Consider the following 72,089-nt stretch of genomic DNA (forward strand, 5'->3'; position numbering starts at 1 on the left):
AAGAACTTTTTATGACCAAATTAATGCGACCATTTGGTTCTTACACCTTTTTTCAGCCATGTTTTAAAGAGATATTTTCCATGGGGGTGCAGTAATGGCTGGATGGTGAAGGAGAGCCCTGACTGCTGATAGGCAGGGACATATTTTGCCTTACATTAAATAAAACACAGAAAAAGAAAGACTTAGTAATGTAAATTTCTGGTCCCACTTAATCACCTACATACCTAAGCCACTCCTTAGTTACAGAAAATAATAAGGGAAAGGAACTGAAGGAAAGCTGAGCTATACAATACCTGGGAAGTAGAGACCACATATACACATATCAGCCAAACAGACCCGTGTGCCAGGTTATTTAAACATCATTAATGAAACGAAGGCAAAAACACTAGGTTTCTAAATATTAAAAAAAGTTGCGGTGGGGGCTTAAGAAAAGAAAGTAACTGAGCAATGCATTTAGAAGTGTGATATAGGGGCGCCTGAGTGGCTCAGTCAGTTAAGCGTCCACCTTCAGCTCAGGTCATGATCTCACGGTTCTTGAGTTCAAGCCCCACATCAGGCTCTGTGCTGACAGCTCAGACTTGGAGGCTGCTTTGGATTCTGTGTCTTCCTCTCTCTCTCTGCCCCTCCCCAACTCGCTCTCTCTCTCTCTCTCTCTGTCTCAAAAATAAATAAACATTGAAAAAAAAGAAGCGTGGTATAAATATTAAAGACTATTTACTTCCTCACAGAGTATTAGAAAAGAGATGGTTATAAATAATTTACTTGGAGATAAAAAGAAGCAATTATTCTGTAATTAAAGATAAATTCACAATCTTTATATAAAAAAGATAGTTTCAAATGTGGTACTTTCCTAAAAAATATCATTTAATCTATTTTATATTGTCTCCTTTGAGATGAAAGACAGAAAAGCTTATCTTTCCATTTCTCGTGAATTATCTTTTCAAAATCATATTTAATTAACACATCCTTAAACTGACAGCTCACATAAAGTATCTCATTTAATTTTCTCAACAGCCCATCAGGGTAGAAATTATTGGCCTCCATTTTACTGATGATAAACCAAGGTTCAGATTAGCTAAGAAACTTGCCTAGACATAGCCTGCCACAACATTCAGAGTAGGGATTTGGATTCCCATTTGTTCACTCCATATTCAGCACTTGGTTTTTTTTTTTTTGGCACATCACATTTGCTTTAAAATCCTTATATCAAAATGCCATAAGAAAGGACGTGAATACTTTGCATTTATAGTGTTAGCTTTTACTGATCAACAGAATCATTCTCATTAGATATTTTAAGGTAGTATTTATATACTGGGAATTATATTAACATATAATAACTACTGTTTAATAAACCTATTTGTATAAAGTTATCAGATATATCACATTCTTCCCATGTGATAAGAAGGATAAGGAGGCTCTGAAATGAGTTCCTTATTGCTGTGTTTTTCCTATGGCTGGGTTTCTCTGCTTAAAGAGAAATTCTCTGTAATTAAATAGCAATCAGGCACTTAAAAGACAAGCTGATCTTAGTACTGTATTTACATAAAGCAGACAAAGATTACATTTTCCATTTTGTGGTCTGGACACCTCGTGCACGCTAGAGTAAGAGGGTCAGCGTAATTGAAACCATCCTTCCTGTGCCTGTCTTGTTTAGACTTCGAGTTTGGAAAATTCTGTATAACAAAAAGATTTTTTTTTTTTCACATTACTATTATGAGTGCCAATGCTTCTGTCCTTTGGTGAATTGTTCTTGTGGTCATTTCCATAACTTTTTAAACATTATTTTTCACTCAATAAAAGTACTTTGCTTTAGCAAGACCTAATTATGTTATGCAAAAGCCACAGGGATAATTATAGTTCATCCAGACATTCTTAATCTGTATTAGTGGAAACATGTTACAGGCCTGATGAGAAGCTCACCTATCATTATCCAATCTCAACAGCTGCTTAGCTCAATCTTGCTATAATCAAATCTAAGTCATCATCCCATCATTTCTAACCTGCCATGTTATTCCGCATTTCTACTGATTTAAAGATATATTTTAAGTCACCAGATCTATTTAAGGCTTTGCACAATGACTAAATGTGTTTCACTAAACCAAACATGCCTTTTTTTTTTAAATTTTTAAAATGTTTATTTATTTTTGAGAGAAAGAGAGAGAGAAAGGAAGGTGGGGGGGGGGGGGTGAGGAGTAGGGACAGAGAGAGGAAGACACCAAATCCAAAATGGGCTCCAGGCTCTGAGATGTCAGCACTGAACTCGACGTGGGGCTCGAACCCACAAACTGCGAGATCATGACCTAAGCCGAAGTCAGATGCTTAACTAACTGAGTCACCCAGGCACGTCAAACATGTCATTTTCTTAACATAATTTAAGATTGCCCTGTATACATATTTACAATTCTATTGCACTAACACGTGTTTGCTGAAGACCCACTGTATCATCAGTATTAACAGAACTAGGTAGCATATGGATGTTATGGAACCTGCTATATATTCAAAAGCAACCAAATTCCTCCAGTAAGAAAATAATTAATTTACTGTATATGTCTGATTCCCATACCTCTTGATTTGCCGAACTTAGTTAAAAGTGGCAATAAAATGTTCAAGTTTCTGCTCATTAAGTAATTATAAGTGATATGGGAAGCATTCCATTTTACAGCAATATTAAATCCTCACCAAATGCAATTTAGCACTTTGTCCAGCTGGATTTCACTTATCCAAAGTGCCTGTTATTTCCACCATTTCCGCTGGAACTTTCCTTCATAACTGAACAAATTTCACTGCTAGATTGTATTTCCTGCCATTCACTTCATCTTCTTCCTGATACTTATTAAGCTGGATGCAGTTACCTCAGATCTGTAGGACCAAAAATTAATTTGCTTTGTTTTAACAATCTAAGAGCGTCAATAGTCATGTGTAACTTTCCTGTGAATAATAAGCTGTTCTTATCTGTGAGGTGGCCACATAATTGTAGCCATTTTGGAGTAATAGTAATAATATTGCTTTGTCAAGCAAGAGAAAATTATAAACCAGTAGCTAAAATATTTAATCTTTTTCATATGCTTCAGGAAACTTCAGGTTTGCCTCTTTAGGAGAAAAGAAAATGCAGGTAAATGAAAATCCTACTCTTGTTAAAGAACCAAAAGATATATCCTGCCACTTAAAGGAGTTGTAAAAGACAGGAAAACAAACCATACACGTACTCATTCATCCTAATTAATATTTTGACTGATAACCCACCAAGTCCTTCAGGGTTTTCAAGACACCTAGCAAATGTTTATTTTTCTTGCTTTAATGTATACCTATAATTCCTAACTGGGAAATGTTTTCCATCAGTCATGAATATTTTAGCCTATTCAAATCATGCCTATATGAAATTCACTCTATTTTACATATAAAATTCCTGTACTACCCAATGTATTCACCAAAAGATTTTCCCAGTTATTATACACACACTTAGGTTCAAAAGCTGTTGTTATTCCTCCTTTTCTACTGTTTTTTTTTTCATTTTTTCTGTTTTGTTTAAATAAGTTGTGTATTCTAGATACTTAGTCCTTCCACAGTACAATCTTACAGAGTAGGAGGGAAGCAAAATAATAACAATAATAAACACACAAAACTCCCCAATGCATACTATTTAAAAGTCAGTGGGAGTTAATCTTTATAAAAAAAATCAAAAGTATTCTTAGTTGCTGTTTTTCTTGAAGTCAGCAAATAAGCTTCAGGAACACCTGATTATTACACATTTTCAGCATAATCCACAAATCAGTTTCTAGTACACGAGCTACATTGGAAAAAATACCAAAATCAAACACCAAGAGATTTGAAAAATAGTAATAAATGTTTTCATGCAGAGCGGCATGATACAATAAGAACTGCAATGTGGGGAAAAAAATCCTGTGGTAGCAATCACTTATAGCATAAGATATCTTTCTTTCTCTTTTCATTGTTATCACTGTTTCAGTATTTTACTGAAGCGGTGAAACTGTATCGTTCTTTCATTGGTGAAAGCAGAGACCGGTAGGGTTGGTAGTCCTTTAAAGAGCTATGAATGATCAGAAAAACATAACATAGGTCGTAGGGATGAAGTAGGTAGAGTTAGGCCACTGTAGCATGAAAATAGTAGAAAGACCTCAGGAGTATTTATACTTCTGTCTCTGGATCTGAACCTTGTAGCAATGAGTCCTAAGGATAAGGATAAGTGGGTGGAGTGGATAGAATAAGGAAAGAGTGGATAGAGTGGTTATCATGGACAAAACCTGAGAACTCAGACAAGTTTTGGGGCCAAGAAGAGAATAATATTCTAAACCAAATCCATACCTTCTGATAACTAATCAGTGCTTTTTCTGCTTATTTTACCCAAACTCTGCCCACTCTCTGAACACCCTTAATGAACAGGAACTAACAGATGTAATCCCAGAGACTTTCAGGATGTCCTGTCCTTCTCTTTTTAATATTTGAAAATGTATCCATTACTAAAAGGAAAGCTACACCTTACATCAAAGCATTTCAAGAGGACATAAATACTACCCATTGTAACTAAAATCCATTTGAAAACCATATTGTTAGATGGGATTTCTATTATTATTAATGCAATTTCATTTCAATTCTGCCACTATACTATATTTCTAACTGGCAGTTTCATCTTAATTAAACATATCATACAGTATGCTAAATGGAAATAAGACGATTTCTCCAAAAGTTGGAATAATTTTAAGTAAGTGATCGATTCAAAAGTTCTGTAATTAGAACACCGTGGCTGTCATTTAAACTTTGCCACCTCCTGTCTGCAGGAATTGATGAGGATCTTTTGTTTTGACCTTGACAAGGGCTAGGCTTGAGGAACATTTTCAGTAGCTAATGGAAAAATATTCTTAGGGCAGAACACCTGGAAACCAGCCTTCAAATATTCTACATGAACACTATTGATGTTTTACATCTGGTAAATTGTTGCTAGCAGGTCTAATGGGAGTTCAAGAGGCTATTTTACTCCTTAAACATTTAAATATTTCCTCTGCACCATCAAAATGGGCAAAAGTGGCCCTCCAAACGCTCATTGCCAGAGAGCATTTTAAGTAATGAATATTCTTGAAATAGAGGAGACTTGCATGTGCCACTTGAGAAGCACTCCGGTATCACCCTTTCCTTCACTCAAGCCTCACAGTACTCAAAGGACTCATGAAGGCTTAAACTCTCCACAATTTATTTACCTTTCTGCATAATTTCAAAAATACCTATATCCTGACAGTAATTCTAGAAGAGCATGTCAAGTAAGGATTTTGGTCAAACAAAGGCACTTAAAGATAAAAGGAATATATTTGCCAAGTTAGAGCTTAAAGGAGCAGGCGGGGTGATCTGTCTTGCATAGTTTCTTATTCAGAAATGGTTTTTCAAAATGTGGTCATTTGGGGAGCCTGGGTGGCTCAGTCAGTTAGGCATCTGACTTTGGCTTAGGTCATGATCTTGTGGTTTGTGAGTTCGAGCCCTGCATTGGGCTCTGTGCTGACAGCTCGGAGCCTGGAGCCTGCTTTGGATTCTGTGTCTCCCTCTCTCTCTTTGCCCCTCCCCGACTCGTATCTGTCTCTCTCTGTCTCTCAAAAATAAATAAACATTAAGAAAAGTTTTAAAAACAAAATGTGGTAATTTGTGGCTACCATAGAGGATATCTCTGTTGCACTTCTCTCAAGTTCAAGACTTCCAGACACGTCATTGCTCAAACCCTGACAAAGTTCTTGCCTTGGCAGATTTTAAGTCCCTTAGCTAATGAGATCAACTGTAAGTGCTCTTTGGAAGTCATCAAAAAATTCCTGAGGATTAACAATTGACAATACTCTGTAAGTGAAATACAAAATCTCTTGATTACTCACTAACATAAATAATCTCAGTCTTTTCAAATCTATTTTGTAAAATGTTTTGCCTAACTGTTCTTTCATTTTTGTCTCACTGCCTTAGTTCAAGTAGCCCCCTGTTACTCCTGTCCTTAATTTCTTTCCATTCTAATGTGCTCTGAATACTGCCTTCTTTCTCAAGTCTATGCTGCAAGTCTATGCTGCAATTTTTAAAATGACTCCTAAACTATAAACAAGGTAGTTAGGGTCTGTCGTGTGGTGGTCCCCAAATACCTCTTAGACATCTTTATTTCAATACCTATTGCAGACTCTCGTCTCTTGCCACCGAAAGATACTTGTCATGTCATTCTCATGTAGTGCCCCCCCATCTCTACCCGGTGGTGAGCCCCTATCTATGCATCAAGCCCTGCTCAAATATTGCCTCTTCCAAGAAGTCCTTCCTTTGTAAGAGATCTTTTTTTTTCCCTCTGTGATAGAACCAAACACATTTAGTCTTGCATTAACACTTATGTATAGTGTTAGTTTAGTTGCCCTATTTTGAGGGCAGAAATTGCGTCTTGTTTATTATAGGCACCTTCCACAGCACGACTCAAGCTTTGTACGTAAAACAGGAGTGTGTTAACTAAGTATGTGGTCAATACTCCTCTTGGGGACACAGAGAGATGTCATTTTTCAGATTCACTTGAGCAAGGTATGGCAACAAGCAGAATGTGGGTGGAATTGATGTATGCCACTTCCAGGTCAGGACCATAAAGCCCTTCCATGTGTGAACTGATAATGTGAAGCTGTGAGCATTGATATTGGTAAAGTTGCAAGATGGGAAGCACCTGAGTCCTTGAATCAATGAGCAGAAAGCTGCCCAAGGCACACTGCCCTGGACAGTAAGTTCTCAACTTCCAAGATTCTGGGGTTTTATCTTTCACATCAGCAAATGTAAACCTACTAGCATAGGTCTGCTGACTGCTCAGTCAGTTATTACAACGGAGAATAACAAATAATGCCATAGTGTTCTTATTTTTGGATGGATTTGCTGAAATGACCCTACCTTGACTGGAATGGCCATCTCTTATTTTCTCTGGGGCTTAACCCATCCCCACGCTCCTGCTTGGATGTAACTAACAGTTTTTCCATTTGGACATTATTCGTCTCCAAGTATTTGCTACATCTGTATGGAATTGGCCTCTAGATGTTCTGACTAGCATTGAATCCATTTGGCTAGACTTTTAAATTTTTAACCGTATGCCCTAATCTTTCTCATCACTCGACGCCAAGAAGATGTTTTGTCTTACATACACTTCATGATCAATCCATTCAAAATGTTTTCACCCCACTTGTACTTCATTTGGTAAAACTTTATATTCTGAATGAGTCTTTATAATCTGCCTTTTCCTAAAAAGAGTTAAAGAAACTCTGTTAACTCTCTGTAATGCCACTCAGCTACTGGTGAGCAGAAATTATGACAGATATTTCTCTCATAGATCTCAAAGCACCGCCAGAGTGGCTGGAAAGAGATTAAGAATGTAAGGACTCGTCCTGGGTTGCTAATAGGCAACAGGTAGCATTTCTCTCCTACAAATTATAACAATTAGGCTCCTCCCAAGGAAGTTAATCTAGACTGTAGTCATTATTTGCAAAAAATTTAAAAGAAATGGGGTATAGTATGATTCTAAGCAACAGTCACAGTTTCTGCAAAATGAAATGTAATGTTCAAAGAGCTTGAGAGAGGCAACAGTGTCTTAGTGATCTTTGTAACTCTGTGTCCAGCAAGTGAGGGAAAGATTTAGATGCTCCAAATTCATAGTGAATGAAAATTTTCCCTATTTAAAAACTGAAGCCCTTGGCTTTAAAAGAATTAAAGAAAGTCAATCTCCCAAATTTTCCTCAAGATTAATATTATTTTGAAATTACATGATTCATTAATAGTCTTTAAAATAAAATTTTCAAGGAATACACTTCTGTTTCTTCCTTTTTATTGCTATGTCATGGGATTTTCAAACACAAAATTCATTTTGTCTTGATTTAATTCAAAGCATTTCAGGAAGCTATACAGATGAAACAAGAAATACAAAATTCCATAGTGTGTGTAAATATCTATATCTCTTATATCTATCAATCCATATGTGTGTATTTGTGCATCAAGCATCAATGTTGCTTTTCTAAATTTCTGTTTATAACTAGTCATTTCTAATCACCCAATGAATAATTAAATTGATTTGCTAAATGCATAACAGTGATTAAGGGGTTACTAACACTTAGTATTAATCATTTTTCTATTCACAGGAGAAAACAATTCTAAATGTTGATTAAAATGTTCTAAACCTAGGGGAGCCTGGGTGGCTCACTCGGTTAAGCGTACGACTTCGGCTCAGGTCATGATCTCACAGTCTGCAAGTTCGAGCCCCGCATTGGGTTCTGTGCTGACAGCTGGAGCCTGCTTCAGATTCTGTGTGTGTCTCTCTCTCTGACCCTCCCCCGTTCATGCTCTGTCTCTCTCTGTCTCAAAAATAAATAAACATTAAAAAAAATTTTTTAATGTTCTAAACCTAGATGATTTGAGCCCTATTCTCATGATATTCTCCCCTATGTAATTTCTAGCGCATAAATAGTACAAATGCATATTGACTGTAAAAAGTCTTGCTACATTGTGTTGTCTTGCCATCAGGAACATAAGAAATCTAATCTTATTAATTTACATCTGACATGAAAATATTGATTGAGAAGATGAGAACAACAAGAAAGCCAATTGTAAGTGAATATAAGATATCAAAATTTACCATAGAAGATGCTGATGTAAAAGAATACCATATTTAGTTTACAGATTTAAATGTTTACCTCTCCTTTATTGAGGGAGACATTTTACAGAAACTGGGATAAAATTTCATCTGAGGGGACCATGTCAGCAACTGGGTATAGTGTGGGAGAAACTTAAAGCAGCAAGAAATGGCAATACAAGTAGGGTGATGAAGGAAAGATTGTTACAGGGATCTGAAAACAAAACTGGAATTTTACTTTAGTAAACAAATTCTGAGATGGGAATACAGAAATTGGCTTTATCTTTCAGGAAGAAAGGTAAGAGAAGCCAGATAAAACAAGTTAATGCAACTTGGAGGCCAGAAGAAAACCTTAAAGACACTTTACTGCCTTTACAGGAAAGACAAGCTAATAAATAAAAATATTCTATAGAAAATAAACACTAGAAAGAATACACTTGCTTGGAAACAAACAAAGGACAGCAACAACACCCCAAAAGGTCTAAATTAGATATATCTTGGGAATAATCTGAGAACCATAAAATTAACAGAAACAATGAACAGTTTCATCAAAAGATAAAAACTAAAAGATCTGAAACAAGAGAAAATGTCACGATGTCAAGATATTATTTTCAAAAGGCAAAAACTAGGGATACCTCTGGCAACGGCTTCTCTATATCTCATGTCATTCCTGATAAAAGGTGGGAGTAAAGGTGGGAAAATGCAAATATCCATATATAAAGGACAAGAAATGGGGGAAAAAAAACCAGAATCGAGTTATCAAGACTTAAATGGTATGCCAAGAAAGGCTGAGTGCTCTATGAGGTTGCATCTATGGAAGAATGAAATATAAAAGATGATATATGTGATGCTAAGCATTTAGTAAATCAACCAATAAATAGCTTATAAACTATATGTTTTCCCCCCCAGAAGTTTCCATTTCCCTACTTTTTACATGAAGTAAAGTAGTAATCCCACCAGGGCCTAGGCAGATGTTCAAGAAAACTCAAATGGCAAGGCTACAGGAATTCACTTAAGATTTTAATTTCTTAGTATTTTTATGACTTGTCTAACCAGTTTCATAACTGTAACAGTGAATTTACAAGCCTACACAACTATCTTCACAATAAAAACTAGAAAGTCAAGTAATTAGAAATTTGGAATTTTTGAATATTAAATTGTAAAAGGAAAGACTTGTCCTGAAAAATATAAGCTGAAACATTTACCTCTATCACTTTACAAACTCAGGCATAATCTAGAACTGGCCATGTGGTTCTCTAGTCAGCTCTCTTCTGAAGGGGTATTGCTTTCGCTTTCTGGAATGAACATTATATCTCATCACCTAAACCACTCTCATTACCATCTTTTCTTACCTGGCACAGGCAGACTATTCCATTACCCAGAAAAATCCCAGCACAGATAAAACTCCATGCCACACTTCTCTCCTAGATTTGGGCTTCTCATATTCGCTGGAAATTTTCATAACAACTCCGTAACTTCATAATTCTCATCAAGAACCGGACATAGCCTGAACTCTCAGTAGTTTCCCTGATTTCTTGCTTAGGAAAAAATGAGGTCATCATATATGAACTATCGACACCTGTGACCACCATTCCTTTCCTTCCAGCACTAGGACTGGCACCAACCTCATCTCTGTAGGGCATCTTCTCTTTAGGATATAATCATGGTCAATTTTATTCCCAAACTCATCAAAAGCATAACTCTCCTTTAGTTCTGAATCTACTTCCCATTGCAGCTCTCCTTATCCTATTCAACTAATATTCTAGGCTTGCAACTGAAATGCAAATTCTCCTCCAAAGAGGGAGACCCCGGGGAGCCTGGGTGGCTCAGTTGGTTAAGCATCTGACTTCATTTTGGTTCAGGTCATGACCTCATAGTTCATAGGTTCGAGCCCCACATCGAGTTCTGCACTGACAGTGCAAAGCTTGCTTGGGATTCTGTCTCTCTGCCCCTCCCCTGCTCATGCTGGCTCTCTGTCTGTCTGTCTGTCTGCCTCTCTCTGTTTCTCTCTCCAAAAATAAATAAAATAAAATAAAATAAAATAAAATAAAATAAAATAAAATAAAATAAATAAAATAAAATATAATAAAAAAACAAAAGGCTATTCCAGTATTTTGTCTTTCAAAGGACCTTTTTCAGTTTTTACCATAATAGATCTTTTTTAACTAGTATATCTAAAAATAACACCTCTATCCTTTTACTTTGTTCTTCCCCTTTAGTACTTATTACTTCTTAATATTATATCATAGTTTTTTGTTAATTTATTTAGCACCTATCTTTACTTTCTAAAATATAAGCTACTAGGGATGCCCGGGTGGCTCAGTCAATTAAGCATCTGACCCATGACTTCAGCTCAGGTCATGATCTCATGGTTCGTGGGATCAAGCCCCATGTCAGGCTCTGTGCTAACAGCACAGAGCCTGCTTGGGATTCTCTCTGTCCCTCTCTGCCTCTCTCATTCACTCTCTCTCTCTCTCTCTCTCTCAAAATAAATGAATAAACATTTAATACAATAAAATAAAATATAAACTACTTGGTAGCATTTTTAACGTCTGTATCCTTATCACATAGAATGATGACCAAATAGGGGCAACTGCGTGGCTCAGTTGCTTGGGCATCTGACTTCAGCTCAGGTGGTGAGTTTGAACCCCACGTCAGGCTCTGTGCTGGCAGCTCGGAGCTGGAGCCTGCTTCAGATTCTGTGTCTCCCTCTCTCTCTGCCCCTACCCCACTAGCACTCTGTCTTCTCTCTCTCTCTCTCAAAAATAAGTAAACATTAAAAAAAAGAATAATGACCAAATATAGCAATCTCTCATTAAATGTTAAATGACTATATAAACCTATGTAATCACTACTTTTTTTAACTTAGAAAGTTGGTGTGGCAACTGCTGGATATTCTAAAATTCATTTTCCCCTCTTCCTAATCACATGGCCTCCCAGAAAGAAACTGTATTTTCCAGCTTTTCTCATACCCAGTTGTAGCTGTGTGGCTAAATTTAGATGAGAAGAATACAACATAAATATCATATATAATTTCTAGACTCTCTTCAACTTAAAGACAGGCTGCCATCCCTAAACTGTAGCTCTTTTTCTATTCCTGTTGTGAGCTTAGCTATGCCTGTAAACCTATTAAGGCAATAAGAGGGAAGGAACTTGGATTCTTGAATGACCTTGAAGAGCAGAATGAGTCCACTAGCACAATATGGCTTGTAATATGAGACAGGCAAATTTCTGTCTTATTCAATGGACTTTATTTGAAATTATTTTTCTTATAGCTACTAAGCCTTTAACACTCTTGGCTTCCACAATTCTCTCTGCCATTTCTCTGAGCGTTCTTTCTATATCTTCTTTTGACCTCCTTCTCGTCTTCTATATACTCCTTAAATATTGATTTTCTCAAGTGTTCTTTTCTAGCCAGCTACTGTCTTTTTTTTCCCAGCTTTACTGAGATATAATTGACATATAACACTGTATAAAACTTTAAGGTTATACAGCATAATAATGTGATGGATGTATATGTCATGAAATGATTACCAAAGTAAGTTAGTTAACACCCATCACCTTACATGCTTTTTTTTTCTTGTAATGAGAACTCTGAAGACCTTATTCTCTTAGCAACTTTCAAATATGAAATACAGTAGTGCTAACTATAGTCAAAATGCTCTATGTTATGTCCCAGAACCTACTTATATTACAGCTGGAAGGTTAAAGCTTTGATCACCTTCACCCATTTCCTCTCCTCATCCCACAACCCTGTCAATCTGTTCTTTATTTCTACAAATTCAATTATTTTAGACTCCATACATAGGTGAGATTATACAGTATTTGTCTTTCTCTGTCTTATTTCACTTAGCATAATGTCCCCAAGATTCATCCATTGTTGTAAATGGCAGGAATCTCTTCTTTCTTATGACTGAATAATCAACTACTGGTCTTAATTTAATCTAGTGATTCTTGAATTTTTTCATCAATGACGAGCTGAGAAATATATACACACACACGCATACATACATATTCAATATAAACACTGGCAGTTTAGACACAACCTGAAGCCTATTTTGGTGGTAAAATTGAGACCACATGGATCTCACAACAATTCCACTTTTGCATATATACCCTAAGAAAAATTCAACACATACATTCACAAGGGAACATATACCATGACGTTCTTTGCAACATTGGTTGGAATAGCAAACACTTGGGAAGAACTTAAATGTCTTCTTAAATGCACACTGCAGATGATCTTGGTGTTCTATTCATATACCCTTGGCACTCACATTGTCCTTCCACAGTGAGGGTGTTTCACTGAAAGCACTTGCCATTCCATGCCTGAGGCTGTTCTTGAGCCAAAAATATGTTTGGGTTGCCATGAGGTGGGCTAGAATTCCAGAGCTACACAGAGTAGGAGTGAATCTCAGCCAATGCCAGATAGGAGTTGGGGATACATACATACCCCAACGTCCTTGTCCTTAATGGATAAACTCTAAAGTGGTTTTCAGTATCAGTCATATGGTAAGAAATGTAGAGAGGAAACTGGAGAATGATTTTAAAAAAGAAATACTCAGAAATAAGATCAGTCTTTCCTAGAGCTTAAATGTGTGGGGAGAGAGAAATATGGGAAAGGTGAGGTGTCATGTCCTGATCCTGTTTGGGGCAAGCAGGTAGATGGCAGACCGAGACCAAGAAGGTTTCTGGCAGGGAGATGATCATTCAGATTTGGGCATGTTGCATATGAAGCACCAGTGGGTAACTGGAAATCCGGTTTAAAGTTTGGGAGAGAGAAAGGGGCTAGAGGTTGGTTAATAACGGTATCTGGAGTCATGGTGATGAATGATGAACAAAGGAGAGAGGATAGTACGAGAAGAAAAGGCAGTCCAGGAAGGAGCACTGAAGCTTATGAATATTTAAGGCTTGTTTTAAGAAGATGTTCCTACAAATAGAAATGAAAGAGAAGAAGCTAACATGGTGGAGGGAAGCCAGTGGTAAGAAAGGAAAATAAAATGCTTCTTTCATAAACGTTCTACTCGAGGACATATTGGCAATAGCTTCTTAGAAACATGTCTCTTTCTCTGTTTTCAAACTCTAAGACTAATTCCAAGCTGCTGCTGCTTCATCTTCAGCCTCGTCTTTTTCATCTTTTAAAATCTTTTGGTTTTCAGAAACTCATGTCCTACCCAGCCAAGCATATGTTCTGCCAATGCTACAGATTTGAAGCCTAGTCCATCAAAACCATGGTCCATCAAAGTCTACTTTACACTTCTTAGTGTGTTGCCATTTATTCACTACCTAACTGGTAGCGTCTGGTTCGGTTTTGGTTTTGGTTACTTTCCACCACCCCCCCCCTAAAATTTGCACATTGATATGGTTAAGCACAGAGCTACATGCTGCATTATCTCATTCAATGCTTAGGACAGCCCTATGGGATAAGCATCGCTATCAATATTTTTGATGGGAAAAAGGTGGAGACTTTTAAGGAATTAAAGATTTTGACTAAGGTAACACAGCTAATAAGTGAGTTAGAATCTGAACCCACATTTTCTGATTCCAAAGCCCCCGATTTGGGAAACCTGTTAAGACGACATTGCAAGAATACGGTGTGAGTTCCCTGCCTTTGCCACCAACATATAATAAGAATAGATAAAATATGAAATGAGCTCATGCAAAAGTAATAACAAAAACAAGGTAAATATCAGAGATAGAAGAGAAACAGAAACAGAAAGCTACAGTGTACCACCTGGTCTTTGGAATGAGTGGCAAACATTTCCCTATATATCTGAGGGAGCTGGGGTGCCACATTTGCCCTCCAGGGAGTGAAAATCAGTGCCAGGTTTACTGGCTGAAACCGGAGTGTGGGATAACAGGAAGCTGAATAACGGGTTACGCCCCTGGAGCCGTGGTTTACACAGAGCTGCTTATGTAGGCAGGCCAGAGGCAGCAGTCATAATCTGGCTGTCAGCACCTAGGACAAACTGCTGTTTGACTTCGTGGCTTACATCTATGCCCATTATCAGAGATTCTGAGTTGGGGGTCGGGAGGGTGTAGGGCCAACTCTATGACCATAGGACTGAGTGGGGCTAGCAAAGAGAGAACTTTTAAAAATCCCTCACTCAAGTTGAGCCTGAAAACAAAAATTCCAAGACAAGTGAAACCATACACACACACACACACACACACACACACACAGAAAAAAAAAAGGTAATAAAGTAATTCCAGATGACATGAAAGTAGATCAATTTCAAAATAAGCATGTTAGTATCATTGAGGAGATAAAGTAAGAAATAACATCAATACAATTTATAAGAAAATAAGTAGAGATACAACAATGAAAGTGGCTATGAGGAAAGAATCAATTAAAATTCCTAGGGGAAAAAATACATATACTCAAAAAAGTTCTAGTGGACATAGTCAAAACAAAAATTAGTAAATTGGAAGATATCTCTGAGTAATTCACCAAAAATGCAACACAGAAGAATATATAAAATAATATGAAAGAGAATTTAAGGAATATGTATGACATATTGTAAAGCTTCAACATATATTTACTAGGATGTTCCAGAAAAAGAGATTAGAGCTAATGGTAAAAGAAGCAACATTTGAAAAGAAAATTCTGGAGACGTGCACAATGTAGAAAGATGTGTATCCTAAGATCAAAGTGTCTAGCAAGATGAACAACCACTCTGCTCTCTTCCCTGTAAAAAGAGTAATAAAAACCATATTGCCACTCTTTAGGAAAGCCTTTAAATGACTCATAATTTGTCAGAGATGATAGAATCCAATCCTATAGATCCTGCTCTATATTTGGATAGAAAAATCATCTTTAAAACAAATTGATGAATGTAACTGAAATAAGAATACAGCCAATATTATACTCCTCACTGAAACAGATGTCTACTGCTACATGGGTGGAGAAAACCCCTGATATTTAGTGACCATGAGAATTAAGGAAGTCAAAAAGTGTCATAACCATAGCATATGTCCAGGCCACTCAATCTCCTCTCTGTGAACTCATAAGTGCAGATGTAAATACACACATACACACACTCCAATCTGGTGTAATATAGTAATATGGGGAAAAGTACAATCAATTGCCAATATGTCTTATATATAAATAAGAGGGAGAAGCATATATTAATTTGTGAACTTATTTCCATTACTTGCTATTAATTTAACGCATAATTCAAACTTCTGTGGAAAATCAGCCTTATATAAGAAAATATACACCTTTTCAAAATCATGACTTTAAAATAATGCTAAGTTCAATTTCAGTTTTTAAAAGATTCTTTCACTCCAGTAACCAATCAGTAAGTAAATATGACCAGAAAAGATGGGAAATAGTAGTTTAAGATCAAATGTTAGGAAAATTAAGCAGATCTTTTTAATTTGTTTTTATAACGATTATGTACTTCCATTAGAGGGAACTCCATTTTTTGCACCCCCCCCCATAGCATAGAAACTTCCTGAGTTGTGGTTAGACTTTATAACTGAGGAAACTAATGAAGTTCCCTTTAATTTTTGGTCTCGGGATTGGTTTGGAGGAAATAGGTGAGAGGGTAAACTTTTTTTTTTTTTTTTTTTTTTTTTTTTTTTACTGAAAATGATACCAAAAGGAGAAATTTTCCAAAGGTTACTCTCTTGGCAAAGCCTTCCATAAATCCACAGCCACACTTAACTTTACTAACTGAGCCATATTAAAGGGAAAACTCAATTTATATGTCCTTTCTTGACTGTTCATATCAAGATCATAACAAAAGCCGTTAAGAACACTGCGTGATACTGATGAGAACATAATCTTAAAAACCTCAAAATGTTCATGCAAACCAAAACTTCAACATTTTCTCTCAAAAAGGTTTTCACTCTCTTGCAGCACTAACGAATAGCTAGTAACCGTGTATACGAGCAAAAAAAAGAATGGATGTAACAGGTGACAAACATAATGAACTTGTTCTCTTAGAAAAGGATTTGTCAGGCACATTTTGCAATTGCTGAAAGAAGCTTATATCAAATCACAGGAATAACTAAAAAGTAATTATCCTTGAACTATGTAAATATCCGTGAACTATGTACCCTTTATGCATAGTTTTTGTATTAAAGTCAAGAGTATTACTTGGTTCTGCAACAGTTGAGAGTTTTCCATAAATCTTTGGGAAAGAAGAGTTAAGTAAAGCTTCAAAATTGCCCTGTAAGCGAAAACACATTCCATGTTCCTTAAAAGCTTTCTTGTCTTTATTGTAAAGTTTTATAGTTTCACAATCACTTCAATGTATTGTTTCCAATTATTAATTTACTTTAGCAAACAGAAACTATAAATTTCAAAATACAAAGAGCTGACTTTATTTTTATTTTCAAAATGATTATTCAAAATTTGCATTACAGAGCTGTTCTTTAAAAAAAAAGTTTAAATGAATGTGAAACACAATCATAACACGGACCTCTGTATTTTCTCAAATCAGCATTACGGAAGACACATTTTTCACTTCATTCATTTGGTAACATCGAATGCAGTCACCGTGTTCATAAAGCTGCTTTTTCAACAAAGTCAACAACGGCAATAATGTCCTGGCACTTATTAAAGCTGTAATACTGAACTTGCAGTTTTTCCCTAAAGCCTCTGATTTAAACAACAACAACAACAACAAGCACATTTAAAATACGATTATAAGTTTGGTTCAACTAGGAATTAAGCACCATTTACTCTCTGAGGTATTTTTCTCCAGAAAAAGCAAGCCAACTAACAACTTCCAACATATTTGCACCGAAATAAAAACTACTCGGTATTGTTTCAAGATAATTAAAATTCAAAACAACAACAACAACAACAACAACAAAATTGTGTGCAAAGTTTCTACAGTGAAATGTGAGCAAACAAGGCAAAAAAAGAAACAAAAGAAGTTTGCATGCTCCTTCTCAAAAGAGGTTTAAACAATTTGCCAGGAATAACACACATAAACTATAAGAAGGCAACTGCTGGACTCAAAACACACTTACTTCTTAATATGTAAAGATGCACTTTTTTTTTTTCCTATTTTAGGTTAAAAAATAAGAGGACACCCCAGTGAGTCTTGCTGGCCGTCAGATAACGCACAGGCCCTGACCCTTTAACTGGCAGGAATTCTCGCACAAAGCTCTTTTCACACAGCCTGGGCTGTATATTCTTGAGATAAGGCGGCTGAACACGAAGCCGTGCGGAAGGGACACGAAGTGGGACCAAATGAAATGTTTACATATATTCTGTCACACCGCTGTTCCTTCATTATCTATTCCACAGACGATTTGCCTAAAACAATATTTATTCAGGTCGAAGAGAAGCGTGATTTCAACAAAAGGACAGTTTTAAGAAAAAGGACACGCGAGACAAGGCACATACTGTCTTTCTCTGTCAGCACTGCCAAGTTTAATGGGAAATCAAGCAGAAACAAAACCAGATCACCTAAGAACTCAAAAGAAATGATCCTGCTAGAATCTCCCTCCAGGCACAACAGATTGTCGTTACTTGTCTCACCACACAGAAAGCATATTTTAAATAATATCTTAAATCTGCACTCACCATGCGAAAGCAACAGTTGCGTGGCGTAAAAGTGTGCTATCTGCTGCCCCTGCTCCATTTCTGTTTTGCCTACAGTTGTCCAGCACCCACTAGCCCAGCCCGGAGCCGCCACCCAGAGGGCCCTTCCACGAGCTGGCTGATTTGCCTATCAATCTGAGTCCCGGCTTCGGTGTTAGGCGGCTGTGCACTTTGCTGAAGTTCTAATAGCGTTTCCATACGCTGCCCACCGCCTCAAGTAGGTAATTTGTTCCTTCAGGTCGGTAAACACTCAAATCACCTTTCGGGGACCTCTCTGGGAACAGGCTTTAAGTTGTTCACCTTCAAATTAAGTTCTCGGTAAGAAGTGGGTGGAGAGAAGTAAGCTCGCTACAAGGGAATTCAGAGAGTAATCAGAACGCGGAGAAACTTCCTCTCTTTTTTCCTTCCTTGCTAGCTGAGCGGCCAGTGCCTCTTTCACAGGACTAAGGAATGTAAAGAGAGGACGCAAAGAGGCCCCGCCAGACAAGCCTTTCTCAATCAATTAGCTTGCGGCCATTACTTGTGACCTTAGGTCACGCAGCATAAGTGTGTGGGGTGTGCCTTCGGGGGTCCCAAGGCTACTTATTACAGCTGAGATAACCAAAACGAAGCAGACCCTAAAATCTAGAAACCTTTTTTATAGAAAATAGGCTAAAGATAGGAAGGAGACCAAAGGTGAATTTCAAGTTGCTTTTTGCAGGAACTATTTCATTCGGTCAAAGATACGATTTTTTTCTAATAAGAAAGCCCCCCAAATCTATTTCTTCCATGTTGGATCAGACACGATTTAGAACAAAGTAATGAGGTATTTCTTTTATGTTAAATTCCAACTTGGGAATATAGAACTGACAAAATAGCAAATGTGTCACACAGATACGGGTATCACTCCATCCCTGAGTTCCTAGGTTTTGTTTCAGTTTTTTGAAGATACTGACTTCTATCAAACTGCAAAGTTAAACCACCGTAAACAAAGTTCTCTATGCCTAAGGGAATCAAAATCATACCACTTTGGGAGACAGAAATTGCTATTTTTAAACTCTTCCAAGATTACATGTTATCTTAATGTCATGATTTTTCTTTTCTTGTACTACTTTAATTAGAAGTTCATTTTGTTCTCAAGTTAAGACAAATGCTTCCTTTCTTTAATCAATATCAAAAAAGGAGACGTCAACATAAAGGAAAATAAGCGAACATGAAAGAGGAAAGCATGTTTTTACAACTACAGATGCATTTAAACTTCACACATTAAGTTTGTGTATTTCTCAAAAATAATAGCCACCATCATTATCAATAAGTTAATGATGCAGAGATATCAGGGAATTTTGTGGCAAATCAAATTCATGCTAGTGAATACTATAATGCAATTAAGGAACACGTGCTTTACAGTGATTATATTAGCAAAGTGCCCCGCCCCAGACACACACAAAATAGCCATCACTCAAAGGTGGATTTGCCACAACCACATTTTCTCGCCCTTAATGATGCCACAAAGCCTCATCTGGTGCCACGCTCTATAGGAATGACAATATTCCATGTGGATGCTAAACTTAATGTTTCCATCTCATTAACCTTTACTTGGCCAGCTGAAGTATCTTTCAAATTGGACATTGTCTGACTTTAATAAAACAAACCAAAAATCCAAGAATGAATAAGATAGGTGAAAGACACAGGATGAGAGAATACTATAAGGTGGATAAGATCATTTTGGGAAACTGTAGTAACAGAGAATGTGGTAATTAGAGTGTCAAAATCAGTTATAGGGGACAGCTAAGACAGAAATTGGGGGTTTCCACTTTCTCCAATATTCAAAAGGAGTCACTGACAGATTTGGAAAGGAGGTTGACATTGATTCTAAATAAGTATAAAAAATAAAACAAGTTAGTGCAAAGACCGAATCATTATGTTATACACCAGAAACTAATATGTTATATGGCAATTGTAACTCTATAAAGAAAATCAAATCCCTCCCCAAAATTCTTCCCATGTAGTGACAATTTTTTTAAGTTAAATAATAATTACAATAATGACTTGACACCATTTTGTGATTCAGTTGTGGTTGTTTCATATTTTGAAAACAAGCATTATTCAAAAGCATTTGGGACTCTTTAGCTACCAGATATGTAGAATATCAAGAATTCTAATCACTGCTTGAAAGATACCTCGTCTTTAGAAATTTCTCTGACTCAATGCCATTCTATAATTCTATGTTCCATTTTCACGTGTTATAAAGAACAAACTCTGTTTTCTTGTTTCCCTCATTTAAGACTAACAACTAACTCCTGAGAGTCAGTCAACAAAAACGCCAGCCATATGCATCAGGCGTCTACAATCTTCCGCCCCAAGGATCTGGCCTCTGCTACAACAGAGCTTCTACCTGCACTAAACAAAGGACTTTCAGATAAAGTGTAGAAAGGCCACCAGTAACCTTCTTAAAAGACAAGACATACACCGGCATTCGAAACAGCTTTGCTGATGTCATAGTAGATAGTGGCCAGTTGAGTAAAATGACCACAGACATTTCTGAATTACACACACCTTATGAAAAAGAATCCCCTTTGCCCAAGTGTGGTATCTTACATTGAGAAGATTGCTAACAGGATGCTACTGAAAATAAGTTTGTCAGTTTGACCCCACTCTGTTTCCATCTTCATTTTATGTGGAGGAACTGTTACTCTAGATGTCATGGTGCTTTAATCAAACACTGCAGATAATTTTTGCCAAATTCATCTAAAGTATTTCAATAGCTCAGATAACTTTATCACCAAAACTCTGTCCTATGTTTCCATTAGTTAAAAAGCCATTCAAAGTGATAGGATATAATATTTCTATATAAAATGATAAAGATGTCATTTCTAAGCATTACATAATAACAACAAAATATTAGCCACTTGTTATATGATGCTGACATTTCCCATAGTAATTCCATGCTGCATCTATGTATTTTTCCCTAATCATCTGCAATATTTTGGAAGATAGTCAATTTGGGATAAAAGAATAGATGGACCCAAATGAGTCTTGAAAAACATTGCTATCAAACTTGTAGTTTTCAAGACATTTGATTAGCAGTCTGCCATCACAAATTGCTTTCAGCACAGTTTCTTTTAAAGCACCTACATAGAAAAACACAGCTTACGATAATTCTAAAAACTAAGATTAATCAAGGCAATTTCTTTACCATCCCTCTAAAGTTAATGTTACTAAACTACAAGAAAACAACACGGTCTATACACATAGACGAACTAACCCTATTCATTTGAAAGTCAAGAAAACATTTTCAACATTTCTTAATTAACTAATTCAGATCCATGGACCTCTTCCACTAAAACCTTGGACTACCATGAAATCACTTTGGAATCAATAGAAGGTGCTGCTTCTTGAGTTACATAGAGTAGTATCCCTATAATACCATCTCTTCATATTTTGGCCTTAGAACCAGAAAACAGGAGGGAGAGGCCTGGCATGTGACACATTAAACCTCCCCAAATTTAGCGAAAGCAATGTAGGTGGTAGCAAGGGTAGGAAGATGGGGAAGAGAAACACATATTACAAAGTATAGCTTTTCCTGCTTGTGAAACTATCAGTTTGGGGACCGAGGAGACCACTCACTGTAGACAGCAAAGTCAGACTTCATGTCGGCTTCCTAGTCTCTAGCTGGGAGGTCTGCACACCAACCTGTCACCCAGCTGGGGTGACAGGAAGGGTATTTAACCAGCATAAATGGGTTTTAACCAGAAAGAAGTGGATAGTAAGAAAACAACAGGTGTCATCTGGTTGTAAACATGACATTGGATCTAGATCTAGGCTGATTTATTGTTGAGCAAGTAGAAAACAAATATAAAATGAGGGCCTATAGATAAACACAACAGAGACAATGGGAAAAGAAGATTATCAAAAGGATAGCAATAACTAAATGTATCATCTATTAAAATAAGTGAGAGGGGGCATTTTAAATAGAATACATGAAGACATGAGCCCTATCATCCAAAACAAGAAGGAAGAAATGTCCTAAAATAAAAACAAGATAATACAATGGAAATACATACTTTTGAAAAGAAAATGGAATCATGTGGATAAAGAAAAAACTGAAAGATTATAAATAACACTGAAAAAGCATGAATGATATGGATGACAAACTTAAAAAAGTAGGGAGACAAGTTTGAAGTCTACAGCAACATTGCTGGTGAGCTCAGAGGAAGAAATCTTGGAATGTTCTACTTGACACATTTTTTTTGCCTACGATGTCATAAAACATAAGGAAAATCTAAAAGAATACTATGAAAGAGGAAAATGTCCATAAAAATGTGAAAAATTTCAACACAATGCATATAAGCTCTTGCACATTATTTTAAAGAAACATTTTAATGAAAAATATAAGAGGCACAGATAATTCTAAGAAGAAATAAAAAAAAAATGAAAACTAAACCAAACACTGAGATTTAGTATATGTTTTTTCCTATTATTTGACAATTTTAAAATTAATATTCAAAGTAGATTATTCTGTGCTTATGAATGTTTAAATTGGAACAAGCTTTCTGGAAAAGAACTAGCTTATAGGTACCAAAATTCCTAGTTTTTTCTTTTTATTTATCTGTTTATTGAACAAATATTTATTAATCACTTACTCTGTGCCAAGAACTATTTGAGGCACTGTTTTGTTTGACAAAATAGACCGTATTTCTTCTCTCATTTAGCTTAGGTTCTAAAATGTGGAGACAGAAAATAAAATAAACATAACACATTGGGTCCTATTGAATACTAAGATGAAACATAATGCACGATTACAGAGGTGGTGGATATGACATTATTTTATGTAGGTGCTCAGGGAAATGTCTCTCTGGTATGGTAACATTTGACCAGTATTCAAAACGCAGTGTAAGAATCCAACAAGATAATATATGAGAGAAAACACTTCTAGAGAGGCACCCACTGTTGAAAAGGCTCTGAGGTGGGGCATGATTCCCAGTAATATTATATCAAGGATATACTGTATCAAAGATTCTTTTTTAAGAAACTCAAGACTCTTTAGTAAGAAAGACTTCAGTGACACAGACTAACATTTTTGTCCAAAGCTGTTTATAGCTGCCCCATAAAATTGAAAATAAGAATATATCAATTTTTAATATGGTATTTTATGTAGCTATTTAAACAAAAAGCAGAATGAGACCTATAAATACAGAGAATAAAGTTATGGTTGCCGGGGGGGAGGACGGTAAAGGATTGGATAAAGTGGGTGAAGGGTAAAGAGATGCAGGTTTCCAGTTATGGAATGAATAAGTCACGGGAATCATAAGGAATACAGTCACTGATATTGTACTAGCGATGTAATGAGACAGATGGTAATTAAACTTGTGGTGAACACAGCATAATGTCTAAACTTATCAAATCACTAAGTTGTACACCTGAAACTAATGTAACACTGTGTGTCAACTATACTCGAATAAAAAATTAAAAATATGTAAAAGAAAATAATGATTATATAAAGTTATGAGACATGAACTTCAGGTAAATCAAAGCAGGAATAAAACAAACCCTACATAATACATGACTCAAATTTTGTAAAATAGGTGTCTGTGAATATAATAAAAGTATCAGGTATCCAAATGTTGATATCAACTGTCATCTCTGTATAGCGGAATCCTGGATTGTTTTACTTCTTTGTTTTCTTTCTAAGTTATTTGTAATTTAACTGTGTTTCTTTTATAAAAGAGAAGCATTCATTAAACAAAAGTAGAGGCAGGCATTACTATCTTATGAATTCGAGGATTCTGTTTATCACAAATCTTGATGCTTTCAACTTATTTTGGATTATTTACTCCCTCAAATGTAGTCAGTCAGTAGTTGGAATGAGTCTTCCTTTATAATTAATTGAAAATTTTCCCATTCCCTTCCATTTCACTGTTTCTAATTTGGTACTTAGATCCACAAGAAAAATTTAAAATTATATATAAAATCATTTTCGTGTATGCAAAAAGCCTTTGTTTTCTCCTTTGAGAGCCTATGGCAACAGGCATCTTTCACTCAATGACAATCACCCTCCCCCAGCATCTACTACTTTGACCCTTAATTAGATCTTCCCAGACAATCTAAAATAACTCATGTCTGAGACCCTCCCAGTCTGTGTGGTTCCCAATGGATTGGTGCAGCAGTAGGAAAGTAAGAAAGAACATTACTGTAGTTTAGGATGTGTGTAGCAAAGTGAGTGAGCAAGTAGGGAGTTGAGTGAAGTTGTTTAAAAAGAAAAAAGAAGGAAGGAAGGAAGGAAGGAAGGAAGGAAGGAAGGAAGGAAGGAAGTGAGGGAGGGAGGGAGGGAGGACAGGAGCGAGGGAGGGAGGGGAAAGGAAAAGAAAATAGAGAGAACTCTACATAAATGGATCATTAATAAACAGTGAAAGCTGAACAAAGTATTGAAATATAAAAGCAAAATCTCCTGCTGAGGAACAAGTGTCCAGGTTGTCCAAAATCACCTCATTCAACAACTTTGTTGTTTCAATAAATATATAAAAGCAGTCTGGTGCTGTTACTTAAAGATGTTGTTAAAACAAAAACCATAAAACAAGGAAGTAAAATATGGAGATTAGAAATAGAAGAAAAGGGAGGAGAGAGCAAAGGGAGAACAGAGACAGAGACAGAATCAGAAAGAGACATGCACACACACACACACACACACACACACACACAAACTGGCATAATCTGAAAAAATAAATGAATGAATGAATAGACTGGGAGCTTGGAAGGAAATTGAAAACATGGCTCCTGAAGAGGTATAGGCAATGCATGTACGTAAACAGTTCTGACATAAGTTGCTATATCCTACAAGCAGAGGCTTTAAAAGAGAATGTAGAAAATAGCCTAATTGGATTGGAGATGATGGTAGATGGGGTTGAGAATGCTAGAGTGGTTGGAAAGTATGAGTTTAATTCAGATCACAGAAAATAAAAAACTTTACAAATTACACACACACACACACACACACACACACACACACACACACAAAGTCACAAATTGGCACAAATTGGGATGGGTTGTGTGTTCTGCATGGTGAGAGGTAAAAACTGAGGTCTGATTCCATAGGAATCCATACAAGCGGCAAGTGTTGAGTTCCTCAGGTGAGGATCTGCTGTGAGGCCAAGGCTAAACTGAGGTCCTTTTATCTGAATTGTTTTTGATCACACATGGGATACTGAGTATTCCCCATGCACCCTGTCAATAGATTCCATGGAGTTGAGTCATTGCTCTAGCTGCTGGCAGCTAAATCTGCGTGGGCCCCAGAAACACCTGGGGAATATAGAGTGGTAGCAAGTTCAATCAAGGAAAAGAGAGCAGAAGCATTTAGCACACGCATGCTAGTATATCAAGGCTCACATAGGGTGGCTGAGCTCAGGCAAGAACTAGAGAGCGAGATTCTATTTGGCCCTTGTCGAAGAATGTCTGAGATAAACCAGGGCTCTCACAAGCAGGTAGTGAAGAACACGCTGTATGCTACAGCTTGAGAAGTGTGGAAGGACCACTCCACCCAATGTTATCTTTCCCTGTGGCCCACCTTATGTCCTCCTTCTTCCCTTTGGAGATTTTGGTGCCCCAGATCCCTAGAGTGTCAAGACATTCATTCTAATATGGGTGAAATACTCTGTCTGAAAACTCCTACAAAAATAAAATTATACAACATGTGAAAATGATATTCACCTCTTTATAATTATTGTCAGGCTTCAGATAAGGATATTTGGTACTATCCAGGGGGAATTCTGGGTCAGAGGATATTGCCAAGAAAGGCAAGCCTACCAGGATCAAGGATGCCGAATTCAACTGAATATACCACTGGCTCTAAAATCCTTGTTAGGCTGCAAAACTCTGGTTGCTCGTGCTAATGTTAAAACTTAGACTCTTCAGTTAGATAATCCTAAAGAGCTAACCCTAGGCAACATACTACTTTGCCGAGCTCTTTGAGCTTGTATCCCAATGATCAAAACTAAACTTACAAGAGAAGGGCATATGCTGGTTTACTGAACACAAAGGCAGAAAAAGTTCCGTGATTCCAGTTCAAAAATGTTCAATAAAGATTTGTTTTTCAGATCCTAGCTGCTATTTAATTAGATTGGGGAATTGTTACCATGTTTGTGATTTTTGTCCCCCAATTCTTGGCTAAATTAATTAACTTTGAAGCTTTTATGGAAAGGAAATTGATTCTAACCATGGCATGTACTTAAAAAGTTATGTAAATATCTTAGCTGAAGCACTTTGGGATATATTACACAGATTACACATTACAGAGTTTATTCTTTTCTTGCTCCCTAGAACATAGTTCAAGAAGAAATATTCAAATGTTGCAAGATACTTGTAGGTGCATAGAACAATGAAGATATGCTATGAGGTGTTGTCTTTTTTCTTAACACTTGTCAAATAAGAGAACATATTGGTGTACTTGTATTCCAGTGGAAGCCATAGTATCTTGGCTATTCCTTTTAATGGGCTAAATGTGTGCTGAATGAATAAATGATGCACTATAAACAGATAAAGCAATAGGATATAATTTTTTAATCTGTACAAATCTCTACAAATTTCTCCTGAGAACATGAAATTGGGATGGTTGTCCTGGCAGATAGAAGTTCTGAGTATATTTTAGAAGGAAGAAAGTACAGCCACTGGACAAAAACTGTTCCAGGCATAAAGATTGGTAGAAATGTAAAAATGAACACTTGGGGAAAGAAAAGATGAAGAAAGATAACCGGAGGTTTCCACTCACTGGTTCCTTCATTTGTCACACCCCACTGGAATTTCCATACCAGCACTTGGATGCCACTTAGAGCCGATCCAGTAGCCAATCTGTTTCTCATATCTATGCCATTTTTCAGATTGTCTCTGGTGTTTGGAGAGCCTTGTTGCCACAATCTATTTTCCTGATCCTCTTCTTCAAATAACTTGTTCCTTCTCTGAATAAACAGCTTTGGTGTCCTGTCCTCTGCTCCTCTGAGATTCAATTTGATTCCTCTCCCTCAGTACCCAATTGCACTCTGTGACAACTACCTTTGTACTTAACATTCCTACTCAATGGTAGAAATTCCATCACTTTGCCAATTTTGTTTCATAGTTATCTCTTCATTCTGTTCTCTTATTGCCCCATTACCTCTGCTTTGACTCAGGTCATTGTCATCTACAGCTCACAGGGTCTCTTACAAAAGACTTGTAGCTGATCTCCCAGCTTCTCTTCATCAGTGTGATAATCAAACTGCTGACAGTTTTATTCCTAATGGACCATGCCAATTTCGTTCTTAAAGCCCATTTCCTCCCATTTCTAAAATAACAAAAATCTAAACTCTTTATTTTACTTAGCATTATTATATCTTCTCAGCCCATCCATGTTGTTGCCAATGGCAAGATCTCATTCTTTTGTATAGTTGAATAATATTTCAGTGTGTGTGTGTGTGTGTGTGTGTGTGTGTGTATCTCACATATTTTCATACACAGTGTTAGTTTCAAGTGTACAAAGTAATAATTCAACAATTCTATACATTACACTGTGCTCACCATGAAAAATGCAGTTCCCATCTGCCACCAATGTTATTACAGTCTTATTGACTATATACTCTCTGCTGTACTTTTCACCTCCATGACTTATTTACTTTGCAACTGGAGGTTTGTACTTCTTAGTCTCCTTCATCTATTTCTCCCATCTCCCCCCCCCCTCCATATGACAACCAACAGTTCATTTCAGAGTATGTTTTTTTGTCTCTTTTTTTCTTTGTTTATTTGTTTCTTAAATTCCACAGATGAGTGAAATTATATGAATACTTCAATCAAACAAATCTAAACTCCTTAACACAAGCAAAAGAGTGTTCATCATAATTTGACTCCAACCTTTGTAGTCAGTCTCATGACTCCATCCTCCCCCACCTTTAATCTATGCTCCAAGCCTATTGGCAAATGCCAAAGCAATCCATGCTCTTTAACATATGTGTGCCCTCCGTAGAGGCAGTTTCTTTCCATAAAATGCCTTTTCCCTGTTTAGTTCTTCATAAAATCTCAATTCATCCCCTAAGACCCTGCTCAGGTACTACTTCATAGATCCCTTCAGTTTCTGTCAAGTAGAACTCTTCATTTCAGGTCCATGAGACCACAGCATTTTGCTGATGCATTTAATTTAACACCTACAGTATGGTATTTCAGTTGTTGATTTTTCTTTCTGTTTTTGATTTTATGTTTTCTGCCAAACAAATGTTATTTTTATTCCTTTTCTATATCAATAGAAGGAGCTCTTGGAAACTCCTTAGTAAGCTCTTGGAAGGCAGTAGAAACAGCTTTATTGGCTCTATATTCTCAAAGCTTACCACAATGCCTAACATTAAGTAAAAAATCAATAGGTTGTTGGAAAAAAGAAAGAAAAGAAAAAGAGGGGAAAGGGAAGAAAGCGAAGTAAGTAAGATCTGTTTAAGAAGAGATACTATATAGTAAGAAGGGGAGAAAAATAAATGAAGACAGTGTTAAAATTCCATATCTGGGAAAGCTCCAATACTTCTGAAAGTGAGCATCCTCATTATGAAGGTATGAAATTATGAGAAGTGAAACTATCCTAAATCAAAGATTTAAATGATTCCAATTTTAAGAAGGTGAAATAAATATCTCGTTCTTTATCCTTTTAAAAATTATCATAAAGCATAAAGGAGAAAAAGAAACTCTAATACAAACTATGTTTGTTTCCTGTGACTGCTTGAACAAGTTCCTAAAAACTTGGGGGCTTAAAACAACAGAAATTAAGTTACTTACAGTTTTGGAGGCCAGGATTTCAACATCAATTTCACTGGGATGAAATAAAGCTTTTGTGCAGGGCCACGTTTTCTCTGGAGGCTCTGCAAAAAGAATCTGTTCCTTGCTTCTTGTAGTTTCTGGTGGCTCCTGTATTTTCTGGCATTTTCTGGGTTGAAGCCACATCACTCTAATCTCAGCCTCCATCTTTGTATCGCTTTCTCCTCTGTGTGTGTCAAATCTCCTTCCTTTGCCTCTCTTACACTAATGCCTGTGGTGGCATTTAGGGCCTACTTTGATAATCCAAGATAATCTCCTCATCTCAGAATCCTTAATTATATCTGTAAAGACAATTTTTCCAAATCAGGTAATATTCAGAGGTTCTGGGAATGAGGACCTTGACATATTTTTGCGAACCATCATCAGCCTAACACACAAACTCAAATATTTTCTTAAAATAGAGACTACTATAACTCTAAACCATAATATATACAAAGACAAAAAGTGGAATAACGGCATTTAATTTAACAGAGTAGAAGAACGACAAATTGTGTAAATAGGAGATAATCATTAAAGGTAGCAAGCATACTCACATAGCAATGTGCAAGGAGAGCTCATTGGAATATCTGGGTATTGTCAAAGGTGGGGTTGAGGATAGGAGTTAAAAAGAGACTGAAGGATTTAAAGAGACATAGTTAGACACCTACCTATGATCACACATCCACTATAAGGAGGTCAAGGGACTAACCCTTCTCACTCTTAAAGGAAAACAATGGTATATGGAGAAATTGAACTAGAATGACCCCCATCTATAACAGAAAAGGCAGCAAAAGGATGTGATACCAAAAACTGAAAGGTTACACGAAAGTCTATGTACATTGAGAACTGTGATGTTCTCAAAGTGTTTATATCCTCAAACAGAAGATTAAGACTTTTTCTCTTGAGTAAATAACTACTACAAAGGGGGGGAAAAAAACCTCAGATACAGATGTTAATGTGCCTGTCCACCAAAAAAGCCAACTGCTAACCCAGTAGATCACAAGTGAATCCAACCTGCTGACAAGTACCACCCCTCTGCACAAAATTCCAGATAAGATTTTAGTGTACTCCAATGTTTATAGCAGCACTTTCAACAATAGCCGAATTATGGAAAGAGCCTAAATGTCCATCAACTGATGAATGGATAAAGAAATTGTGGTTTATATATGCAATGGAATACTACTTGGCAATGAGAAAGAATGAAATATGGCCTTTTATAGCAACATGGATGGAACTGGAGAGTGTTATGCTAAGTGAAATAAGTCATACAGAGAAAGACAGATACCATATGTTTTCACTCTTATGTGGATGCTGAGAAGCTTAACAGAAGACCATGGGGGAGGGGAAGGAAAAAAAAAGAAGAGAGGGAGGGAGCCAAACCATAAGAGACTCTTAAAAACTGAGAATAAACTGAGGGTTGATGGGGGGTGGAAGGGAGGGGAAAGTGGGTGATGGGCATTGAGGAGGGCACCTGTTGGGATGAGCACTGGGTGTTGTATGGAAACCAATTTGACAATAAATTTCATAATAAAAAAAAAGAATATGATTGAAAAGTCAAAGATCATCACTGAGAATCCATCAAGGAAAAACTAGGAAACAAAATTAAGTGAAAGAAAAGAAGGAACCCAGGGAAATAGAGAATATACAGTAAGAATTGTAAGGAAGTAGTAATAATGACCCCACATATCAGAAAAGGTGTTGCCTTGATGAAACAAGACAGGATGCAATAAAACATAAGAGAAACAGGCAGAGAATAAAAGGATAATATTAATTTAACATATGATCATCAAAAGTGAAATTTTAGTAGAAGTATTAGAAGATAATAAGGAGTAAATTCAAAAAGACTAACAGAAGAGAGAAATGATTTTTTAAAGTTAGATCATCAATAGAGGTCATTCAACACTCCACAACTGGCAATTCAGGAAATGGAGATTAGAGAAAATGCTAGTAAGTAAATTATTAAGGATATAATATAAGGAATTTCTTTTTTCTTATTTTTTATTTATTTTTGAGAGAAAGGGAGAGAGAGAGAGAGAGAGAGAGAGAGAGCGAGCATGAGCAAGGGAGAGGCAGAGAGAGAGAGGGAGACACAGATCTGAAGCAGGCTCCAGACTCTGAGCTGTCAGCACAGATCCCAACGAAAGGCTTGAACTCACGAATCCTGAGTCATGACCTGAGCTGAAAGTTGGATGCTTAACTGACTGAGCCACCCAGGCGCCCCAAGGAAGTTTCTTATAATTGACAGCATGATTCTCCAGATTGAAAGGATCTATCAAGTGTCTCAAGACAAGGGATGAGGAAAAACCCACTCAGACATATTCTGATAAAATTATAACACCAGAAATATAGAGAAGATCTCAAAGTTTGTTAGTGATGAAAGTAAATACTAATCAAAATATCAGGATCAGAATGACATTGGTCTTCTCAGCAACAGCATTGGAAGTTGGAAGGTAATGGGAAAATGCTTTTATTTCTGAGTGAAAAATGTTTTAAATCTATAATTCTATTCCCAGCCAAAGATTCAATCAAGAATCAAGTAGAATAAAAACATTTCTCAACATGCAAGTTCATAAAATGTTTATCACCTGTAGAACCCTTCTCAAAACATTACTAGAACATGAGTTCCAGCCAAAAGAGAGAGAGAGGGAGAGAGAGAGAGAGAGAGAGAGAGAGAGAGAGAGAGAGAGAACTAAATAAAATGAGGACATACTTTCTAGAAGAGGCTACAACATCATAAAATGGAAATATAAATTTTTAGGATGATATCCAAAAAAACTCTGGATAACATCTTCTTATAGGGTACTTTACAGAGCAACCTGAGAAGATAAAAGTTGGAGGAAAGTGGATCCCAGGAGGGTTTTCTTCAAGATAAAAGAAAAAAAGGAAAAAAAAAGAAAAAGAAAACACTAGATTATGTAACCAACTTACCTGTGTAAAAAATTGAATAGAGAAGCATCTTATAAAAATTTTGGAGCCTTGGGGAAGACTTAGAAAAGACAAGAAAGTAAGAAAGAAAAGGAGAAAGAGAGGGAGGGAATAAGAAAGGAAGACAAGGAAACTGGGGAAAAAAGAAAAATAAATGAAACACTTGTTATTAAAGAAAAAATGTCTGGGGTGCCTGGCTGTTTCAGTCAGTTAAGTGTCTGACTCTTGATTTCGGCTCAGGATATGACATGATGTCACCGTTTCATGAGTTCAAGCCCCGCACAGAGCTCTGCACGCTGGCCCTGCGAAGCCTGCTTGGGATTCTCTGTCTCCTTCTCTGTCTCCCTCTCCCTCTGCCCTTCCCCTGGTCATGCTCTCTCTGTTTCTCTCAAAAAGAAAAAAGAAAGAAAGAAAAAGAAAAAAGTTCTACAATAATTTTTTGTCATATCCCGTCACCAGGTTCTGCAGCAAATCTATTTGTGTAGTCCTAATAATTAAAAACCCAGATATGGATTCAAACTAAAATGTGACATAGCTATAATGGAAGAATAAAGTAAAGAATGTGGGGATTTTAAGAAAGCTTAAACTTTCATCTGTACCAGCAAGAGTCAATCAATGAGATCTAAGTTGAGGAGTCATGACCCAGACGTATGCACAATATGTAGAAACACAGAAAAAAAATAAAAATTGAACTTGAAAGTGGTTGACCCCCTGCACTAGTGCCAAAGGGTTTATTTCCTTTGGTATTTAACCTCTAAACTTATTTGCATTCTAAGTAGGTGTGTATATAGTTATGTGGTGGAAATAAAAGATACTTTTTAAAGAAACTAAGTGTACCTAACCCCATCCTCTTTTCTTTGTTTAGGATTACCCAAGTTAAATCAAATAGGCATATGTCCTCTTTTTCTTCAAAATATTTCCACAGACATAGATAGTAGTACTAATATGACTTTACTAAGTTAATGAATGAATGAATGCTTTAGAAAACACAATGCTCTCATAAAACAAATGTTAGATGCAGAGTTTGTACATGAAGAAATATATAAATTTGATAGTAAATATCTTCTTGAGCAAACTTTCTTTTACAAAGAGAATGTGCATTCCTAATGGTATCTGTATTTTATCTTTACCTGATTTCCATAATATTGGAATTTCTTCAAGTGAAGCACTGGGTGGGTATTGTTCTTTCCCATCTTTATATCACCGGGGGCATTCCAAATAAAACTGCTAGAGAGAAAAAATGTTGACCTGTAAATTCAGAATTAGCACTCATTCAAAAACTTCCTATAGGTATACTAAAGCCAAGTTTTACAAATTTGTTAATAATATCTTATTTTTCTTCCTTAACTCTAAAACAAATGTAATGCAACGTAATATCTTCCAAAGTACAATGGCCCTTTAAAAATAATATTCCCACAAAACTCACAGAGAGCAAAGTACAAAGAGTTTACAAAACAGGATGAGATTCTCCATTATTATTTCTGGAGTGCCTCCTAGTCTGATATTTTTCCTTCTGCCATTCTTAAAGAAAGTACATTATCCATAAGTCAGTCCAAGTCCTACTTATTTCCTCAGGAATAAGGGTCAGGCAACATGCAGTATCCTTGGGAAAGTAGCCTAAAATTACCAAAGAGGCCATCTCAGTAAGACATCAGGAAGCACAACTGTTTCCATTGACACGAACATAATGAAAACAAAATGCTCTAGAACTATGTGCTCTGTGAACCATAGTTTATAAAAATATCGCACATGCTGTGTTTTGACCACCCAAGAGGAATCAAAGTCACTGTATCACTCTGCAAGCATCTTGAGTCCTACTGATGTTTATGATTCTAAAATCAGGAGCATGTTCCTGGGATACAATTAGTCAGTATCTGCTAAGGCAATGTTAGAAAAATAGCTTTAAAATTCTCCCTTTGTTCCTGACCTGCTATGGGAATTCATGGTATGCAACATCAAAGAGAAAATTCAGGTCACCTCTGTTGGATGTAGCCATGGGGGTGTGTGAATTAAAAACATGCAACAGGGAACCTGACAGATTCCTGTTTCAATCTGGTCTCTTCTGCGACTCCTCTAAAGGTGATCCCTATTGATAATCAAAGGACAAGCCTTAGACCATTTTTAGGATGTGCTGGTTCTCAGAGAAGTGGTTTAAAGTGGTCAAATACCCCAAACCCTTCAGGAAATGACCAATAAAAAGGCAGGCCAAAATCTTGGTAGCTCAAAGGAAACAAAGAATTTCTGAGAATATTTCTGTTCAACATGAAATGGATGAGAAATCAAGCTGTTCAGGCACAGCTGGACAAGGTGTGGAAGTGAACCGTAACACTCCTGGTTTAGCTTCTCAAGAAGCTAAAAATTTTGGTGCTCTTAGGACATAGCTTCATGGGATGATGTTTCATGGCGAGCAAAGTGATCAACCATCTAGCAGCTGAGATCAGTGGGTCTTGTCAAGTGGTTAGACCCTCAAAGAAATGGGTCACTTGTGTCCAAGAATTCAAAGCTTATGTCTTACACCTGATAACAGTGCAGAGATATTAAAACACGTTAGTCTGTACTTGTCAAAAACAGTGGTCAACTGATAGATGTAAAGTAAGAAAAATATATATAGAAAGAAGACAAGATTTTGTTATTTGAACAAAGCTTCCATTTTAGGCAATCTGATGTCTCTACCAAACATATCTTTTATAAGCCACTTCTGCAGATTGATGTACATTTTCCTTCCTGTCCAAAAGGTTGTGTCACCTGCTTTCTACCTAACAAAACCCTGTTCCTCTTTGAAGCCTCCTCTCAAATTGCACGTCCATGGAAGTGTCTTCTGAACTCGTCTGTGCCTCATTCTTGGCAGTTATGATATCTTGAGATGTGATGTATGTGTATATATCTCTGTTGAAGCCAATGCCTTGTGTTCTTCGTTACAGTGCAAATCCCATGAGACTGAGAACAAAGCCTTCTATTTTCTGTTTTAATTTCCTTAGCTCTCACCTTAATCTTACACAATTAACATGCAGTAGTTGACAAAAGACTCAGCATAATTTTTTTTTCATTTAGCATAAGTAATATTAGACAGATCCTGTTTGGCTTGTATTACATTTTAGAGGGAGATTTATGCTGACATTATAGAGAAATATTATCCAATCATCTAAAGCTTTTTCTTGCAAGTTATTTAGGAGTTTGGCTTAGAATAAAATGACAAACAATAGATGGACAATTCCAAGTTGTTTGTTAGGAATTCTACAAGTTCCTTAGATATTTATGGGCTTAGTAATGACTTCTTTTGTAATTTGCTCCATCTACACAGGAGTAGCATAGATCTTAAAATTGTATTCAAAAATGTTATTTCATTCAAAAAAATTTTTTTAAATTATATTGCTCTTTAAATGATATCAAATTAGGGGCGCCTGGGTGGCTCAGTCAGTTGAGCATCCGACTTCAGCTCAGGTCATGATCTCACAGCTCGTGGGTTTGAGCCCCACGTCGGGCTCTGTGCTGACAGCTCGGAGCCTGGAGTCTGCTTTGGATTCTCTGTCTTCCTCTCTCTCTGCCCCTAAGCCACTCGCATTCTGTCTCTGTCTCTCTCAAAAATAAATAAACATTAAAAAATTAAAAAAAAAATTAAAAAAAAATAAAAATAAATGATATCAAATTCAAGGTAAGGTATTAAAACTGACTTTCTTAAGCATGACTGAGTTTAGTTCAAAGTCCACGTATCTCTTTGAAGATTTTTTTCCCCCAGTGAAGATTCAGATGATGTGAGAAAAATGGGTCTTAGCCTACAGGAGAACACAAAGCTGTGTAACCTAAGAAATATTATCAACCATGCAAGAATAAAATACAATAACTACAAGTTAAACTTAGAAAACATAAGAAACTCCTTTATATTCCTGACCAACTTGAAAATATAGCAAGTTTTTCTGAAAGTTCCTTCATTATTCATATATTTTCTTTTTTGCTTACAGGGAAAAACATAAGATTTCCAACTATGAATATATACCTTGTTTTAAGTGAGTAAAAATGGGAAAAGCATAAAGGGCAACATTGCCTGTGAGTTACTCAAGGACTCCTAAATGCAGAATGAGGCCCAATAGGAGGCCAACTATGTGACAGCTATCTCAAAGGATAAAAATTCTCATGATAGAATTCTCGCCGTCAATGAGATGAAAAAATGAAATAGACCCACCTAGAGGGAAAGACACCTGAGCACAAAAAACACAGGTTTGGGTGCAAAAGAGAGAAAGTTTTGAATCTATGCTCTGCTGCTTTCTACCAGAAAGACTTTGTGAAAGTAACTGAAATTCACCAGACCCCAGGTTCTCCATCTGTATATCAAGCAAGACAGATCCATATTCCTTGGTTGCTATGTGAATTAAATGAGACATATAATGTAGAACACCTAGCAAAATCCATGGAAAATGAGGGTCATTCAATGGGTGTACACTCCCTTTCTGTCCTACTTACAGATGTAATCAGTTCAAGATAGCAGATGCATAATCTTATTGGAAAGAAAAAGATTCCCACTCGCGGAAAAGGTTTATAAAAAAGGGAGGATTTTAATGGCTCTCTAGGACAGGAAAAAAATTGGAATACAGTAAAGGTGTTCAGAGAAAGTAAAAAATTGAAGCAGTTAGAAAAGGTGTTTGGAGAAGTAAAAGGTTTACATGAAAGTAAAGTATAAGTAAAAGTGAAAAAAAAAAAGGTAGTGGAATCCACATAATTGGAAAGATGAGCCTGGGTGGAAAGAAGGTCTTATGTGAAAAAGTGATTATACATAAAAGTAGTAAAAATGTAAGTTGAGACCTGGACTGTGAATTCCAAGTGAGAGAGTGGAGACATCATGGAAAGTCAATGAAACATCAAGGAGAAACCATTTCTCTAGAGGTAAGTGGTGATATTCTTATGAAACTCAATTATTAATATTATAACTATAAAGCCCTTCCTATTGGAAATCTAAGTTTCTTTCAGTCATTACAAATAAAAACTTAACCTTCATTCAAGTTTAAACTGAACTTTTACCTTTTAAAGAGCATCACATTTACTCCAATTATTTTGCACCTTTAAGAAATAGCCAACAAGGCAACGAAAACCCTCTTAAACTATTGTATGCAGAATTGGACCAGGCCTGATCTAGACATGCATATATCAGTGTAATACTGCATAAAATGAGCACGGTTTGGGAAGCAGAGCAGATCACTAACTAAAAATACTATAATGGATTTGTAATGGCCCTCTGTGGAATTCTTCAGATACAATAAAAATTCTTTGTAATGACAATAAATTGCACATATTATACTTATTATTCAGTAAGAACATATTTTATTTACCTGCAACATTTTTGATGGAGAGTGATGCAGTCTGAAAAGGGCCTCCAGACATGCTAATTTACGTATTCTTTTTGCTTACAATTTCACCACATTTAAGGTGGTGAGACTCTTTCTGGTTTTGGTGTATGACAAATCTATTATCATCCCATAGCCTATACGTCAGTCTTGGAGATCTGTTTTAGAGATGACTTAACTAGTCTGAAAAGCAATTTGGGAGGGGGGAGGTGGTATTCAGAGCAACATAAGGCCAAAGAGCCGTGGGGTCTACCATAAGCCTGGAATGACATTCATTTTTGAATAGCTCAGATACACAAAATTTACTCTCACTGAATAAAATTAAAGTATATTGGAAGCCCAGTGACGATTAACAACTACAACATATAAATGATATATAACTAATAATATTAATCCAACTTTCTTGCATTAATGCAAGATCTCCTGGGCTGCTTAATTTTATTGAAGGAGGAAGACCAAAACCAAAACTACTTCTATTAAATGATGAAAACAAATAATGTAGTAAGATCTTAATATTTTATAGAATACTAATATTACTCATAACAGTTCAGTTCTAATTGACCTTGGCAATGCAATAAAATCAATAATAAATCCATCACAGATTTTGCTTTTCTCTTTGTCATTTTTTACTCTGATTTTAAAATCCTGGATCACTGTTAAATTTAGTTTAATAACAAGAATAGTTTGCATTTTACAGTGATTCCCATTCTAAATCATTATTTACATTTTTTTTAATGTTTATTTAATTTGAGAGAGAGTGCACACGTGCATTTGCACGTGTGAGCAGGGGAGGGGCAGAGAGAGAGGGAGACATAGAATCCCGAGCAGGCTCCAGGTTCCTAGCTGTCAGCACAGAGCCCCTTGTGGGGCCTGATCTCACAAACCTTGAGATCATGACCTGAACCAAAATCAAGAGTCTGACGCTTAACCGACAGAGCCACTCAGGCGCCCCTAGATTTATTTAACACATAACCACACAGGTCTGAAAAGAAACAACTGTCAGAGTTGATGGTGGAGAGAACTATTGCAGTAGAAGAAGCAATGGCTTCCCAAACGGCTCTTTCTGGGAAGCAGAGTGTTGTTTCCAGAACACTCAGCCCAGTCTGGGACTTGATGCTCTAAACCATGCTCTAATCCCTCTAATTTAGCTGAGCCCCAATCTTGTCTTCACAAGTTAAAAAGGAAGTAAAAATCTTAATGAAATCTAGAGAAGACCCATAAAGATTAATAAAGTCTTCCAAAAATAAGATCTGTGAAGAAGCATTAATGAAAATGGGATTTTCTTTTCAAATTGGGGAGTGTGTTGAGATAAGGGAATGACTTGATAGTTCTTGAACTACTAAACTAAACGAGGCATCTGAAAAAAAAAAAAAAAAAGCCCTTGAATAAATGCATGGGTAAGAAGCAGATTTGGAGGGGAATAGTTACCATTTTAAGGAAAAAATGAACAAGGTAACAGAACAAAAACATTGGTGTTTGGTTAGAACAAGAAGCTGTGATTTAACATGGAAAGATTTGAATGTGTATTTAGATTCAGATATGTAATCATAGTGAAATATAGATTTTGGCAAAGAGAAGAATGCGTGCTCCTTGTAGAAGACGTTGAGAAGGACTAAGGTCATCCCAAAAAGAAGCAGCATCACTCACGGAGGCAGAAAGAAGACATCATAAGGGATGAACAGAGATTCTACAAACTTCCTCTATTATACAGTAACAGCAACATCTACAACGATTTATGGACTGCTTAATATAGGTCAAGCCATATTCTGTATTAACTTTTTTAATCCTCAAGACAACTCTGGAAGAGAAGGTAACGTTATCCCCAAAACCTAGCTGCAGAATTTAAATACCTTGGTCAAAGTCACTGTTAGTCAGTGGCAAAACCAAGACCTAAACATCGGCTGTCAGGATCCAGAGCTCACACTATTAACATTTCCTGGCTTTCAATGTTATTATTATTTTTATTTTGGCTTATATAATTTGTCATAATTCTGTGTCCTTAGAGTTTATGTTAGGATATGAATGGCATCTGGAATCCACATGGTATATTTGTAAGTCTAAAAAAAATGGGGGGAAAAAGAGCTAGGAAGACAGAAGACATGTCAGAATCTCCAGAAAGCTGAAGAGGGATGTGTCATTTGAAAAGGTCTGCTTGGTGTATTCAATGCTATAGTGTAAACATCATACATTACTTACTTTAGAAGGTAGAGACTGACTTCATTTGGTTGCTGGAACATGGGTGGAAACGTTGGAGAAGCTCTTAAAATGTCTAATTCAGACTTTGGGCACACAGAAAGGATCAGAAGTCACAAAAACAAACCTGGCCACCTCCCTTTTTCCCTTACTAAAAAACCCCTACTTCCTTTTATTTATAGTATGAAGTTTTAACTACTCGTAATATGAAGTTTAAATTACTTAGCCTGGTATTTGAAAACTCTTGGTAATTTAGTTCCAACCACCTTTCTGTCCGCACCTCCTATAACCTATGACCACTCTCCACAAAACATGGGTTCATCAATCACAAACATTCCATAAACTGGTATGTTACCTTTGTTAAAAATGTGCTTTTGAAATCTTATTTGTTGTTGAGCCTGCTCAGCTGAAATGTCAACCACTCTCTAAATATTTCCATGACTCCTCTAAGCAAAGATTTTCCTACTCCGTTGAATAGCGATACATGTATCATATTTAAATATATATATATATTTAAATATACAGATTTGTAATACTGTACTCTAATTACTTCCTTCAGTATATCAACACAATCATTGAATAAATATTTCTGAATAACTATTCAGAATGACTATTCTGGTACCAGGCACACTCTAAGTTCCCTAAACCAAGGACTATTTGTCATTTTGTTATGTTTTTAAGAGACGGTTGGTGGGAGTGGTAGGTATTTTCTATTGCTTTCTCACCGCCCAATGCATAGCAGCCATTAATTAAATATTTGTTGAATTGCACTACCCACAAGAAGCTCAATGAGCATCATAGTCAACAAATAATCATTAAGAAATAACTGATCTTATATTTTCTTAGGGAGAAATAATTGGATGTAGAAGAGTATAGATGTAAAACAGCAGACCTTTAAATTTGGCAGGATCTCAGATCTGAAACTTTTATAATGTTAATTAGAAAGGGAGTAATGAGGAAAGGCACCATTTTGCTGCTTTTAATTCCTTCCTTCAAGTTTTAAGTGGATTTTAATCTCCTCCAGACCACCAAGGTAGACTTAGAACTTTAAGGTTCTTAAAACTTCGAGGGCAATTTGAAGCCATCCAGTCCAAGTCTTACATGTTACTGATGAGGAAACTGCCAAAGATTAGCAAAGCTGGGTTAAGAATCCAGGCCTCTTTTCCCCATATCTCCCCCTCAGCATCTTGTCACCATATATTTTCATCTCTTTCAACTTTTATTCTCTGGATGTTCAACAGAACACTGGTAACAGGCTGTTGGCCATTTGGGAGAATTGAAAGATTTGATGGTGGAGAAAATATTTCCTTCTTTTTATATCCCAAGATCTCTCCCAACGTTGGAATCTTTTGTAGTTAGAACATAAGCAGTGCTGAGAAATCTTTCTGTTACTAACAAGAAAAAAAAAAAAAGGAGTTCAGATTAAATCTTTATTTTCCCTTTCATCCCATTATTCTCCAACTTTATGGAAACTCAAACCTGTTCATTAGAATGTCGTATGTCTAGCCTATATATGTACATGTGTATACATACGTGTAGGTATGTATGTGCACACACACATAGACACACACATTTCTTTTCATTACGGGAAACAAACATTTCCACTCCTCTTATCTAGAAGATTCCCTGAAATTTCCTTGTTTTATGGTTGGATGTGATTAATTTATCAAATTCTCTTTTGGTATAGAGCAGACTGATCATGATTAATGTGTTTATCTGCTAAACATACAAAAAGAAAGTTCTTTTAGGCAAGCAAGTCATTGTGTCCTGCTTATTAATAAATCATTTGTCCTTCAGAGTTTTTGCCTCCTGGGTTGTTTACATTTTGAAGTGAATTCGACATTCCTTTGTTCAAATACAAATAATACTTTAGCTACTGCCAATTTTTAGTCATTTTTAAAAGAAATTAAAGAGAAGTTCCTTTCTAACTCTGGAAGATGATTGCAAATGTACAGTGTGAGGAAAGAACCTATGCTCCCTTGACTATTAATGCGTCTTTGAAGCTCACAACCCGAGGTAGAGTGGTTACAGATGCCTTAGTGTGAGGGAGGTCCTATGTTAAGTATCTGTATTTGAACTTAGCTAAATATCAGCTAAACAAAGAGCAGGGGCTACAAGAGCGGGACATCCCCTGTGTGCGCGGCGGGCTGTAAGCTCACCACCCAGCCTCGACGGCACAGCCTCCATTGTTTCCACTCATAAGAAGCTTAGTCTTGATCTCATTACTGAGCCCAAGGCCCTCCTCCAATCATCTTGCCTCTGTCATCTTACAGTATTTTCTAGCACGGGCTGAAAATAGACACAATTTCCTCCTTGAAACCGGCCCGCTGCCTGGCACCGTTTCGTGAAACAAATCGCTATGTCATTCCCGTCTAACAGGCAACTGGCAATTTCAAAAACAAATTCAGCTGCAACCGCTTTTAAACCGTCTTACTAGGTTACTTTTCTATCTTACGTCACCCAGGTTTCCAGAAATCTACTCAAAATGCCTAATGAGGCAATAAATTTCTTTACTGACTGTTCAGAACGTGGAAACAAATTGGAGTGACTCACTCAGGCCTTTTCTTAACCCTCTTATTCAGCAAAACAGTTTATTTTACTGAAAGAATAGAAAAAAAAAGAGCTGACAATTTAGAAATAAACTAAGTAGGTCCACCCTCTTTTGTGCCTCTGGGACATTCAGGACTATCTTTTTCATGAGTGTATGTTACAGCTTAATTGAGATTGTAAAAGAGGAAAATCTTGGCTTATTTATCATCCTTGTGAAAATAACTTCCATGTTTGCCTTTTCATTTATTATGAATTATTACTCTAACTCATTTTTTATGAAAAGTTTTGTTTTGTTTTCATTGGTTTTATGTTTGGTTTTAAAATGCAATGTTCCTCTGTTGGTAATTATCCACAGGTAGAAGTTTACCTACTTGGGAGGTAATCTTGAAAGTAAGTCCTGCTTATGATGTTTTCTAAAGGATAGGAAATAACAGAAAAGGGAGAGTACCTGAAAGTTTACATTTCTTTCTATAATTTGCTTAAATATTCAAATTTTTTGCTTTGGAAATATTTGCATAAAAATATTCGAATTATTTGCATTCCCTGAGTCCATTCCAGATAATAGAGGTAAAGGTAAAACTACTTTGGGGGACTAAAAGCATAATAGCTACATGCAGAAAAATTCTGTTTATATTACATAACGGACATATATCCCGAAAGCAGTATATTTACAGTTAAAAGTGAGCTTAGGAGTAAATTTAGTCCAGACTCTCCAATTTACAGATATTGAAAGAAAAAGTAGGGAAATAAAGAGACTTAATGAATATCACTGGAGGGCTGGCATACCACACTGTATCTGGAATGCCCATTTCCTCAACTCATGTTTATTTCAGTATTGCAGTCTTACCTTTTCATTGCCGGACCTGAAAATGCCATTCAGTGTTCATTTTTTCTCTTGTTCACTCATTCATAAAAAAGTAAGTCTTAATGGCAGGCGTCAGGGAGCAGAAGATCATCTCTACCTTAAAAAGTTGGGAGTCAGCTCTTCATTTTCTCTTTAAAAATAGTGACCTTCCCCATAGTTAAAAATAGTATTTCATGTTCCCCTTTCTCCTCTTTTAAATTTCAAATCTTCTAAACTGCTTGCTGAAAGCTCAGAATATTATTAACATGAATAGGACTATGGGAAGGAAGTGAAAACAACATTGACTAAGCAGCTATTGCATCATAATTTCTAGGATGCTAGAAATCAGTTCTTAACCTTGGTTTCTGAAATCCCTTCTGGAGTTCTTGGAATTCCCTGAGAGGGCAAAGAGGGGAGAGTAGAGATCATTTACAATGGGAGACAATGGGATACATAGTTATTCAGTTTGTTTCTACCTTTATCTAAGAAACTGCGATTTATGTGTATATATACAATTAACATCTATCATAGAAATAGACCATTAGAGCCAAAGGGACCTTAGATGGGGGTTTATGTGTATATATACAATTAACATTTATCATAGAAATAAAGTGTTAGAGCTAAAAGGAACCTTAGATGTTCCTTAACCTTAACATCTTATAGCTAATGCCTAGGAAAGTGGTTTGTTAAGTCACACATAGGAATGTCATAGGAGAGAAGGAGCTAAGCATCTTACTCCCTAATCTTGTGTTTTTTCCTCAACACACAGCCTTTTACCTGCACAAGGACACTTGCACATCCTTATGCAAATAATTTGAGTTGTTAAAAATAAATGTACAAGTGAACTAATTCTACCAAGGCCTTCATGGACTGAATCACTTTTCTCAGCAGCCCTGAAGTTGCAGGAAAAAAGTGTACCAATCCCCACAATGTGTTAATACTGCAACTTAAGTGCCATTGTGTTGCTGAAAACCATTGCCATGGTCACAAATCTTTTATGCTCAAAATAACGAGCATAAATCTGAAAACAATTTTTTACTAAGAAGCAAAAATACTGCAACATTCATTCTGGTGGAAGACTTCAAATTTCAAGTCAAAGGCAACTACAACCAAGAAAACCGTACCAAAAGTAGGATTCTTCCTGAAAAGAATGGACTCATTTTTTAATAATTCAACTGGAAAAGGAAGCTTTAAAATACAGTCCTTACTATATCGGTTTTCCATAAAAAAGGGTCATCTGCATAGGCTTTATTGAGAAAGCTGGCTTAGGCACTCTGAACTCATTTCTGCATACTCTTTTTTCTTAAACAGCTTAGAAATGGGAATGAGCTGAAAACATGGAGTCCGGAGAAGCCTACACAAAATTCTAATAGATATGTATTCGATGTACCTCCATATATATTTCCTAATTTCAGTACTTACCAGGAATTTCTTGAATCAGTAAAACAGATGATTGTTTAAAATTTAATAGGAGGACTGGGGCACCTGGGTGGCTCAGTCGGTTGAGCATCCGACTTCAGCTCAGGTCATTGACCTCCTGGTCTGTGGGTTTGAGCCCTGCATGGGGCTCTGTGCCAACAGCTCTGAGCCTAGAGACTGCTTTGGATCCTGTGTGTCTCTCTCTCTATGCCCCTCCCCTGCTCGCACTCTCTCTCACTCTCTCTCTCTCAAAAATAAATAAACATTAAAAACATTTAAATTTAATAGGAGGATAAACATTGTATTGATAGTCCTTAAAGCCCCCAAGATTCTCTCTCCTCAAAGGGAAACCTAAAGGGGACAGCATGACCGATTTGTTAATTTGTTTTTCATAGAAAGGGCAAGCACAGGAAAAACAATGAGATGGGTACATAGGGGGAAGAAGAGATGTAAGACAGAAAATATTTCAGTAGGCATTAAAGATCCAGTTCCAGCCTCTCCTAAAGAGCGAACCACTTTCTTGCTTCACACAATTAGATTGCATCACACAAACCAGCAGACATTTCATAAATAGATTTTTGGTTTAAGGAAGCTCAAGTTAACTTTTGGTACTTGTCTTCAAAGAGCGCTAAGTCTGGGCTATTTGAGTAGTTTTGTTAAAATCATTCATATAGACTTCAAAAATTAAGACCTCTCAGAATCCTCACTGTGAAATAGACTGGCACTAAAAGCATGATCTATACTGATTATAAAATTATGCTTTTGAAGATAGAGTATGAACCAATCTCTGTTAAATAGAAATATTGGTAGTACCATCTAAGTGATGCTTAATGTAAGTTTTAAAAATATTTTATTGTATTTGGTATCACTAGACAATTTTTGTAGCCTTCCTCACTTTAAACACAACTCAATTGTAGTATATATTATGTTAAAAAGGAGATTAATTTGCATGTTACATTTTGCCTCGTAATATCTTCTAGAATAAAGGACGTTCTACTTTTCAGCCCTTCGGTAAACATAATATGTGTTTCACTGCCTACTCTTTTAAAGCAATGTTTAAATTAGCTTACCTACCCTTTACATCACATCTTGTGTTTTAAGAGCTCTGTGAAGCAATGAAAAGAGTATAATGGAGCCATAGATCAAGGCACCTCATTCATTAACTTTTAAAATATCACCTCATTTATTTAGTCTTCCTCTGGAGTTTCTCTTTTGATAAGTAGCAATTTTATTAAACATCCTTTTAAGTGAATGAGAAAGAATGACATACTTTGCTCCAATACATATAAAGGCTATATTCTTACATCTAAATTTACTTTAGCCAGGAGCAGGGCAGTGTAATCACTACATCTGTTTTTTGTATATATAAGGAGTGGGAGGAATACTACTGGCTTTTAAATTTACAGCACACCAAATAGCTAATACAGATTTTGGCCATGTGGGAAAACTTTGATGAAATTACCCTGTCTGGGGGAACAAAAAGGGTGAAATCATTGGATTAATGGCAGGCCAACATATTTGAAAGGTGAAAGCATGCTTCAAGAAATCTGCAGGAAGAGAATCCAGTAACCAAATGTAATTCATTAAAAGTAACAGTACATGTTGTCCTATAATTGGTATCAGTCTGAGGCTTCAACCAAAAGTCAGAAACATTACATCCTTGAAATGAAAGAATAATGTCATAGCAGGCAATATACTGCCTTGCAAATATAGTATGTTTTGTAATGAAAATATAAACTCACTCTGAGAGAGTGTTTGAGGAAGGAACCTCTTCAAAAGAGTGGTATACAAATCTTTAAACTTTTAGACATAATATTTCTAATAAATAACCAATTCACAAAGATGGGGAAATCAACGGACTGTTAGATCTATGAGAAGAGTCTAAGAAAAAAAAAAAAAACAAACACTTTCTATTATAATATGTAATGAAACGTCATAGATTCTAAGTTAGTCCAATGATCATGTCTTCTATGATCTTATTCAGTAGTAGGAAAAGCATAAGGAAATGAAATCTAGAATCAAAACTTCAGCCTTGTTTGCCCCCAAATGTTCTTATATAATTATCTTTCCTTTCCCATTAGTCATTGGGTCATGTTTTTTTCAAATGAAAATACTAAAGTTTCCAGTACCATAACTTTTCAGAAGTGATATTTAGGGACAAATTAGCCCCAAATTCCTAAAATAATCACCTTTTCTCTTTGCTTGAAAGTCCCCGTTTCTTCTTAACAGGACAGTATTTTGCCCATCAAAATACTTTTCTACAGCTGGATAAAAACTTTTCCGACTTCTCTACATTCTCTTTTTCAGTTCACACAGGAATAAAGATGAACTATTCAATGAGAAGGGAGAAAAATCTGCCGGCTTTCCCCATATTCTGAGATGTTTTTGGAATCATAGTTGACTCGCCCACTTTTGCATGTGGCTAGTTTGCTTTATAAAAATTAGGCACATAAGTTTTATAGTTTGATATATATTTGAGTAGAGAATAATTACTCAGCGATATTTATGCACAACTTGGTGTCCCATTAGAAACATCTCAGAGAGAGGCACATTACCATGGGATAAAGGTCAAATGCAAACCAATATCTCAACATGTTTCTTCCCATGGCCAATCCCTCATCGACTCCAGAAGGATCACACTGAGAATCTGAAGGTCAATGAATTTCTTTCTACGTTTTTTTTTTTTTTTTTTTTTTTTTTTTTATTTTTTTATTTTTGGGACAGAGAGAGACAGAGCATGAATAGGGGAGGGGCAGAGAGAGAGGGAGACACAGAATCGGAAACAGGCTCCAGGCTCCGAGCCATCAGCCCAGAGCCTGACGCGGGGCTCGAACTCACGGACCGCGAGATCGTGACCTGGCTGAAGTCGGACGCTTAACCGACTGCGCCATCCAGGCGCCCCCAATGAATTTCTTTCTGCAACATGCCAAGATGGAGAAAAATTTTGCATAAGATGTAGTTTATTTTATTGATTCACACTTTCATATCAAATAGAAAAACAAAGTATTGTTATTTTAGATTTTCATTCCCAATGCAAAATATTTAAAGACTGATACTTCCTGTAAATCATACTGAAATAAATGCTAATTGGGGAAGAAAAATGGACAAAAATCCTGTAATGATTTCTTCCCCTCCAGCAGTGATGCTCTAACTTGACTACAGATTGAAGTTACCTGAAGAGCATTAAAAAATGCTATGATTTAAGTTCTACCACCAAATCTTTATGTTTGATTGGAATGTGGTGGCCTTGTTATTAAGGTTTTAAAAATAGGGGCACCTGAGGGCACCTGGGTGGCTCGGTCGATTAAGAGTTTGATTTCGGCTCAAGTCATGATCTTACAGGTTCATGAATTTGAGCCCTGTGCTGGGCTCTGTGCTGATAGCTCAGAGCCTGGAGCCTGCTTCAGATTCTGTGTCTCCCTCTCTCCGCTCCTCCCCTGCTCACTCTCTGTCTCTGTCTCTCAAAAATGATTAAAGTTTAAAAAAATTTAAAAATAAATAATAAAAAAAATAAAAGCAGGGGCACCTGGGTGGCTCAGTCAGTTGAGTGTCCAACTCTTGATTTCAGCTCAGGTTGTGATCTCAAGGTCCATCAGTTCAAGCCCTGTGATGGGCTTTGCACTGACAGCACAGAGCCTACTTGGGATTCTCTCTCTCTCTCTCTCTCTCTCTCTCTCTCTCTCTCTCTCAAAAATAAATAAATAAACATTTTTAAAAAATCTCCCCAGGTGATTCTTATATGCAGCCAATGGTTGAAAACCACTGCCCTAGAATACAGATTAATGTTAGGTTCTGTTAATTAAAAAAAAAGATTGAGAAGTTTTATTGAAAATAAACAAGACTAAAGGTTATTTGATACCATCACAAGGTAACTGACATGCTCATAATTAAAATCAGGGAAAAAATAGATAATAAAAAATTGGGCAAAGTCAGATTTGAATACTCAATCTTTATAAATCTTTTATAGAATATGGAATAAGATATGTAGTAAGACCACATACACATGGGTAAGCAAACCTAAATTTCAGAACCATGCCTACGTTTAAGTTACACTAATTCTGGGGTGCCTGGATGGCCTAGCCAGTAGAGAGTACAACTCTTGATCTCAGCTCAGGTCATGATATCACGGTTTGTGGGTTTGAGCCCTGCATCTGGTTCTGTGCTGGCAGCGTGGAGCCTGCTAGGGATTCTCTGTCACCCTCTCTCTGCCCCTCTCTTGCTGTCTCTCACTGTCTCTCTCAAAAATCAATGAATAAACATTTTAAAAGGAGGAAAAAATGTTACACCAATTTTTCTTTTCTACCTGTGGGAGATCATGGAGGAAAATCTCATGATTACTATTGACAATTGCCTCATATATTTTCTCAAAAAGCAAACTTGAATTCTCTGGAGTCAATGAAAATATCCTTTCCAGAATTACAAGATGAGAAATGGCATTTGAGATGCTCAGATTGTTACATTTCTTCCTAAAATGAATGCCTCCATTATTATATTTCAGAAATGAAATAAGTACAGTTAATATGTCTGGATTCTGAAAGAAGTTTAGTCAGAATTAGGAGCTATCAGAGTAGTATTAATGTTATAGAAAAAAAGATTTTATTGTATCCAAATGAATCTGAGCAGATATTCCAATACATATATGAGATTATTATTATTCATTATAACAAAATGGTGGCAAAAGACTTCAAGCACCCAAGTGTTTAGCAATGGGAGACTAGTTCTTTCCACACAATGAACACTCTGTTCCAGGGGGAAAAATTATATATATAATAAATTATAAAAATTATATGTGTACACACACAATCTGCATACTATGTGGAGAGAGTTCTAGGACAATTACACCATTTCTTTCAAAATACAGAAAAATAATTATACTTTCCTACCTCTCTAAGAAGAAAAAAAATGAGAAGACAACATCTATGTTCATATTTACTTATATTTATATTACAAAATGTAGAGAGTCTATAGCATAAACAAAAATGGTAGAGGGACACAGAATCCAAAGCAGGCTCCAGGCTCTGAGTTGTCAGCACAGAGCCTGACGCCAGGCTTGAACTCACGAACCGTGAGATCATGACCTGAGCTGAAGTCGGATGCTCAACTGACTGAGCCACCCAGGTGCCCAAGACAATGAATATTTTAAACAACAGAGGAGACATTTAATAAATTATCTTGTACAACAAGAAAATAGCATGAAAAGTTAGAAAAAGATATTGTAAGAAATTTTTGCAACCTAAAAAAAGGATATTTGTGATAACTTTTTAAGTTAAAAGAAAAGGCAGGTTAAAAAGAAACATAAGATATGATCATCTTCATAAATGATAAATGTACATACAGAGTGATAAATAATTACAAGCTCACTAAAATCTTATCAGCAGTTTGTCTTGGGATGTCGCAATTGAGTTTGATGTTCATTTGCTTAGTGATCTTGGTTCTCTGCCTCCTATAAACTGGTGAGTGTTCTAAATGCTGGATGTGACACTGAACATCCATTCCTCTTTCTCCAGTAACTGGAATATTCCATCACTTTCTAGCTATCCTCACTGGGACTCTGGAAGAAGCCTCAGGCTATACGGGCACTACAGGGAGACTTCGGGAAACTGATGTGAGATCCACTCAAGGTTCAGAGGAAAACCCAGATTATTCCTTCACAGTGCATTCCTTTTGTAAAAATGAGGGTCATCTTGGGCACAATGTCACAAGAGCTAGGTTGGAGATTCTACCATGAAAGCTGGACTAACTTGAGTTGGTGGTTAAACACTCAGGACACAATGCTGGTGATGGACAAAACAGTAGGAGCCAGTAGGACAGCCCAGGGATTTATGCTCTCTCGTTCCTTTTCTCATCATGGGCAGCCTGACCACCATAATTGCTCTGAGACAAGATGAGTCTTGAGAACTATGTGAGAATTGGACATTAAGAAAGGGATCTCGTAGCAGCAGAGATATTAGTAGCCACATCAGCTGTGGCAATGAGGTGGGTACATTGGGTTTTGGCTTGGTGTTCTCCTGGCCAAAAAAAGTTTTACTCAGGCAAGTACTTGACCCCCAGTCTCCTTCCAAAGCTAACTTTCGTTCTGACTCAGGAGGTAGGAAAGTCAAATAAATGAAGTAGTCATCAGGTTAACTTCTCTGGCCAAAGGCTAATTAGGGAGAGTTAGAGACTAAATGATATTATGGTAGAGAATGCGCTGCAAGATCCAAAAGTGGTATACCAAGGGCTTTTCAATAAATATCAAGCTTTCAATAAAACTTTTTGATTATATTGCCTTAAAGACTAATCACTTCAAATCTGAAAAGCTTTCAAATATTTGTCTGCAATGCAGGGCAAAGTCAAATCTAAGATTTATACGGATACTCTGAGCAATTGCTTAATGAGATTTAACTATAAAATAATGAAACAGATTTTCTTGTTAGTTACAACATGGCCCTGAGACAAATTCTTTAAAAGGAGTTGAAACAGCAGCAGCCTCACTCAAATGAGGGTATTGTATCCTAAGGTAAATGAAGGACAGCATTCACTTGGTGTGTAAGGAATAGGAAAGTAGTTGGCCTCATTAATTGTGGTTCTCAAACTCTTGCACATCAGAATTAGCTGAAGAGCTTGTTAAAACACAGATGATTAAGTTCCCCTACATAGATCTTCTATTTCAGTAAATATGAAGTGGGTTCCAAGAATTTGTTTTTCCATAAGTTTCTAGATAATGCTAATCTGTTGTCGTAGATAATGCTAATCAGTGGTTTTGAGAACCACTGCTTTAGAATGGTATTATCTTGTAATCTACAAAAATTATGCTCTTAGAGGATTTCACATGTTTATAGGAATTATTAATTTTGCTATTTTAATTTTGATCATCTCCTAAAGCCATATTAATATTTGCATTATTTTATTCAGTGGTCAAGTTGCAATCAAGTTTTTCTGTATGTTTTCAGTTGCAAAAATTTATATTTGTGTTTTACAATCATTAGTGAGCACCAAATTATCATATAGTATTAATTTTTGGAGCAATGTTTCTCAAACTGGGTCATTACATGCATTCTAGGGTTCCATGAGTCTCTACTTTTTATAAACACTGGTTTACATGCTAGAAACATGTTCTATGGTATAGCAAGGGTACAAATTTATCTAACAGAAAAAATTCACATGAATTTTCACAGTTCATGAAAATTCACTGATCATGGGTCTGTAGGTTTAGTTTTACTAAGTAAGACCAGTAGAAAGTGGCACTTAAGAGTATGCTTGGTGGGATACCTGGGTGACTCAGTCGGTTAAGCATCCAGCTTTGGCTCAGGTCATGATCTCACGGTTGATGAGTTCGAGCTCAGCATTGGGCTCTGTGCTGTCAGTGTGGAGCCCGCTTTGAAGCCTCTGTTCCCTGTCTCTCTGCCTCAATCTCTCTCTCTCAAAAATAAATAAACATTTAAAAAAAAAAACAACAGTGTGCTTGCCAACTATTTCATGTCAAGGCACATAGAGAAACCTAAGTTCATTTAGAACCCTCTGGCAAAAGTAAATGACACTGCTGGTGGCCTGGCAAGAGCGCACTAGCTGCCTTGCCTTGCCTGGACCACTGGGGGACCTTGCTCAGTGTCAGAGTGTACTCTATCCTCTATCCATGGACTTCAACAAGTTGAGAAACTCTCAGTAGGGTAACTTTTGTTCCAGAATTACCTAATAAGGATACCATATCCAGATATTTAAAAAGCAATAGCTTTTGCAGAACTGATGTATCACAATGCCTGAGGAAGGACTTTTTTTTAAGGTTCTCTTCAGATTTTACCATTGCCCCAGGTTCTGTTCTTAAAAGTCGGGGTGGGTATGGATAGCTTCCTGTACCATGGCCCCCACTGCTGCACTCATCGATATGGTATAGTAAGCCTGAGTCGTTGACAAGGGTGTCCCCTATTCCTCAGACGTGTTAAGAAAGAAAATAAAAGTTGCAAAATATTAAACCTAGTTACTAGTGTCCAATGGTGGCTATTTCCAAATTGTTCAGTGAGCAGTGTGCTCAGAAATAAGTTTATTAAACCTTCTTCTAATTAATATGGTTTGGGAATTGGGTTATGCAGGATAGTATATATTTTTACATATAGACATCCCAAAACACATATACATATAGCAGTGAAATAATGTGAAGCTTGCAAATAAAATTGACCTAACTTAAAGGAGTAATGTAACTTTTCTTTGATGATTTAGGAGGAACCCCAGGATTTTATAAGACCTCAAGTAAATACTTAAGAATTAACAATATACCAAAAACCAGTCCCAAAGCTTTAAGTAAGTTTTTACAAATTTTTTAAAGATTATTTATTTATTTTCTTTGAGAGACAGAGCATGAGCAGGGAAGGAGCAGAGAGAGAGGGAGAGAGAGAATCCCAAGCAGGCTCTGCACAGTGCAGGGCTTGCTTGAACCTCTGAACTGTGATTTCAAGACCTGAGCCGAAATCAAGAGTCAGACACTAAACCAACTGAGCCACTCAGGTGCCCCCCAAAGCTTTAAGTGTCCTGACAGGCTTATTCCACAAAACAAGGCTGTGAAGTAGATACTTTTATTATCACCGTTTCACAAATGAAAACAAAAAAACAAAAACAGGTTGTTGTTATGTAGCTTGCCCAAGGTCACACAGCCAGTAGGTGGCGGACCTGGGGTCCAGATCTAAGTATCAAATAGGTACCAGTAATTTTTGAAAGACAGCCAAACGGGCAGATGTAGCTAGTGAAAGCATGCTGATTAAAAGCATTTCTTATTTTCCATATCCACAAAGAGCATTTAAGATGCCAGGTATGGTTACTCAAATCATAAGACTACAATGAAGTGTGATGCAGACACTAAAAATTAAGTGGTACGTCTATATTTATTGATGGAAAGATGTCCGTGAACTAATTGTGGGGGGCAAAAGGTCAAGGACCATTATATAGATATTTCAGAAAGATATATTTATATGGGTATATCTTAATAAGGAAATATGATAGTTATATTAATAATAAACACATCAGATAGTAATATTAAAGTGGATTTTTATTTTTTGCCCTATCTTTCAAAATTTGTGCTAACAGATATGAGGTTTTTTTTTTTTTTAATTTTTTTTTTCAACGTTTATTTATTTTTGAGACAGAGAGAGACAGAGCATGAACAGGGGAGGGGCAGAGAGAGAGGGAGACACAGAATCTGAAACAGGCTGCAGGCTCTGAGCGGTCAGCAGAGAGCCCGACGCGGGGCTCGAACTCACAGGCTGTGAGATCATGACCTGAGCCGAAGTCAGACGCTTAACCGACCAAGCCACCCAGGCGCCCTGATATGAGGTTTTTTTATAATGAAGATATAAATATTATTTTAAGGGGCGCCTGGGTGGCTCAGTTGGTTAAGCATCCTACTTTGGCACAGGTCATGATCTCACAGTTCGTGAATTCGAGCCCCGCATTAAGCTCTGTGCTGACATCTGGGAGCCTGAAACCTACTTCGCGTTCTGTGTCTCCTTCTCTCTCTCTGCCCCTCTCCCACTCAGGCTCTCTCTCTCTCTCTCAAGAACAAACATTAAAAAAAATTTTGTTTAATTATCTTAAGAAAAGGTGCTCTAGTTAAAGTCATATAATAGTAACAGCAAAAATTTATTGAGCACTTATGTGCCAGACAATGACCTTAGAGTTTTTCAGAGGGAATCTCATTTAATCTACATTTAAGAAAATTAAAAAAAAGTTGAAGTAAGCATTGTTAGCATTCCTATGTTTTATTTTTATTTTTACTTTGTATATATTTTTAATGTGTATTTATTATTTTGAGAGAGAGAGAGAAGGGACAGAGAGAAAGGAGAGAGAGAATCCCAAGTAGGTGCCACACTGTCAGCACAGAGCCCGACACAGGCCTCAAACTCATGAATTGTGAAATCATGACCTGAGCTGAAATCAAGAATCAGACACTTAACTGACTGAACCACCCAGGGGCCCCTATCATACTCATTTTATAGATGAACAAACTGAGGAAACTCAGCTACGTGTATATGTGAAATCCTGATGATTGATAAGAGGTCAACAAAAGATAAAAATAGTGTGGACAAAAGAACTCAACTCTGGAGGCCAAAACCAGAAAACTGTTTCTAAGCACCAAGAAAACGAATTTGGCTGTGTTATTAGCATTCAAATATATAATGTGCTCATTACCGATGATTAGTATTTATTTTATTTAGGTCCAGACGTTTAGGAAATACACCTAGTCCCATGTTCTCTGGTTTCCTTCCTTGATCCACTGTATTTTTTTTATGTAATAGAAATAAATAAAATGTAATTTATGTAAGGAGTTTATCAATTCATATTTGTCACTGACGGGCTGGTAAACAAAACCTCTCCCTTGCTCTCTCTTGCGCTGAATTTACTCCCTTCCTTTGCCCACTAAGGCTCAGTGGGAAACTTTACCATAATTGTAGGATAAGTGCAATAGCACTTCAGGTTCTGATAACAAGCAAATAAAACACTGAACCTCTTCTTACTATCCTCCTACAATAACAATCCAATCTGAAAGAAATAAACAAGTCCAAAGCCATCTTTTATATTATTATTATTTTTTTCTTCATTAAGATTTGGCTGGCTTCAATGAGGTTTATCCCCCTCCTTTCTCTTCCCATTCTGGTGGCTTGGGTAAGTGGGTAACAGAGCACAGAGACACTAGAATGACCCTAAGTATTTGTAGCAGGTATGTGATGGACAGCTGAGCCAACATTCAGAAGCACCCCAGCTTTCCCCCAACCTTTTGTGGAATCTCTCACTTAAATATACATTTTTAAAAATAATAGCTGATGTCTTCAGTACCACTATAGGTAATAGCATTCAAAAGTACAAATTCTGCAGAATGTTTCCCAATTTTTAAAAAATGCTCAGAAGTACTGGAGATGCTGGGAAGGTGCTCCATAAAGCTGGCTTTGGTGGGATACAATTGTTTCAAACACTTGCCTCTTACTTCACTCCTTAATGAACATCCCTGGAATAAGTAATTACTGTGGGAACACATCTTTAGAGCTATTCTCAAAGAGCAAAATTGGCAGAGGTTGGTTTTATAAAGTTCACAAAATGAATGGTGCCTTATTGCTATAAACAAAGGGATTTTTAACAACCAGCTTTAAAATACCCAGCGAATCACTGATAAGTGAATCAGTGAATAAAGATAAGTCTTTAATTGACAAGAAAATGAAGGATTAGGCTAATAGCGTATTTTAGCAATATGCCATGAATTCAAACGTAGGCCTTCTTCCCTATTTGGACTAAGTAATTATAAGAGCTTTTCTTTTCCTTTTCTTTTCTTTTCTTTTCTTTTCTTTTTTAAGAGAAAGACTATTTCTTCTGCAACATTTCTGCTTAACATCTAGTATGTGTGCTGTTGGTATTAAATCTTAGCATGAATACTCCAAGTAACTACTGTATTCTCACAACTGTGTATTTGAGGTGACATATTGTAATTTTGTAAAGTTGCCTTTTAAAACCTGAGAGTTCTTTATAAAATATACTTGTCTACTAAATATATCTGAGTAAAAATCATTGTACTTTTAACTAAGAAAATATTTGTATATATGCATTAAATTTTTGATGTCATAATTAAAATATTTAAAAAGAACAAATCTATTTTCTATCTCAAACCAAGATAAGAAAAACCTAGGTACCAATATCAAAATTATGAAAAATAATAAGAACTTTAAGAAAACCAATGGAAGATTCATGTTCAACTCCAGAAGTGAAAATATTAGCTATATTGGTATAGATAGATAGATATAGATAGATATAGATAGATATAGATAGATATATAGATATAGATATAGATATAGATATAATTTTTTTTTCCTAGAAGATATGCCAATTGAACTAATCCATAAACTCTGATTATGATTTAAGGTTTGACAACGCATTCTTATTTAGGTAGTAGTATTTTTTGTTACCACAGAAAACACTCTGTGCATTCTGGTTCAGGGAATATTACTTCTTGTTACCAGAAAAAACACAGAATAACATTCTAAAAAACCTTCGGTTTTCATATGTACTTGTATTCCCTGGTCAGCCAAAGGTCACTGAGTATCTTTCATCTGACTCCTCATTTTAAAATGTATCTCTCTGGGGGTGCCTGGGTGGCTCAGTCGGTTAGGCCTCTGACATCTGCTCGGGTCAGGATCTCACAGCTCGTGGGTTCAAGCCCCGCGTAGGGCTCTGTGGTGACAGCTCGGGGCCTGTAGCCTGCTTTGGATTTTGTGTCCCCCTCTATCTCTGCTTGCACTCTGTCTCTCTCTCAAAAATAAATGAGCATTTAAAAATAAATAAATAAAATAAAATGTATCTCTCTGGTAAAGATATCTCCAAGATTTTCTTAGGAAGTAAAGAGAATGCTTTCCTTAAGGAGGAAAGACCAAACAATATAGAAATCCAGAGGAAAGACCCATAAGCAGACATGGGTGTGGGGAATTAATAGTGACAGGTGGATAACCACAGGAACAAGAAACTAATAGTGAGCCTTGTTTTCATCTATTTGCTTCCTGAAAGTGAAAGCACGATTACAAACAAAACAAAACAAAAATATTGGAGATTTTGCCTTTAGAACCTGGAGCAAAACCTACCATTTTGATTAGGCATCCCATATTGTAGTGATCTAAAAACATCATGATCAGGAATATCTTAGGACACACTCTATCTCTATATTCTAATTTAATTAATTAGTTTAAAATTAGTTTAAATTAATTAATTTAAAAATAATTAATTATTAATTAATAATGTCTCTATCGTCTCTCAGTGGAAAATAAGTCATTTACAAATCCAGGTAAATTTAGTACTCACGTATTTTATTAAGTACTCTCGACTTTCTTTTTCCCATATTGAATGAATGAATTAAATACAGTGGGATATTATATAGGTTCTTAGCACCCAACTGCCCTGGTAGTAGGGTATTTCCCCCCGCACCACCAAGCAATTTTCTGAGCACCAACTCAATTCTTTTTTTAAGTTTATTTATTTATTTTTGAGAGAGAGAGTGAAAGCACAAGTTGGGGAGGGGCAGAGAGAGAGGGACAGAGAATCCCAAGCAGGCTCCACACTATCAGCGTGGAGTCTGATGCAGGGCTCAAACCCAAAAACTGTGAGATCGTGACCTGAGCTGAAGTCGGACGCTTAACTGACTGAGTCACCCAGGTGCCCCTCAATTCAATTCTGACACTGTCTGGAGGTAGCGTCAGATTTCACAGGGAAAGGGCTGAGTCCAACAAGACTGTCCATTAATTCAGACGCTAGTCACAAGCCCAAGTTATTACCTACCAGAATATCAACTGGATATAAATCAGAGATTCCCACGATCCCCCCTTTGGGTTCGATTAGTTTGCTGGAGTGGCTCATAGAACTCAGGAGATCTGTTTACTCATCAGTTTGCCAGTTTATTATAGAGTATATTAAAGGATATGAATCAATAGTCAGATGAAGAGATACACAGAGCAAGGTATGTGGGAAGACGTGGGGAGCCTTCATGCCTTCTTCAGACACACCATTCTTCCTGCATTTCCATGTGGTCACCAACCTGGCAGCCCTCTGAACCCGATCTTTTTGGGTTTTTACAGAGACTTAACTACATAGGCATGGCTGATTAAATCATTGCCATTTGTGTTTGGTTCAGTTGCCAGCCCTTCTCCCCTCACTGGAAACCGGGAGGTGGGACTGAAAGTTCCAACACTGTATTCTTGGTTGGTTCCCCTGGCAACCAGCCCTCATCCTTAGGTACTTTCCAAAAGTCATCTCATTAACATAAACTGGAAAGGAGTTTGCTGTGAATAACAAACACCCATTTCATCTTCATGGCTCTGAAGCAATTTCAGGAATTTAGGACCAGGACTAAATATTATGACAAGAGATGCTCCCATTGCACTTGTAAGAGATACATATCTGAATGACCAAATACATATTTCTTACAAATCACAATATCACAAATACTAGACCCTGTGTTCCTACTTTTTGTCTAATTCTTTGTCCTTGTTCTCCTCTGAGCACTCTAAATTTTTTACTAAACTTAAAAATTGTCATCTAAATATTGTGTATTACTTTTCTGAGCTTTATTGAGATGCAACTGACATATAATATTATGTAAATTAAGGTGTACAATGTGATAAATCGATATACATATTATGAAATAGTTATGATAATAAGGTTAATTAATATACCCATTATCTCACATAGTTATCATTTTTTCCTTGTGGTGAGAACTTTTAAGATTTACTCTCTTAGCAGCTTTCCAGTATACACTACAGTATTATTAACTATGGTCACCATATTGTTTGTTAGATCCTTAGAACTTTTTCATCTTAGAACTGGAAATTTGTACCTTTCGATCACTTTCACCCATTTCGTCCACTTCTCCACCCTTGGCAACCATCAATTTACCCTGTTTCTAAGTGCTTGGGGTTTTTTAGATTCCACATAAATGTGAAGCCATTCAGTTTCTTTGAGTTATTTCACTTTTGCATAATGCCCTCAAGATTCATCCATGTTGTCACAAATGGCAGGATTTCCTTTCTTTCCATGGCTGAATAATATATATACATTCTCTTAATGCATTCATCTCTTGATGGACACTTAGTTTGTTTCCATGTCTTGGCTATTGTAAATAATGCTGCAATGAACATAGGAGTGCAGATATCTCTTTGAGATAGTGATTTCCGTTCCTTTGGGTATAAACTCAGAAGTAGGATTGTTGGATCACATAGTAGTTCTATTTAAATTATTTGAGAGAATTCCATGCTGTTTTCCATAGTGGCTGTATCAACTTCCATTCCCACCAACAGTGTGCTAGAGTTGCCTTTTCTCTACATCTTTTCTAACATTTGTTTATCTCCTTTTTGATAATTGTCATTCTAACAGGTTTGAAGGAATATCTCTTTGGATTTTATTTTGATTTTTCCGATGAATAGTGATGTTGAGCATCTTTTCATGTGCTTGTTTGCCATTTGTATATCTTATTTGGAGAAAAATATCTATTCAGGTCCTTTACCCATTTTTAAGTCAGATTATTTGGGGTTTTTTGCTTTTGAGTTGCATGGGTTTCTTACATATTTTGAATATTAATATTAATACTTATGATTTAGAAGTATTTTCACCCATTCCATAGCTTGGCTTTTCATTTTGCTGTTCCATAGCTTTTTAGTTTGACATAGTCCTACTTACTTATTTCTGTTCTGTTGCTTGTGCTTTAGTGCCATATTTTAAAAATCATTGCAAAACCAATGTCAAAGAGATTTTTCTTTATGGTTTCTTCTAGGAATTTTACTGTTTCAGGTCTTACAATTAAGCCTTTAATCCATTTTGAGTTAATTTTTGTGAGCTGTGTAAAATAAGAATCAAGTTTCATTCTTTTGCATGTAAATATCCAGAATTCCCGACACAATTAATTGAAGAGATTATTCTTTCTCCATTAAATATTCTTAGTTTTCTTGTCAAATACTAGTTGGCTGCACATGCATGAATTTATTTCTAGACTCTCAATTCTGTTCTATTGGTCAGTGTTGGTTTTTATCCCAATACCTTATTATTTGGATTACTATAACTTTGTGGTAGAGTTTGAAATCAAGAGGTGTGATGCCTCCAGCTTTTTTTTTTTTTTTTTTCCTCATGATTGCTTTGGCTATTCAGGGTCCTTGGTGGTGTGGTACCAGTCTTACACAGCACCACATGTTGTTGAATTTTTGTCATGAAAAGATGTTATATTTTGTCACATACTTTTTCTGCATCTATTGAGACGATCTTACAATTTATATCTTTCACTTGTTAAATGGTGTATGATATTGATTGATTTGCAAATGTTCAAATATCGTTGCATCTCTGGAATACCTTCCACTTGATCATAGCATATAAATCTTTGTACTTTTGAATCAGATTTGCTCTTATTTGGTGAGAATTTTCACATCTCTGTTCACAGATATTGGCCAATAGTTTCCTTTTTTTATAGTATCTTTTTCTGGCTTTGGTATCGAGGTAATTCTGGCCTTTAAAAAATGTATTAGGAAGTATTACCTCCTCTTTAGTTTTTTGGAAAAGTTTGAGAAAACTGGTATTAATTTTTCTTTAAATGTTTGGTAGAATTCACCAAGTGAAACCATCTGGTCCTGGACTTTCCTTTGGTGGGAGGTTTTTTATTATTGACTCAATCTCCTTACTTATTGGTCTATTCAGGATTTTTATTTCTTCATGATTCAGTCCTGGTAGGTTGTACATTTCTAGAAATTTATCCATTTCTTCTAGGTTGTCCAATTTTTGGTATAGGATTGTTCATAGTAGCCTCTTATACTTTGTATTTCTGTGGTATCTATTGTAATGTCTCTTCTTTCATTTATAATTTTATTTATTTGAACCCTCTTCTTTTTCCTTCAGTCTCGCTAAAGATTTTTCGATTTTATTTATCTTTTCAAAAAACCTCTTAGTTTTATTAATTTTATATTGTTTTCTTGTTTTCCTTTTTGTTTATCTTCTCTAATTTTTATTATTTCCTTCCTTTTGCTAATTTTTAACTAAGTTTGTTTTTATTTATCTAGTTCCTTGATGCATAATGTTAGGTTGCTTCTTTGAAATTTTTCTTTTTTCTTGATGTATGTGTTTATAACTAAACTCTCCTTTTAAAACTGTTTTTGCTACATTCCATAAGTGATTTGGGGTTATGTTTCCTTGCCTGGATAGCCTATAGGATATGTTCCATGGCCAGTATAGTCTGTTGGCTGGGGTCCAAATCAGGCAAACTGTCAATTGAACACCCTGGCTGGGTGGTGCCATCGGCTTGGCTCTCTAGATGGGCAGAGCTGCTGGCTGAGATCTCTGCTCAGACGTCACTGCAAATATGAACTTGGTCTGCCAAGATCTGAGCACCAGTTGCTGCAAAGTCTCAATCTCTACCTGATGCCTTGATCCCCATTTGTCATACTCCACATATTCCCCCAGTAATTCCACGAGGTGAATCCTGAGTGAGCTTCCCAAGAAGTGTTCTGAAATGCTGGGGAAGCTGGATGCCTATCTTAGACTCTCTTTTTCCCCACTAGAAAAACTGTAGGTCCAGGGGGCTCCATCGGTTCTGTACTGTGCCAGCCTGGGGGAGGGGTGATACAGTCAAAGTGAAACTGCTCCTCTTGCCATTTTAGTGCTGTTCCTCTGAATTTCTGTTGCCCCGAAGAGTGCTTCAGTCTCACTTCCAGATTATGGCATTTTCGCAATGGTGTCTTGTCTGTGGATGGTTGTTAGTTGGTCTTCTTGTGAGGGTGATTGAAGTTGGGAATGACTTATGATATGAAACCATCTTGACCTGCATATTTTTTAAAAACTTTAATATAGTAACTTTCATCTAAGTTTTCTTTTCAGATATAAGATTTTCACTGTTATTAATATTAAGAGATTTTAAACTCTTGTGAAACTGTTCCAAAATTAAGATAAATCATTTATTGAACAATCACAATTGAAATGCCAACTAGACACAGTGGGACATTCACAGGGCATTTAAAAATGGAGCATTTATTCAATATATCTGAAGATATACAGTCAATGTCTAAGAAAAGAAAAAAAAGGAAAGGAAAGGAGAGGAGAGGAAAAGAAAAAAAGGACAAGAAAAGAAAAATAGTGAATAGAAGAAGGAAAAACAAACAAAAAAGTAACAAAGTATAGTTTTTGAGAGCTTACTGGGTTCCAGGCCTGTGCTAAGCACTTGAGAGGTATTATTTCATTTATTCGTATTGATTCCACACTATAATTCCAGGACACAGGTATTACCTGCATTTTATGCATAAGAAAACTGAGGTCATGAGATACTCAGCAAATTTCCCAGAATTGCACAGCCAGTGATAGGTGCATTCAGGTTTTATTTTATTATTTTTAAAAATGTTTTAAATGTTTATTTTTGATAGACACACACACACACACACACACACACACACACACACACACACACACAGTGTGAGTGGGGGAGGAGCAGAGAGAGAGGGAGACACAGAATCTGAAGGAGGCTCCAGGCTCCTAACTGTCAGCAGAGCTCAATATGGGGCTAAACTCATGACATTATGTCCTGAGCCGAAGTCGGACGCTTAATTGACTGAGCCACCCAGGCACCCCTGCAGTCAGGTTTCAAATGCAGGTTTATTTGATTCACCCACTAAGTGGCTATTCTGCTAGGCAAAACCACATACTTCTTTACTTGAAGAAAGAACACAAAAGCCATCTTATCAGATTTCACGGTATCACTCAGAGGTCGAGAAAGACCACAACAAAGCACTTAGATATGACATTTCACCAAGGGGTCTGGGAGTACTGTTGTCATTGCTGCCACCTTGTCATTGCTTCAAGGTGAAGAAGGTGACACACGGAAACAGCTTTGCAGAGAGAAGAGTACCATGTTCTTGACTTCGTCCATTTTCAAAGAATAAAAGGAAACAGGAAATATCAGAAGCTCTAAATGTAAAGCTCTTCTAATAACAATGGGAAACTATTTCTTCAAAACATTCACTTATCTTAAAGATATGTAATACCCTTATTGTTTTCATAGCCAGATGGTATCCTGGCTCCATTGAATAATATAAGCTACTAATTATATCACATTCTTTATAAAATTTCAGGCAGGGGGACTAATGCTTCAAGAGCTTCAAGAGAGAGTCTAGGTCATTGCCCCAGGTCACTTAGGTCACATACTTAGTAAGTGGCCAAGGTGGCATTCTAACCCAGCCTTATGACACCCATATACTGGGCTCTTAACTAGTATGCTCAAATAAATGCCTGATTAGTGCTAATCAAATCCTAGAAACTGTAAAAACAGTTTCTAAATTTAACCAATATTACGAACAGGCAGAAATATAGTACATTTTGCAAAATAAATGACTGAGAAAATACATAGTAAAACACAAAAGAATGTCGATTCTTTCTTTTAGCCAAAGGCACTTGGGATACAACCCTCAACTGACTCCTAATCCTAATAAGATCCTCTGTTCATGAAGCCCACATTCTGATAGGGAGAGAGCAACAAAAATAAACAAGGTGACCACAGATGGAGACGAACACAATGGAGAAAAATAAAATGGTGACAAATGGAGTTAGGGAGTCTTGGAGTGGAGGTGTTGCTCTTGTTAAGGAGCTCAGGGATGCCCTTGCTAATGAGTTGACATCTGAGCAGGGACCTGAATGAAATGAAGGAGGAAAGCCTTCCCGGTCCTGATGTAAGAATATGCTCGGCCCGTTGGAAGAAAAGCAAAGGAGGACTGTGTAGCTTCAAGTGGTGAGCGAGGGGTGAGGGGCAAGGAATAAGGTCAGGGATGTTGTTCAGGACAGTACGTATGTGAATTTAGAGGCTGCTGTGAACCTTTGATTTTTACTCTGAGATGGGAAGCTGTTGGACTTTTAAGTGGAGGAGTGACATCAGCAGATTTACATTTGTAGAGTATCATTTTGGTAACTCTTTTGCAAATGGACTCTAAAAGATGAAGAAAGAAGAGGCGGAACCACCTAACTGGTTGCTACCCAGGTAAGTGATAATGGTTACCCAGGTAACTGCTGTGCTACCCCAGGTAAGTGATAATGGTTACATGCTCAGGGGTGGTGGTGAAAGTTGAAAGTAGTGAGAATGTGGATATATGTTAAGCATAGTTCTCAAGGTATTCTCTGTTGAATTGGAAGTAGAATGTGAAGAAGATGACCTGTCAGGAACGACCCCAAAGAGTTTGGACTGAATAACTGAAGCAGGAGGAAGATTGCAGGAGGACTAGATCTAAGGGTGAAAATAAGTTTAGTTCTATACACTACAGGTCTGGGGTTCCATTAGAGACCTAAATGCAGCAGCCAAGAAAATATATTGGATATTTTGGATGTACAGTTGGATATTTAAGAATTTTGAGTTCTGAATTCCAATATGGAAATACATTATTTGGAAGTTACAAAATAACATATATTTAAAGCCAAGAGACTGGATGAGTTCATTAAAAATATGCAGATTGAGGAGCTGGTAAGATAGAAGAAAACTAAAACTGATGACTCCCACAAGTCAAGTGAAGAGATTTTCAAGAATTAGGAAGTGATTTACTGTATCAAATACTGCTTGAGTAGGACGAAAACAGAATTGACCATTGTGTTTAGCAATATTGAGGTCACTGGTGACTCTAACGAGCTATTTCAGTAGAATGTTGAGTACAAAATCCTGCTTGGAATGAATTCAAGGAAGAATGAGAGAAAAGAAATTGGAGGCAGAGAGTATGGAAAACACTTGAGTAGTCTTGTTTAAAAGAGACCCATGAAGTGGTGTAGTAAGAAGTCCTTAAAGGGTAAAGGGAGTTATTTATTTTTGTAAGAAAGAATACATTAAATAGTACTTCTATGCTGTTGGGAACCATCCAGCAGGGAGGGGAAAATTAAGGAGGAGCAAAGAGATGGGACAATTGGGAAAGTGTTGCCCTTTAATTCATGAGATGAACAGATCTAGTCCACAAGTGAAGGGCTAGTCTTAAATAAGAGAACCAACATTGTATCTATACCATTGTGACAAAAGGTCAAAGGCAGAGCCCAGTAATTTCAACAATGTAGTGGTGGGTTCAGGTACAATTTCTTTTTGAAATTGATCATCCTGGCACAAGATTAATGCCATAGATCATTAGATTAAAATAGTTTGGTTCTAAGAATTTGTAGGAATGCAATCTTTGATAAACTATGAGACTACTTAGCAAAATGGTAATATCCTGCGGAGTCCCACTACTCTCAATCTTTACTGAAATAAATTCCAAATGCGCTTAAAAGTTAAATAGCTTAAAATCAGATGATAATTTTTTTTTTAAACAGCTAACCAAACAGATCATTGAATCTTTACCAGATCTCTTGATGGGGATAATTTTCATTAAGTGATACAGTGTAAATTTAAAAAGCAGAGCACAAAATTCTATGTTTACTATGAATATACTCATTCAGTCTGTAATTGTTCAAATATAGAATTTCCAATAGCTGGATTTCTTTAGCTTTCATGACTGCCTGTCCAGTTTGCAAATCTATGAAATAATTTGAACCAAACATAAGTTACAGTTATGCAGGAACTGCTTTTTTCTCTCTGCTTTCTGTAACAGAGATGGAAGGGATTATGCAGATTATCCGAAATCAGAGATCTAGATAGAAGATGAGAAGGAGAGTGGAGAGGAGACCCACTCCCTGAAAATATTTCATCTACAAGACAAAAGACATTGATCCTTTGCACTTTGGGATCTATGCACTCCACCCCAACACTACTTTTCCTAAACATATGACGTTTTGTCATTAAAAGTATTATGTCTTTCATACAGTCAGCACTGCCTGAAGGAAAAAGACAAGAAGTGACTACATAAAACTGTTATTTGTTTTGGACTGGTGGGATTACTTAGCTTAGATTAATAGTTTAAAATTGCTATTTCTATACTTCCCCTACTGTTGTGCTATCTTTCAAACATTTTAAAACTCAGTATAAAAAAATTGAGAATCATCTAATTAGTAAGAAGCCCTCAAGATTGCACACATTAATGATTATAGCTCTGAGTTAAATTTTATTCTCCCCAGTGTGTTTATTCCTGCTATACATTTCTATATTAATGTTTCATTTACATTTTGATTGTCATTGATTTTGATTTACCTGGAGTCAGATCAAGATTGAATCCCGGTTCTATTGCACCTTAATTGTGGGTGCTCATCTGGGAAAATGGAAATAACTACCATGTATTCCAGCTAAGTTGGGAGGATAAAATGAGATAATGTAATGAAAGTGTTTTATGAAGTGTAAAACACCATGAAATATGTCCTTTGGTTATTTTTATACTACAGCATTAGCCAAGAGAAACTTAGATTCCATTTATAATCCAAGTCTATTAACCTTTTTTAATAGTAAGACCCAATTTGGGATTCTTGTCCCAAAGGCGAATGTGAGAATGAAAAAATGATTAGAGTGAAATCAAGCATATTTAAAATTTAAATTTTTCAATAAAATTTGTTAGAGAATAATTACAATTAGTGAGACCCCAGAGCTTTCCAAAAGAAGAAGAAAAGGTAGTATCTTACTTATATAGGAATGATACATAAGTAAAAAAATATATATATAGCAACTGCTATTTCCAAATTACTTTAATCACTGATCAACAAAGCCAAATACTTTATTGACTCAATTTTAAAATTACTACTTTAAAAATAATTTTAAATGTTTATGTATATGTATTACTAGGAATATTTTTAAGGTATTGTCACCTAATATTTGAATTTTATTAGATTTTAATGTTTAACATTTAAAATATAATACTCAATACGCAACAAAACTAATAAAAATTGGGAAATAAATCTTTTAGTTCCACCAATATAACCGAAATATCATTTATTTTTATTATTAACTCTCCATTTTGTGCACACACATGCACAAACGCATATTAACATGGTAATCATAATGAACATACAATTTTGTATGTTGTATGTTCACTTATAAACTCTTTTACATGTTACCACACCTAGTAAGTATTTTACTTTAAGCATAGTGTAAAGGACTTATCTCCCGAAAATGTAAAGCTATTGAATAACACTTAACAGACTTCCCTTACCTAGAAGACCTGTCAAAATAAATAAATTTCATAAGGAAAAATGACAGAGTAATTTGGTACTCAGAGACACATTAACATACCCACCACAACAATGTATGACAATTTTAAGATGCTTTTATTTAGGAGTGCAAATTTGTCCTCAGTTTTACCAGTTGAAATTCTACGTGCTACATATTGAATTATGCTAGAGTTTTATACTTAGAAAGCACGGTATAAATCTTGGTTGAAGCCAACATTTAGGTAGCAATAAATTTGTGTCAACATGAAGATTCAATAAGAATAAATCAAGACGCAGCAACATTGACCATTATCCATAGTGAATGAACTATGCATATATGACCCTGGAGAAAAGAATCGGAATTGAAACACTTTTCTGGAAAAAGCAGAATCATGAGATTATAAGCTCAACAGAGATCATGACAAAAGAGAGAATCTCTTCTTCTTATGAGCAAACTGGATTCTAAAAAGTTATCCTAATTCCACTTAACAAGTCCAAACGAACATTGTAAGACTGAGGTTTTCTCTAGTACACAGCTAGAAAAGCTTGTTTGTCAAACAATTGGAAGTAGAAACAGTTTCAGACTGGTGAAGGGAAACAAAGCACAAGAACAGAACAATAGACTCTGAGCATGTGTAATTTGGGAATAAAAAGCACAATTGTTTTATGGCATCAAATTTGCATATTAACCAGCAGTTAAATCAGGGGTCAGCAAAGTATGGTTTGTGGAGCAAGGTCAGTTTCATCTAAAGCTTATTTTCAGTAAATAAAGTTTTATTGGAACAGAACCACGTTATCTACAGTTGCTTTTGCTATACAATGGTACAGTTGAGTAGGTGTCCCACAAAGCTTAAAATATTTACTATTTGACCTTGTACAGAAAGAACTTACAGATCTCTGAACTATAATTAAAGCATCATGATATACACACAAATAGCCATCACCACCACTACTGAGAGTGCCAATACTTCAAGCTTTGTTTTGAATATTTCCATCTGAAAGATGGAGAAAAGATAATCTGAAAGATAAAGCAAAGGGGTGTGTGTGTGTGTGTGTGTGTGTGTGTGTGTGTGTGTGTGTGTTCCTCATGATCACCATATAAGGTAGACATTATTTCCTTTTTCCACAATGGAAACTGAGCTGCTGAGGGTTAAGTAATTTGCCAAAGGTATCAATACAGTCAGTAAATGGCAGAGACAAGCTTCAAACTACCTTCCAAGTCTACTGTCTTGATCCCTACCCTATATTGCATACCATTCTCTTAGGAAAATGGGGTTCAGGGAAATTAAATGTATCATTGAGTATCACATGAATACCAAGTAGTAAATCTAGACCTTAAACCAAAAGCCAACACACCTTTTATTTTCCCACATTTATCCCACTATATTATCCCTAAGGGGAAAAAGAACTGGAAAGGTTTAGGGAGAAATAATATTAGGGTTGGAAAAATATACCTATGAGAAGAGATCATTTCATCCCAAGAAACAAATGATGTGGTTTATTTTAAAATAATGGGCAAGAGTGACATAGCCTCTGTGACTAAAGACAGCAATAAATAGAATATAGTCATTTTAAAAAATATAACGTTTAATTTAGCATAAGACAAATATGCAATCTAATGAGTGTCTCTGAGACCATAGATTGGATTATGCCTAGAATGCAATGGTGGCAAATCAGAGCAAAATTAGATTTTATAGAGGTAATACAGAAAGAAATATTGGAATTATAAGATTCACCTATGAAACAGAGAGGCAGAATGATAAGATTTTTGGTAAGAACATAAGTGACATGATTGTGTGAGAAAATTACAGTTTTTATAGTGACAGGATTTATATGGTGCTTTCTTAAAACAGAAGATCAAAATGTCCCAGAGGCAAGGTACAATAGCCATAGAAGCTTTCACATATGTGAATATCTATTAAAGTCCAAATTACACTAAAACAAAATTCACCTTTACTTGCCTTTGTAACACAGGATAGCATTTATACAACTAACATTCACTATATGTCAAGCCTTACCTTTAAGATACTGTCAAGCCTTACCTTTAAGATACTTGTAGAGACACATACCTTAGCCAATAGGAAAAACATTACAAAAAGGTCAGAGGAAAAATTTATATGACCCATGACAAAATTTTGCACAGATTACTGAATCAATAGTTGAACAAAAAATGCTACTCAGTGGAAATGGAATTGCCTTAGCCCACAGTCTTGGCTCAAATGATTCCTACCCTGTGAGAACTGAATTTTGGAACTTGTGGGCTGCTGTACCCAAATCACAAGGTACTCCTACTCCTACTAATAGGAACCATAATATTGGAAAGACTGCCAACATCCTAAGTAGACAACAGAGAACCTTTCTTGCTGTATAATCTTGGGTAAACCTCTTAACCTGTCTGAGTCTATGTTCTTATTTTTAATGGCAGGTCCTGAGTAAAAATATATTACCATATAATATACAACCATATTCCCTAGCACCAAAAAATTGGTCAGACAGAAACTAGATGGCATATATCGGGGACTCTACAAAAAGAAAATTAGTTGGGAAGTCAACTAGATCCTAACTTTCAGAGTCTATGATCCATCATTATCATATTGCTTTATTTTAGTTAACAAACACATATGTATATTGTTGATTTGGTGCCAAGCTTTGTTCTAAGCACTTTACAGGCATTTACTCATTTAATCCTCATTTATATTTATGTATGTGTATTACATTTTACATCCTGATACCTGACCATTGTGACTAGGTCCACTCTGGCTACTAAAGACAAGAAACTATCCACTAGTAACAAATGCATTGAGTTTCTAAATTCAAGTAGTGAAACAGCTTTGGGATCTACCAGAAGGTTTTATAAACCATCTTAAAACTAAAGAGGGAGGGGGGACTTTTTCACCAGCTGAAAATGGGCACAATATAAAATGTAAACTATCAGACACTAGAGTCTGATAGATAGGTCTCTGGTTTGAAAGGTGGGACCTTGAACGCTGTATCATCCTTGAATCACAGAATTACATCATGTTTAAGTGAACAACACATACTAGATAGGAACAGTTAGTTTAACATTTTATTAATGGAATGATCCCATAGTTAATTTGAATGGTCCCATAGTTAATCTTATGGGTTGTACAGAAATACAGCTGGGGAATATGAATCTAGAAAGCCTCAGAGAGTCTACAGGGTCTCATTTTGCAATATGGTCCCAAACTTACTTTGTGACCTTAGTTAATTTTCTCCAAACCTCTGTTATAAAATGAAAGTCATATGTCCTGAGAGAATCTCAGGAATTCAGACAAATTGAGTCTAGAAGTCTCCCAACCCCTCTGTTTATGACTCCCAGGGATACTAATCAACACAGGTTAGGCTATGCTATGGTAACAACACCCAGTTTGGAGTGGCTTAACACAACAAAGATTTACTGCTCACTCATATCATAATGAACAAGTGCTTTCCTCCCCTTTTTACAGGGCAGAGATCCCCTTCCTTCCATCTTTCAACTCTGCCATTTGAAATCCTTTCCTTACTGCTTTGCAGATGACAGAGATCACTGAACACTTATCCTGTTTCACTTAATTCCCTCAGATTAGAAGTGACAATCATCCCCTGGATTAATGTAAGGCTTTTGTCACATGACTCCAACCTCACCACAGGGGATGCTAGAAAATGTTGGAGAGCACATGGGATTTTTGATTAGCATTAATGATCTCTTCTGGAAGAGGTGAATGACTCTGGGCAAGATAATATAAGGAGCACTTGATAGATTCAAGACCAGAACTCAGGACTTCTATCTACTAGTTTGATGCTCCCTCCAGATATGTAGGGTTGACATACTAATGTCTCCAAAGGTTTCGAAATTAGCAAAGGCACAGTTCTTTCTTATAAAAGTTTGCATTTTGTTGTGATTTCTTAAGAGAAAAAAATAAAGTTTCTTCAGCCAATACAGAAATATATAGTCTTAATTAGCTTTTTAGGGAGGTTAAGAACACCAGCTTATATTTCACTGTTTCACATTATTCAGAAGCTCTATTCCAAAACTGTTGCAGTAATGTTCTTGTTTGAAAAGATTTTATCCAAGGCAAAATCCAGACTATACCTATTTGATATTCCATCCTCTCCAAGTGAGATTCTTAGAGCTGAGAATCTCCTCGTGTGAGTATGATGGCCTAATGTTGAGCTACAAAGTACAAAGATTTCCCAGAGGTATTTGAAAAAAGGTTTGTGAAGCTTTCTAGGCTAAGATGTTTGATTTTTAAGATCCTTTCTTTAAAACCAGGATGAAGGAATAAATCCCATTGTGTTTTGGAGGCTGCCTGCTTCCTCTCAAATGTTCTTGGCTTTAGCGGTTGGTGTCAGAAGCCAAAGAAGCAATTCAGTCTACTGGACATTTTAAGAAAATGTGGTTATCCAAAATCTGGGTTCTAATGAAATTCTGATTTGATCCCATGACTTGGCCAAACCTTTGCTTTTTTTTTAAGAGTAAAGCTTTTTACATAACTCCAATCAAGAAATAAAAGAGGACAGGAAGGTAGCGTGCCGCTGCTTTTCATTTCACTATACTAGTATGTTGGGAGGAGCTTTCCGCCTTTAGAAAACCCAGGTTCTGCATCCTTTCATTAATCCAGCCAGGAAAATAAATGGTAAGAGCATACCTGTGGTGAATAGCATCAACACCTTCCATTTCCCACAGTTAGTCACTAGTGCGTTTTCTTTCTGTTGATGATCGTAGCAACTCTTCAAGGCAGCATGCAAGTAGTTTATGAAATGCACCTCTGATACACTTAGTAAGAATGTTGGCCACTGCCTTCTTGCTTCATTTCTTTCAAGACAAAAAAGTTCAATGCAAACTGAGCCTTTCCTATTCAATTTATGTTTCTCTATATGTGCAAGAAAAGTTATATCAATCTATCTTTTGATGGATATGCTACAATCTATCATATGTGTTGATTTTCTAAATACAATGTCTCCATTTTTATTGAGAGAAGTGCAATCACTTACTCTTACTAATCTCAGATTGATTGCATATCAACAAAATTAGGATGTACTGCTAATGAAAACTTAAACTGATAAATGTTTTATTGCACCACATTTTATTTGCTTACTTGACTTTCTATCTAACAAGACTAAATTTTAAGCCAAAGCCCATGTCTTATTCATCTTTGGATTTTTTATACCTAGGATCCTGAGGTCGTAACAAGTATCTTAACACATTTTATTTTCATAAAACAAGAGGCCCTCAATATGCTTTAATTAATATGTTGCTCTTGGTGTATAGAGAAAATAATATCTATTCACTTAGAAGTA

This window comes from Panthera onca, chromosome C2 (genome assembly GCF_046562875.1).
Source record: "Panthera onca isolate mPanOnc1 chromosome C2, mPanOnc1 haplotype 2, whole genome shotgun sequence".
In the NCBI taxonomy this organism is placed as follows: domain Eukaryota; kingdom Metazoa; phylum Chordata; class Mammalia; order Carnivora; family Felidae; genus Panthera; species Panthera onca.